Genomic DNA, 53759 nt, shown 5'->3' with positions numbered 1-53759 from the left:
CTTTTATGGTTTGCTTCCCTCTCTTTTTTTTCTTTTTCCCCATGTTCATTTGTTTTGTTTCTTAAATCTACAAATGAGTGAAATCATATGGTATTTGCCTTTCTTGCACTGACTTATTTTGCTTTGAGTAATACACTCTAGCTCCATCCATGTTGTTGCAAATGGCAAGATATCATTCTTTTTGATGACACAGTAATATTCCATTGTATACATACACACACACACACACACACACACACACACACACACACACATATATATGCACACATACCACATCTTTTTTATCCATTCATCAGTTGATGAACATTGGGGTTCTTTCCAAAGCTTGCTATTTCTAATAATGTTGCAATAAACATGGGGGTGCATGTGCCCCTTTGAATCAGTATTTTTGTATCTTTTGGGTAAATACCTAGTAGTGCTATCACTGGGTCATAGGGTAGTTCTATGGTTTCGAGAAATATGGCATATCAGGGCATCTTTCTATTTCCAAGGATCCCAGAAGCTATACTTTGATTTTTTTCATTGCAGTGTATTTCTCTTGTTCTGGTTTGTTTCCAGGAAATAGATGTCTGTTTATATGGTTTTAGTTCCTGGGGGACATGCTTGCATTGCCCAGTAAGTAGGTGGACCTCCTGAGAGAGATACCTTCTGAAAATGACTAATGAACCCCTGGAGGGTTTATCAGCTCTTTGCTACCACTGAACTAGTTCAGATTTGCAAGAGACACATTTACCTTAAAATACAATGAACACAAGCCCATTTACTTTGGTCCTGGGCCAAGAAATTAATCTGACTTATTTGCAGGTGAAATAACTTCAAGTTCAGACAAATGAAGATCTATTTTAAGTACTTTTGTTCTTTGAACTATAGAGGTATGACTTAGTGTTGCTTTGCTTGGATACTTTAAACTTGAGGAAGCCACTTTTTCAGTGGAAATCCCTGAGGGAAGGGAAATAGCTCCCCAGTGGACAGGGTCAAATGGCAAAATAAAAGTCTTGACTCTTGAATGTTAGAGTTCACTGGCTGGGGTCCACCTGTACACTGTTGTTTGGGAAATTATCCCTATTGGTAATTAACATCCCCTCCCCAATGGATATTTCCAGGAAAAACAGCTAATATTAAGCAATGGAGGCTGGCTTAAATCTGAAAGTTTGTTCTTGCTGTACTTTTCTGAGAAGAGCCGAATGGTCAATAGAACCGTCCCCAAAGAGCTAATAAATAGGTCCTCCAAAGGAGGGACAGTCCTGATCAGAAGGTGAGGCCAGGGCAGAGGGGAGCTGGAGAGATGCTTCTGTAGGAGGCTCTGGGGGAATGTAGGGGCTTCAAACCTCCCTCCTTGCATTTGCCTGTTATCTAGAGATGCATTATTTTAATTTATTAATGAGCAATCTTGAGCATCTTCTATGTGTTAAGAGAGGCTCAGAAAAGACTCCTGACCCAAACTTGTATGTTGTGGGGAAGGGGTGAGGATTGAGGAGGTCAAGGAAAAAGATTCCAGAAGAGGCAACTTATTATTTATTTATTTACTTATTTACTTACTTACTTTGAGAGAAAGAGACACCACACGTGTGAGCCAGGGAGAGGCAGAGAGAAAGGGAGAGAGAGAATCTCAACTGGCTCCATGCTGTCACTACAGAGCCAGATTCGGGGCTCAGTCTCATGGATCATGGGATCATGACCTGAGCCAAAATCAAGAGTCGAATGATTGAACCACCCAGGTGTCCTGAGGAAGAGGTAATTTCCAAGTTGAGTACTAAAGAATGAATGTTGCCTAACACTTTCAGCAGTGCCCCCAAAGCAGCCTCTGAAACAAGGGAATGAGGACAAGACATTTATTTGGGAGGTGATCCTGGGAAGGACCACAGGGGTGGTGGGGTGAGATAGGGAAGGAAAGGGAAGGCAGCCAACAGAGTTTGTCATCATCAGGTTAGGATGACTCCATCCTTCTGAAGACCTCTGGGAAAGGGTGGGGAGCATGCCTCAGAATCGTCGCACATGGGGAGATGGAGGTGAGTGCCTGTTCACCGATGGCCACCAGCCATCCCTGAGATTATTCTCTGAGGCACTAATTTCCTGGAACTTGGACTGCCCCGTGGGTGAGCCTGAGCTCTGAGCACCTGAGCCTCGTAGGTTGGTGGTTTTGGAAGATGTCACACAAGCACCTACAGGAATGGTTACTTACTGGCCCAGGACAAGTGGGTATCTCTTGGAGGCACTCAGAGGACACAGGCCACAAACCATTCTCTGCAGAGAAATCATCCCCGAGACAGGGCTTAAGGAACTTGGATGACTAGATGGTAGCAACAGCCTTGGAGAGCAGAGCACCACCCAGCAGTCTTCCTGGAAAGTCTCCTACAGCAGCTCTCCCAGTCCCCTGGGGAAAGCTCTGTAACCAATTTCAGGTGAGAAGTCAGGCCAGGATTTCTTTAGCACCTGCCATCAATGCATTTGCCTCTGCCTTGGGGTATAACTATATGTCTATGTCAGATCCCTGGAAAAAGTGATGGGATTTTAGGAGCAACAGGAACTTGTCTTTAAAACTAGCTGCCTTGGGGCACATGGGTGACTCAGTGGTTAAGCATCCGATTCTTTTTTTTTTTTAATATTTATTTATTTTTGAGAGAGAGAGAGAGACAGAGTGTGAGTGGGGAGGGTCAGAGAGAGAGAGGGAGACACAGAATCCACAGCACTCTCCAGGCTCTGAGCTTTTAGCACAGAGCCCGATGTGGGGCTCGAACCCACAAACTATGAGATCATGACCTGAGCTGAAGTCAGCTGCTTAACCGACTGAGTCACCCAGACACCCTATGCATCCGACTCTTGATTTTGGCTCAGGTCATGATCTCACAGTTCACCAGATCGAGCCCCACATCTGTGCTGTCAGCACAGAGCCTACTTGGGATTCTCTCTCTCCCTCTCTTCCACTCTCTCTCTCAAAATAAATAAACTTAAAAAAAAAGAGCTGTCTTTTCATCTAGAACATAACTTCAGATGAAGGGTTGACATTCCTGATCACTAGACTCTCCACTCACTAGATTTGCATGGGTAGAACTCCCTGTGCAGGGCAGCCCCCTGGCCTGATGCCTTTTGAATGTGCCAAGTGGAGGTCCACCCCAGAGCCTTTGCCTCCACTCTCTCTTCTTCGGGAGCATCCTGCCAGGACCATTTGTTGATGGCTCTTGCTTTTTGGTCTCAGAGCCAGTGTCTCCTGCTCAGAAAGGACTTTCTGACCTAAAACAGTCTTTGATCCCTTTACTAGGTTTTATTTTCTGCGTAGCATGCACCACTCTCTAACATCATATAGTCATGTGCTCACTTGTTTATTTCTGTCTCCTTCAGTTAGCAGGGGCTCTGCCTTGTTGATCACAGTATTCCTAGCTCTTGGAAGACATTGTTGAATGAATGAATGGATATATGAAGGAGCAAATGAATGAACAAATGATATAGCGTCCAGTTCAATGTTTGCCTCAGAGTGAACTCAGTCAAGTATTTTGTTACAATGGATTAAAAAGAGGCCACCACAAAACCTCTCACCTGATTTTGGATTTATCTTCCTGTTTATAATTGCTTCTCTTCATTTAATTTCCTTCCTGAGACTTCAACATAAAGATTTCCTTTTCTCTTGCAATTTTCCTTTCTTTCTCTCCTCGCCTTTGTTACTGAACGCTCACGGCTCTCTCCCTCCAGTAAGCTGTCAAACAAGAAATGTGCTGGGCAGTGCTGATTGATGCCAGGTGAACGACTCACAGTGATTTTGTGTGCCTGTGTTTATTTAGCAGGATGAAGTTTCATTTAATCCTGAGGAAAGGTCCTGGATTCGACTGGAGAGTCACAGACCCGAAAAGGGCCTGAAGGCTTGGTTTGCTTTTGATAAGCACTGAGACATTGGATTCTTATTTAAATCGGTCAGGCCCACCCACCATGCCTGCTCCTTTCTCTTCGAAGAGGTGTGGTAAAGCTCCCTTACTGTCTGTTCACCTCTTACTGCCCCAACCAGCTCCTCTCTGCAAACAGCCCCATGCCCACTGGAAAACAGGTACATGGGCCAGGTCCACCCTGCGCTTCTCCCCTTGCTTCCCACTTGGGATGTCTTGTGAAGGGGCCACATGGTCCCCTGCCCTAAGGCAGTAGATGATCCGATGGGGCTCCCCCACAGCCTTTGTTAAGTAACTAAAATTTCCTCCTGCCGGTGACAGTGGATGGAGGGTACCTAGGCTTCACTGACAGACCTCACAGGAGTTTTCAAGAGAAACAGGCATGTCTGCTTCATGCGCAGACTATCTTGATGGCTAAATGCAACACCCAATTCAGTTTTAAAAATCACAGGCTAATGGAAATATCAGTAGGCCTCGGGCCCCTGACCTTGGAAAGCTTGCAGTGTGACCTCTCAGTATAGCCTTGCTTCAAATATAACTTACTGTTTCATTTTCTTTTTCATAAAGAGAAGTAATGTTCTCATAGAAAATTTTCCTCCTATAAAGTGCAGACAAAAATAGAGTGAAAGGAAAATCACCCATAAATCTCCCTCTTAGAGGAAAACCACCATAACCATCTTAGAGTTAGTGGCTCTAGTCTTACATGGAAGCATTGATAAGCATCCCTTGTTGTAAACTCTCATTTGACTGCTATAGAGGGTGTTAAAGGGGGACAGAGACAGGCTTCAGTATTGTGTATTTGCAGAACAAATTGCCCTAGGCTGTGTTAAGGGTGGATGGCAAAGGATCTAGGACAAGGTAGCTTCAGAAATAAAGAAGAAGGGGAGGGTGAGGAAATCCTGTGTGAGTCAGGGGGTGAGGGGAGGGTGGATAGAACATACCTGAGCAGAGCTGGGCTACTGGACTTCACCCTTACCCACCTGCTCATGAGCATTCTGTGACCAGAGGCTCCATCAGGTTTCCTTTGGCCCTGGGAGTGTAAGAATGGGTGTTTGCCCATCCAAAGAGCTCCTTGTGTAATCACACAAAGGTGCACAATTCCAACCCCCAGGTCCAGGAAAGCATTCATGGATACTTTCAAACACTGTCAAATAATCAAATTATTTTCTTAAATGTTGGTACCTTTCAATCACTGGCACCTAAACACACGTTGAATTTCCATAATGGTTAACTCCACTTGGGGGTGGTGTAGGATGGAGTATATTTCAGGGCAAGAAGAGCCTTCGAATCAAGCAGCGTGATTATGTTATATACTCATGTTATAGGAAAAATTGTCATTTATCTCACAACCATCTTCTATTAAATCCATTGGATCATTGGGAAATTCCATTAGCTCTGCTCTGCTGAATTGGACTGTGTGTGCAGTTTCAGAGCTGGAAATGACTAAATTTCCTTATTCAACAGAAGGAAGAGAATGCAGATTTCTTGTACAATATAAGAGAAGAAACAATGAACTAAGATGGCAGAAAGCTGGCTGCCCCATGGGGGATGGGACCATGAGAAGCAATGATACTAAGGGAGGAACATTTAAAAAACTACTTTTACCTGTTTAATTTGGGGCACAATATGACACCCCCAATTTGATGCCTAAATGTTCACTGAAGTCTAAGTCATTATCAAGTGCTTTATGCAATGGGCTTTATTTTTTATTTATTAAAAAAATTAAGTTTATTTATTTCGTGAGAGAGAGAAGCAGAGAGAGAGAGGGAGAGAATCCCAAGCAGGCTCTGCACTGTTAGCACAGAGGCTGAGGTCAGGCTCTATTTCACCAACCATGAGATCACAACCTGAGGAGAAATCAGGAGTCAGACGCTTAACTGAATAAGTCACCCAGGCACCCCAATGCAGTGGGTTTTTTAAAAATGGAAGTGGACAAAGGAGATGTGTCACAATATCAGGATGAGATTTGGAAACACACATGAGAAGTTAAAGCTGGAGCCTGGGAACATAGTCACCCTTGAGAACCTACACAAGTCCTTCAGGAATGTATGGAAATATCAGGGGGGCTTTGGATTTCCCCGGAGTCTGAGGTAAAGGTTTAAGTTAATTCGATCTGTGTTCAAGAGACCCTGTCTGACATTAGCCTGCCTGATGGCTGCAGTTCATAGTGTAGGTAGCAGGTAATCGATAAAGTGAAATGTGCTCTTCCTCGATATGGAAGCCAATATCCATGCCTCATCCGAACTGGTGTTATTTGTGCAGGGAAAGCAGAGATAGGGAGAAACCCAAATGCACACAGAGTGAAGCAAAAGTCAGCTTTGATTATATCAAGCTGGTGATTTAAGACTAGCGTTGCACTTTGCAAAGCAGCAGCACTATTTGCCTCCTTTTAAAGTTCAAATCTGAGAATCACTGAGTTTGTGCATAAGTGAGTGACAGGAATTTGCATCTGGAAGAGGTCTTCTGCATGGTGCTTGTGTCAGATATTTTTTGACCAAGTTCCCTATAAGTTACAAGAAGAACATGTGCCCTAACACATGCAAATATATATATATATATATATCAGTTTTATATAATATATATAAAATATATATCATAACTGATATATATATCAGTTTTATATAATATTTATATATAATTATATTGTAAATAGTATAAAACATACAAATTAGATTTTTTAAATGATGAAAAATATTTACTTAGGAATATACATTTTATTTTTTATTAAAAAATTTGTTGAGGTTTATTTATTTTGAGATAGAGAGAGCACGAGTGGAGGAAGGGCCGAGAGAGAGAGGGAGAGAGAGAGAATCCCAAGCAGGCTCCGCACTATCAGCGCAGAGCCAGATGAGGGGCTTGAACTCATGAAATGTGAGATCATGACCTGAGCTGAGATTAAGAGTTGGAAGCTTAACCAGCTGTGCCACCCAGGTGCCCCTGAATAGATATTTTAATGTTTTCTTCCCACACCTGTGGATCTTCTTGTTGCTCCCTCGGGTACATGCACCACTTCGAATATTCCAAGGAACTATAGGACCTGTCATTGGAACAGACATATAGCTCATCATAGGAGATATTTGGGCTGGGCCAGGAGGATGCAAGTAGGGTGGAGGGGCTAGGTGAGCATGAGGGAGATGGCGAATTCTCTTTGGTACCATTTGCATGTTGTCATGAAATGTTCCAGTAAAGTGCCTTGAGTTATGTGTATCAATGTGCTGAAATATGAGGTATTTCTTCAGATATGAGTTTCCTAGTTGGGTATTTACTACTCAGCCAAGCTAGTCATAGATGTGGGTGACTCTTTCTCTGGTGGTTAGGGAACTAGTTTACTGTCTTCTATCACTTCTGTTAATGAACTAGAACAAGGATGCTTCCCAGATGCCCAGCTCCAGATGTGCTTTGATGTTCCTCCACAGCACACTGTTGAGTTGTTTAGGGAAGGAAGGTCCTCCATAGCATGATTGGACTGATTTTAACTTTGTTTTTAAGAAGATAAGAAGTAGGGGTGCTTGGGTGGCTGAGTCAGTTAAGCGTCTGACTCTTGATTTCAACTCAGGTCAAGATCTCACAGTTAGTTGGGAATGCAAACTGGTGCAGCCACTCTGGAAAACAGTGTGGAGGTTCCTCAAAAAATTAAAAATAGATCTACCCTATGACCCGGCAATAGCACTGCTAGGAATTTACCCAAGGGATACCAGAGTGCCGATGCATAGGGGCACTTGTGTCCCAATGTTTATAGCAGCACTTTCAACAATAGCCAAATTGTGGAAAGAGCCGAAGTGTCCATCAACTGATGAATGGATAAAGAAATTGTGGTTTATATACACAATGGAATACTACTTGGCAATGAGAAAGAATGAAATATGGGCTTTTGTAGCAATGTGGATGGAACTGGAGAGTGTTATGCTAAGTGAAGTAACTCATACAGAGAAAGACAGATACCATATATTTTCACTCTTATGTGGATCCTGAGAAACTTAACAGAAGACCATGGCGGAAGTGAAAGAAAAAAAAAAAAAAAGAGAGAGGGAGAGAGCCAAACCACAAGAGACTTTTAAAAACTGAGAATAAACTGAGGGTTGATAGGGGGTGGGAGGGAGGGGAAAGTGGGTGATGGGCATTGAGGAGGGCACCTGTTGAGATGAGCACTGGGTGTTGTATGGAAACCAATTTGACAATAAATTTCACTAAAAAAAAAAAAAAAGATCTCACAGTTAGTAAGTTTGAGCCCCGCATTGGGCTCTACACTGTCAGTGCAGGATTCTCTCTCTCTCCCTCTCTCTCTCTGACCCTTCCATGTTCTCTCTTTCTCTCTCAAAATAAATAAAATAAAACTAAAAAAAAAGAAGATAAGAAGTAACATTGATAACTGTTATTCTTGTTTCCTTAAAACATCTATTTGGGGTAGACTCATGAGGGTTAAGAGCCACATGCCACACTTCCTGCTCAGCCAAAGGTTTTGATGAAATTACAGCCTGGATGGGGTTTTATCATCATTATGATCAATAATGTATGAAGCTCTTACTAGCATTGCCAGCTACCAAGTGATGTACAGGAAGAGTGGGACAAAGCACTGCGTATCCTTCAAGGAATGCAGAGATAGGAAACATGTACCTGTGTGCCTGATCACTTTAGAAACACTCTGTAAGACTTTGGTTAAGTGCTTTCTGCTGTAACATGGCCATAACCACTATGTAGATTTCAAGAATGGAAAGTGAGGCTTCCAGGGTCTCCTGGCACAGAGTACTCTGCATATGATGTCTTATTTCACTCCCTGAACCACACCGAGAGGAAGGTGTTCTCTGACTCAATTCATAGGAGAGAAATGGAGGTTCAGAGCTGTCCTATGACTCCTCTGATGGCCTGCTTCTAAGCAGTGGGGTGGGAAGAAGCCACATGTCCACAGCAGAGCCCACATGCTGCAACAGGAAGTCACTAATACACACCGCAGACAGAATATGCTGAGAAAGGGTTCTGAGTCTTTGGGTGTTGGTACACCCAAGATTGAGCTAAGTTTCCTGGAGTGGGTTCATGTAAAGTGATGGTGAGGATGCAGATATTACCGCCTGACTGCATGGAAGGGACTGAGTGAGAAACGAAAAGCAAAACAAAAAGCAGAACTGACTGGACCAGAAAATATATTCAAATAAAAACAATTCAGGGGCGCCTGGGTGGCGAAGTCGGTTAAGCGTCCGACTTCGGCCAGGTCACGATCTCGCGGTCCGTGAGTTCGAGTCCCGCGTCAGGCTCTGGGCTGATGGCTCGGAGCCTGGAGCCTGTTTCCGATTCTGTGTCTTCCTCTCTCTCTGCCCCTCCCCCGTTCATGCTCTGTCTCTCTCTGTCCCAAAAATAAATAAAAACATTGAAAAAATGAAAAAAAAAATTAAAAAAAAAATAAAAACAATTCAGTGCAGGAACTTTTTATTTTGATGGAGTCCCAATAGTTTATTTTTTGCTCTTGTTTCCCTGGCCTCTGGAGACGTATCTAGAAAGAAGTTGCTATGGCTGATGCCAGAGAAATGGCTGCCTGTGCTCTCTTCTAGAATTTTTATGGTTTCAGGTCTCACATTTAGATCAGAATGGCTAAAATAAAAAACACAAGAAATAACAAGTGTTGGCGAGGATGTGGAGGAAAAGGAACCCTCTTGCACTGTTGGTGGGAATGCAAACTGGTGCAGCCACTCTGGAAAACACTATGGAGGCTGCTCAAAAAATTAAAAATAGAACTACCTTATGACCCAGCAATTGCTCTACTAGGTATTTACCCAAAGACTATGAAAACACTAATTTTAAGGGATATATGTACTCCGTTGCTTACAGCAGCATTGCTTATAGTAGCCAAGATATGGAAGCAGCCCAAGTATCCATTAATTGATGAATGGATAAAGAAGATGTGGCATACATATACAGTGGAATATTAGTCACAAAAAGAATAAAATCTTGTTATTTGCAAAGACATGGTTGGGGCTAGAGAGTATAATGCTAAGTGAAATAAGTCAGAGAAAGACAAATGCCATGTAATTCTACTCATATGTGGAGTTTAATAAACAGAATAGTGAACAAAGGAAAAAAAGAGGAAAAAAAAGGCTTTTTTTTTTTTTTTTTTTTTTTTTAGTTTTAGAGAGGGAAAAAGACCATGAGTGGGGGAGAGAGAGAGAGAGAGAGAGAGAGAATCCCAATCAGGCTCTACCGTCAATGCAGGGTTCAATCCCATGACCCTGGGATCATGACCTGGGCCAAAATCAAAAATCAGATGCTCAACTGACTGAGCCAGCCATCATGATGCACACTAGGTGATGTATAGAACTGTTGAATCACTATATTGTACACCTGAAACTAATAGAATACTGTATATTAACTATGCCAGAATTAAAATAAAATATCACCATAAAAAAACCCAAAAGCTCTGAATTATGGGGATGATTCCCTAAAATTATGCTTATCTATATCCACATCTATATCAAAGTTTTGTGTCTCCATACTTCTAAGAAAACATTTATGGATGCTAAACGTAAAATATGAGGAATAAAATAGTTAAACACATGTTCAAAAATATGCAGAATAAAGAGGTCATAGACACTATCAATGACAAAGCTAAGAAGCAATTCTGGCTTCAGCAATTATTAGCTATACACCTACAATATTCAAAACATAAAAATCTGGAGAAAAAAAAACTTTGCTAAAATTCCCTGTAGTTCTGACTCCTGGCAGCCAATGTGAAAAGAGAAACTGCACAACGTATTATAAAATTAACACATGGTAAAAAGGAAACAGTTTTTAAACAGATCATCAGTTTTATCTGACCCAATTCTTTAAAAACTTTTCTGTTGTGCACATCTTTATACATAGGACAGTGAACACGTTGTAATGGATTAAGTCCTCAGCAGAAGTTATTTTCCAGAAATTCTGTGCATCTCAAGGGGTGATGAAGGGTAAGTTGCTTTCTGTCGGTGCGCCAGATACTGAGATACAAGGCTTAGCTTCCCCTTCCCCAGCCGCCAGACACACCTCAGCTTCTGAACCCTTCATAGGTGGCCCTGGCCAATGCTAGAATAAGGCAGTGGTATAAAAGCCTAGCAGCTTCTGTTCAACATGCCATTCTTCAAATGTGCATAGACTTGGCTAGGTCTATGGCACTATGGTTGGGTGGCCCCCATCCTTGCTGCTCTCTGTTGTTTCCTTATTCATGGTTATCCCCCAATCAGCATTTTGCATCCCTGGCTTCCACTCAATGTTTGCATCCCAGGGAACCTGGCCTTCAATAGTAACACAAATTCCCAATATTATTTACAAGGGATGGGTGGAAGGTGGTCCTTTCCATGACCCAAAGTTTTAGGGACTCGCCTATTTATAAACTGCAGTAAATGCCAGCAGTTTTGTCAGGTCAGAGGATGACACTTCTCACTTACAAACTCCCTAATGAGATTCAATAAAACTGGGGGAAATGGCTTGCATCTTTATTTTACCTTGTTCTTTCCCTTGACTGAGTATTTTCCTTCGAACTCTTTCCAGTTGCAGATAACATATTTGGTACCTTGTCTTCTTTCCTAAATATCACATCTTTATGCATTTTCCCAAACTTGGCAATTTGTCATTTGCTTTCCCACTCTTGACCTCACTGATCCCTCAGAGGTTCACAGGAGATTCACAGCACTCAGGAGATTTATCTAAGTCTTTGCTCATGGATGTTTGATGATGGGGATCTGGACCTAGTTCTTTCAATGCCAAACCCTGAACCCCAGAGTCCTTGTCCAGATAAGTCCTTTGGATCTTGCTCAGAATACTGTAAAGTTGAGCTGAGGCTTGATAAGCATGGCTATAGGCAACCTCTGGTTAATATGGAGCTGCCCCACTTCTGGAAAATACACTTTAGCCCCGTCATTATTATGAAGAAAATGGGACATGATGATGGCTTTGGGTTTCCCTTCTTCCTGGAGACTGCTGTCAGATGCCACTCAGGCTGGCTCACTCATGCTGAGCTCCAATTGGCTCCATCCCAGGGCATGCGGACCGTTCTCTTTTTATTAGTGGGAGGTGCTTCCCTCCATGGTCCACAGAGCAACCATTACTTTCCCAGATGTACTTCTGCATGGAGACAGTGTAAAAGGCAGGACAGTTTAGTTTGAAACTGAATCCACCTCACCGCCCCCACCCCACAGAGAGACACACACAAAACCAAGGCTGACATGCTCTGGGACCTTGTTCCAGAATAGGAATAGGAACAGGGATAGGCTGACTTGCGTGGCCTTTTAATTGACACAATAAGGGGCTTGTGGGACACTCTGCAGGAGCCCTGAGAGGGAAGGCACTCCTTAAGCTGAAAGGCCACCACAAGGGCATTGTGTTTAATTTAACCTGACAATGTAGGCATGATAAGCCTTCTCTAACTTGCTGGCCTGCAGGAACAAAGGGAAATTCTCCCACCAGGAACATCAAGGAGCCAGATGGAAAGATTCTCCTGTCCCTGGGCTTTCCCCACCCCCATCCCAAGCAAAAGGAATAGAGATGTGTGTTCATATCTTCATGCACCAAGACTGGGCATGAGGTGGCTGGGATGAGATAATTTTCTTTTTCCCGAGAAGGAAATTGCAAACCCATGTCTGTGGCTGGAACGAAAGCAAAATGCAGTGTGTCTTTTAGGAGTTATGTTTCAGTTACAGAAAATCCACGCACACAGCACATTCATACAAATGCAGGGGGGGTTCTATTTCTCATGCTTATTTCTTTCTTCACAACCATTTACCAACCAAAAACCAGAGCCTTGTGTTAATTATGTTATTTGAAATGCACTCCTTGGGCTCTGTATTTTTCTCCGAGTATCTGATTTGGCTTTAACTAAGGATTGGGAGGGCTGCACAATGTGTGAGAATAATTGCCCCAAAGCTCTAAATATTTATTACCAGGACAAGCTGCAAGCCACAGCCTCTGACGCTGCCCTTGGCGGTCTGGCCCCCATTCTTCTTGACAATGGGGTAGACGGAGGGAGAACTGTTGAACTGTTTACTACTTCAAGACATTTTAAAAAGTAATGAATGTACAAACAGCCAAGGCAAAAAGAGGCCTCTGTAAGGTAGCTTAGAGTCGGGATAGAAAATTCAAACAATTTTAGCCTCAAAAAGTCAACATTAGCCACCCTTCTACTAAGGACCTACAAACAAACAGAGTTACTCTGTACACACATTAACACATGCAACTCCGTGCCTCCGTGACTTTCACCTCCCAGAGGCTCGGGTTCACACAGGCATTTGAAAAGGACTCCACAGGTGTCAGAACCCAGGGCTTCATCTCCTGAGACCTTTCCATGTTAGAACTTTCTCACCTGGCTTGTCTGGGACAGACAAGGGGTGTGGGGGAAGGGGAACTCCCACCCAGGCTGGAGCTGCATTTGGCCCTGGGACCAAACCATACCGGGGTGTGTGGACCATGCTTGCCATCTCTTGCAGTTGAGGGAGACACTGTTACAGACAGACGCCTCTTATGCCCGGATGTCCCACATCCCCCACAAGTAAAAGTCAGAGGGTTACCCTTTTAAAAAGTAAATAATAATGGGAGAGGAATCCACCCATTTTATCCTTCTACTCACATGGGCCTGCAAAAGTCAGCTATTTGCTTTCCTTGTAAGCATTGACTAATATGACTGAAAAAATAAATTCACATAGTTTCATTTTTTTTCCTATTTTGTGAGAGATTTGGTCCCATGCTATGTAAAGATTGCCCTGTTTAATCAGCCAAGTCTTTGTTTCTTATATATGAGGCTGCCTGGTTACTCAGACATTTAGCCAGAAACAGGAGATTGAACGATTTTAGAGGATATTCAGTTTTCCACCCCAACGTTGAGGACTCATCCATACACCGGTGTATCTGGCACTCACTGTGGCTTCCAGTTCCATCCAGGTAGAACTGAAGAAGGACTACACACAAGAAAGAGGTACTTGAAAACATTGGGCTCCCCCCACCGTTTCATCCTACATACCTTATCATTCTGAAACAGTGTTAATTCCAAGCCTCTCCATTTTTGTAAAATTAAGTCACGTTTGCCATAACATATCAAGAGGAGGCAAAATAAGAAACATAAAGAATATTCTTCAAAATTACCTTCCAAAGTACATTGACCACAGGCTTCTTTGTCCTCATCCCCTTAGATGTGATTATGCAAAAAGAGAAAATTTAATACTGCAATCAATAGAGACCCGCCCTTTTATAATACAGGGTCTTAGCCCCCATTGATTTTTTTGGCTAGCTGCACAAACTTACTTATGCACATAAGAATTTTATGCCATAAAGAAGAGAAAGTGACTTTCTTCCCACAGCATACAATAAGAGCATAACTGTGAGCTCACAAAATGGAAGCCTCATTCCTCACCTTCAGAAACGACAGAAGAAGGAAGGGTTTGTCTTCGGGATTATTTTAACAGATTTAAAACCAGATGACTTGTATAATGTGGGGAGAAAAAATGCAGTGCCTTAGTTTTTGCAATCACAATAAGGCATGATCAATGTCACTGTAAGGGTGTATTTCAAAGATGAGAAAATTGTTTCTGGGGAAAGAAATGCCTCAAAAAAAAAAAAAGACTCCTAATTGTGGCTAGTTTAATGCCTCTGCAGAGCAAGTCAATAGCATGCTCACCCAGCTCAGGTGGCCTCAGGCTGCTCCCCTCACAGGGTCTGATGAAGCCAGCCTCTTCCCTGGATCAAGGTATTAAGGTATGGGTTATTTGTATTGATTTTATGTGCCACTACGCTGTGCTGGTCATGCTCATATCTGTGGTTCACAAATTCCCCTTGAAAATGTCACCGCCGCTTCATTTTCTCTGCCATCCATCAATACTGCGGCCAGAGAGGCTGGTCATTAACCCTGAGGGTGGTTGTCTTGTCCAGTGCATCCCAGGCCACTGTAGATTCCCAAAGTTTTCATGAATACCAGCAATGGTAGAGGGTGTAGGTGGGACCAGTGCTAAGGTTCTTCACCAAAAACATAATAAAAAAACAAATCCAAAAACTTTCAAGGATTTTTATCTGATATTCAGGATTGTTTTGCCTTGTCCAGAGAACCTTGCAAATGGATAGGCCCTCTAGTGGTTTACAAGGGTGCTCAGATAGAAGGGGAGGTCTTATCAGACATCATTTGACATCATTTGGAAACACAGTCACACCCACAAACAGGTGTATGCACAGGAATTTCAATACCTGAACAGAGCTATTACAGGCTACACTCACACCTTGAATTCTAATTGAGATAAATCTTAAAGAAACTTTGTCTTAGATGCTGATAATTTGGGGACAATACAGATTTCCCCAGAAATTCTGGTCAGTCTTTCTCAGCAAAATACATACACTAAGCCATTGAATAATTGTAAAAAGATACATTCCCTTCTCAGAGTGGAATAAAACTAGCCTTCCCTGGAAGCCAAACAGAAATCTACACACAGGCAGAGCCACGACTGTATTTATCAGTCTACGATGATCCTTTAACAAACATGCAATGGGGTAAAAATAAAACACATGTTTTCCCTTATTTCTCTGCAAGCGCTTACTTAAGGTTTTATTATATTTGGCCATGGGACATTCAGTAAACTTACTGATGATATCAAAGAATGATTTTACAAACAGTAAAAGTTACACTATTGACACCTCCAAATTCTGGAGTATTTACATTGTGTTAGGTGCACACTTGCTCAGGGAGATTAACAAACATTACTAGAAAGGCTGTGGCCAAATCCACCCTGGTTGTTTATAAAACCTTTACAACTCATCAGCCTCCACTAACACACTGGCACTGTTCAATTACCATCAGTTTTAGAGAGCCTTAGCAAAACATCCAGTGCCCATGTAAATAGACAAATCTGAAAACTAGCTGCTCTGTTGGCTTACATACTGTAGGTAATGTTTTCTTTTGCTCAAATTTGTTCTGGAAACTAATCATGCTCTGATAAAGCCATCTGCAAATATGAGAAAGATTGACACCCACATGTCAAAGTTTACACAGCCTGACCAAGTGTACATATAGTGCAGATGATGTAAGGGCTCTGCTGTGCAGAGCTTCTCCGGGGCCATGTTGGAATGGGGCTCTCTGGATCAGAATGCAGGCACTACTGTCCATGTTCAAGCAAAACTTGCCTGGTTCCTTGCCAAGTTAAAACTCTTGAGGAGGGGTGGGCACTTTCCTCAATGTTCAAAGAATTTTAACTTCATTCCCCTGGCCAAATCAGTTTAGGACCATAGGATGATTGTCACTTAGCTAATTCCAAACACAACTGCTTTTCTACAAATCACTAAAGCTTCACTTTTACATGGAAATTGAGAGTAACTTAGTGTCCACCTGCTAGAAAAGATAGCATTAAATATTAACAAAAATTATGATATGAAGTGACAATGTTCAACAATTCACAGATAACCAACTCTTCGATGTGCATTATCTAATTTGTAGGAAGGAATATATATATATATATATATATCCAAATATAAATATATATCCAAATATATATATCCATATACATATATCCATATATATATCCATCTATCTATCTATCTATCTATATCCACCCATGCTCAAAGAAAGTCCAGGATGAAAACCTGATTCCAAAGCAGATGGAGTGCCTGAATGCGACTGAACACAGTGAGGAATTGACCTTCATTTTACATCAACAATGAACCGTTCCAATTTAGGTACCCGGCACAATTATCTTTTAGCAAGTGATGGTCCATGTCGCCCAGAAATAAACCCAGGTGGTTCTATTGTGTGGTCCTAATCTCCCTCTTTGGTAAGACAATGAAAAACAAAATCAACAGCTGTGCCGAAGGACTTGATTTGTGATAAACTTATTTTGGTTCCTGATGCTCTCTGCTTATTGAGAGCTCAGAAATCATGTTTAAGTTTTCATTTCAAGGTTTTTCTAAGGACCAATCACAGATTCCCTTGTTTATCATGTCCAGAATACCATCTAATGAGTCTTTTAAAAATATAGCAGGAATTATTTCTCTCCACCCTTCTGACAATTCTCAAGATTGGTGTTTTGGATTTTTTTTTTTTAATTACCAAGGATAGCTATGTGATTTCAGTCCTTTCAGTTCCCACTTTAAAATCCGGCCCTTAGCACTTCCTCAATGCTGGATTTTGTTTCTCTCTTTCATATTTTCAATTGTAAGATCATTCTTCTTGATAGATTGTTAAATCTATACCCAGGAATGGGTTCATTACATCCTTGCTCTTCTTGATTTAAATATTGAGAGCTTATTGAGAGCTCAGAAATCATGTTTAAGTTTTCATTTCAAGGTTTTTCTAAGGACCAATCACAGATTCCCTTGTTTATCATGTCCAGAATACCATCTAATGAGTCTTTTAAAAATATAGCAGGAATTATTTCTCTCCACCCTTCTGACAATTCTCAAGATTGGTGTTTTGGATTTTTTTTTTTTAATTACCAAGGATAGCTATGTGATTTCAGTCCTTTCAGTTCCCACTTTAAAATCTGGCCCTTAGCACTTCCTCAATGCTGGATTTTGTTTCTCTCTTTCATATTTTCAATTGTAAGATCATTCTTCTTGATAGATTGTTAAATCTATACCCAGGAATGGGTTCATTACATCCTTGCTCTTCTTGATTTAAATATAGCAAAATAAAGCCTTCTGGAGGCTCTTAGAATTTTTTTTTGAAAACATCATTAATATTTAGTCTTCTTGTTTCCTTAAAACATTTGATAGTGACACAGTTCTCTGTCTCTGTCCATCTTTTGTATATTTTAAATATCTGTATATTTTAAATATATTGTTGTTGTTGTTTAATGTTTATTTATTTTTGAGAGACAAAGAGACAGAGCTTTGGTGGCAGAGGGGCAGAGAGAGAGGGAGACACAGAATCTGAAGCAGGCTCCAGGCTCTGAGCTGTCAGCACAGAGCCTGACATGGGGTTCGAACTCACAAACTGCAAGATCATGACCCGAGCCACAGTCGGATGCTTAACCAAGTAAGCCACTCAGGCACCCTTCCTATTCAATTGTTTAGCTGTCTTTACCTTCACGAATCTCTATAGTCCAACAATTTCCAAGCTCAAGTCCTTTTTTTTTAAGTTTTATTTATTTAAATAATCTCTACACTGAACATTCTCTTGAACTCACAACCCTGAGATTAAGAGTTGCATGCTCTTCCGACTGAGCCAGCCAGGTGCCCCCCAAGCTAAAGTCTTATAATCAACAGCTTCTATGTCTTACCTGATTGCAAAATTACCTATTGCAAACAATAGCTATACCTAATTAACTTGTTCTTTCAAATGCTTATTCTATTTACCAAAAATGGATTTAGCCAACTCACTAAGAACTTTTCAAGAATGTATGTCTTATGTTTATGAAGTCATATCTCTTTCACTCTTGCCCAACCTTTTGAGCTGTCTTTGCTCATATAATGACTTCCAGAATCCCATAACCTCATTTATGTCTTACTAGATGCATTGATATGAAATGTATAACAATTTTATGATGATTCTTGTCCAACAGAAGCCTTTTCTATGTTAGCTCATAAAACTTAATTCCCAATTTCCTCCTCTCAGAGAAAAAATGATCTTTGCCCCCATGTGGATAATTGGATCATGGAGGTAGGTGACAACTTAACAGTTACCAGGTAATACTGCCTTAGAGGAGGTGGTTAAGGGCAGGATGAGAACTCTTGCATCTGCAGGGAAGAGGGCAGAGCAGAGTGGCAAGAACTTACATTTGTTGGATGCCTGTGTTGCACCAGAGACTCTGATCTAGGTAACTCATGCTATAATCTCTTACCTCATTCATTTTTTTTCTGGCCCTCCCTCTTATTCCCACACCACTCATTCTCTGGCTTAATACTCTTTAGTGGTTTTTCATAGCACTTTGCACAAACTTCTCATCACAGCCTTTGAGGCCTGGTGTGGTTAGTCTCACACTAAAATTCCTAGACTCATTTTTCCTCTGTCCCTTTGTTTTTGCTGCCTCATTGCTGCTGGCCTTCTTTCCCTGTGCCCACCTGTGCATCTGCAAGCCTGGCCCAACTCTGGCACAGAGTTAATGCTCAATAGCTATTTCTTGGTTGAGGGGGCAAATGAGTGAATGCATCTCATCCTTTCAGTAATCCTAAGAGGAAGAAATAGAGGGTCAGAGGGATATGGTCCCATGCTCAAGTCTCAGCTGGTAGCAAGTAGAAGTTAACACTGTCTTACAATGCTATTTGGGCTCCTCTAAGATCCTGTGTATAAATAGATGAGGATTCACACTCTGATGAGCTGTGTTGTCCAAATGCGATATAGAGGTAAGTTTGAATGTGCCTGGCAAGTGCATCCTGAAGCAATTTTCTTTCACCTCTGATGGATTTGCCGCCATGGTGTTCCTTTAGAGGTTTTATTTGTCTGTGGATTTTCTTTGGAGGAAGGCAGCCAAAGGATGTTTTTTAGAAGCCAAGGTGAGAGTTAGTAAGATGCTTTGACATGGCACCTTTTATAACATTGAAATATGATCATTAGACTCGCTCTCAAGGATAAGGGATTTGCATTTGGCTTGCGTTGTGCAAACAGGGCTTTTGTTGATTTATCAACAGGACTTCGCTTGGGGTTTTGGATTGGATTCCAGAGGTTGGCACCTATGCTTTAAAAAATCTAAACAGAAGGAGAAAATAAATCACCAACTGGCACTTTAAAGACAAAGATTTATACCAAATTTAATGAACTTCCTGTCTTGCTGAGCATGAGGAAAATGTCATGTTTACCCCAAAGCTCACTGCTCTTGGCAACGGATGTGCCCAGTTGGAAGGGATGCAGAAGTGGGCTGCATTCACCCAACTAGAATTTGGAAAACTTATTAGCAAGAGAGCAATCAGCAAGAACTTGGCCTTCATGGTGCACCCCAACTCCTTGCTACTAACCCTTAGCAGAACTATCTAAGAAGAAATGTGGGTCAAGTCATATTGTCTGATTTTCATTCCCCTAGAAGCAGATGAAAATGAAGGATTCAATTTACCCAAGGGATACAGGAGCACTGATGCATAGGGGCACTTGTACCCCAATGTTTATAGCAGCACTCTCAACAATAGCCAAATTATGGAAAGAGCCTAAATGTCCATCAACTGATGAATGGATAAAGAAATTGTGGTTTATATACACAATGGAGTACGGCATGCAATGAGAAAGAATAAAATATGGCCCTTTGTAGCAACATGGGTGGAACTGGAGAGTGTTATGCTAAGTGAAATAAGCCATACAGAGAAAGAGAGATACCATATGGTTTCACTCTTATGTGGATCCTGAGAAACTTAACAGAAACCCATGGGGGAGGGGAAGGAAAAAAAAGAGATTAGAGTGGGAGAGAGCCAAAGCATAAGAGACTCTTAAAAACTGAGAACAAACTGAGGGTTGATGGGGGGTGGGAGGGAGGGGAGGGTGGGTGATGGGTATTGAGGAGGGCACCTTTTGGGATGAGCACTGGGTGTTGTATGGAAACCAATTTGACAATAAACTTCATATATTGAAAAAAAAAACAAAATGAAGGATTCAAGAGCAAGTAGTGTATTTACAGGGTGGTCCCAGGAAACACTGGTCAGGAAGTAGGAAGGTAGTTAGTAAAATGTGTGTCATTAAGCCAGTTACCACTGTGAGCAATAGGAGCTGAATTCTTAAGGGGACCTCTAGGAACCAGTGTAAAAGACTGGTCTCAGTCATCCCAACCAAGGGGCTAAGGGACTGGGACATTTACCTACTAACTCTCTCAGTGATTGGTCAAGGTCTGCTTCCAGGGATATTCATTTTCCAGAAGTTCTAGCCAGTAGCTCCTTCAGGAAGAGCAACCCCAGCAACCCAAGTCCTCCAGAAAAGAGATGCAGAGATCGGCAGTTGGGAGTAGAGGGGCATTCACTGAATTGGTAAGGGTGAGGCAGCAACATGGTCTTCAGCCAACCACAAAGCAAGCTCTGTTACATCCCTGTCTTTTCTGTGACTTCCCATTTCAATTTTTACATGGTTCATAAATGTTCACTGGAGGTACAAACATCTTACTTTACTTTGTATTACATACAGTCAAAGAAATTTCTTTGATTCAATCATCATATTTATCCAAAAATAATTTTGACCCCACCACTGGCATGCAAGCCATTCTAAAACTACAGCTCTGTGGGACAAGGAGTGCACTTTTTCTGACTGTCTTCATATCAAGTGAGGAACACCTAGATTCAAATCTATAGAAATCCTCTACCTGGCATTGGAATTTGGAGTTTAAAATGTACCTGATTTTCTCCAAGTCAGTAATAGATCATTTTGCCAAAATGAATGTATAGTCAGGTACTGAAGAAGAAATGAGAAATCGAGTGCATGGTTAAATAGCCCGATCATTTGAAAAAGTGATGAGGTGATCTGTATGCCTGATGGCATCATGGGGATTTAGTTGGTGTTCAGGATATCCATTGCCTTGCATTGCATGCTGGGTTTGGCTCAGGTAACTTTGCCCTCCCTTCCATTAACTCTTGGCCAAATCTTATGAGCCTTATAGTCCTTCATTCCCTTCCTTTGCCCTTTAGACTGCCTTTGAGCTTCACTGCTTTTTCCTGATACTAAAACCTTTGTTTTTGAACCAGGGTCACCTCTACTTAAACTACCAAGGAGGAAAATCTTTGCATGGGAAGAACAATGGGCTAGACATTGGAACTCTTGGGTTCCAGTCTCAGGAATGCCACTTGCTCTTACCCTCAGTTCCCTTCATCTTTAAAGTGAGAGTTGTATGGGATTGTTAGAAAATTGCATTATTTGGGATAATTTATTACTTTTATTTTTATTTTTTAAATTGAAGAATAATTAACATACAGTGTTATATTAGTTTCAGATGTACAATACAACGATTCAACAGTTCTATATATAATTCAGTAATCATCAAGATAAGTGTACTTTTAATCCCCATTCACCTATGCCACCCATCCCCCCACCCACCTTTGCTATGGTAACCATCAGTTTGTTTTTTGTATTTAAGAGTTTGGTTTTTTGTCTTTTTTGTCTGTTTGTTCATTTGTTTTGTTTCTTAAATTCCACATGTGAGTGAAATTATATGGTATTTGTCTTTCTGTGTCTTATTTCACTTAGTATTATATCCAGTAGTTCCATCCATGTTGCAAATGGTGAGACCTCATTATTTTTTACGGCTGAGTAATATTCTATTGTATATATATACCACATCTTCTTTATCCATTTATCTATCGATGAACATATGGGTTGTTTATATGTCTTGGCTATTATAAATAATGCTGCAATAAACATACGGGTGCATATATCTTTTCAAGTTAGTGTTTTTGTCTTCTTTGGGTAAATACGCAATAGTGGAATTACTGGATCATGTGGTAATTCTATATTTAATTTTTTGAGAAAACTCCCATATTGTTTTCCACAGAGGCTACACCAATTTGCATTCCACCAATAGTGTACGAGTTCCTTTTCCTCCACATCCTCAACAACACTTGTCATTTCTTATCGTTTTGATTTTAGCCATTTTGACAAATGTAAGGTGATATTGTGGTTTTGATTTGGATTTCCCTGATGATTAGTCATATTGAGCATCTTTTCATGTGTCTGTTGGCCACCTGGATGTCTTCTTTGGAAAAATGTCTGTTCATGTCTTCTGCCCATTTTTTAAGAAGATAAAAAATTGCATTATTCTGGATAATTTATTTTAATATGCTTATTCTTATTAACCTGCCATCTAATATATGTCTTTAGCATGTGATAGGAAGGCAGTTTGACTATGCTGAAGTGCTTCTGTCCATTAATTTCCTTTTTTTAGAAAATCGTTCTACTTCTATCCTTGCCTTGTCTCAGGAGATATAGGCATGAGCATCAGTGAACTTCAGGGACACATTTTAAGAAATTCATTTGTGTCTGTCTATTGATGTATCGACTGATTAATGGTTGATTCTTACATTTTAGAAAACAAAATGAGGGGCACCTGGGTGGCTCAGTCAGTTAAGCATCCAACTTTTGGTTTCAGCTCAAGTCGTGATCTCGCAGTTTGTGGCTTTGAGCCCCACATTGGGCTCTGAGCTGACAGCTCAGAGCCTGGAACTTGTTGTGTATTCTATGTCTCCTTCTTTCTCTGCTCCAACCCTGCTTGTGCTGCTCTTTCTCTCTCAAAATAAATAAATAAACTTAAAAAAAGAAAGCAAAATGAGTCAAATTATAACCTTTTTAAAAGTCAGCCATGTTTAATAAAGACATGACTATTCCTTATGTAGATCTCATTCATGTTGATAAAAGTGTGCTTCCCAGGACATGTCAGCAAAGACAGAAAAAAATATATATACTTGTCACATGAAAGTATAGGCTAAAACAAGCCATACATTTGGGAAATGCTATAACTTATAACTCTAAATATCAGAAAATCTAAGAAAAACCTGGGTTTTTTTAAGAGCTGGAAAGTCCTACAGAAAACAAGTCAGAAATCCAGGTAGTTCTGTCATGTCCTATCTTAGGATAAAACATGGACAAACACTGCTGTATAAATCTTCTCATACCCAGGAGGTGTAGTAAGTAGGAATGTAAGTTTAAGAAATAATACAACTCCTTTAAACATCTCCTCTGGGCACAAGAGAAAGCCATACTAGCAGTGTTTTGGCATCTGATCAACCATCTCTCTGAGACCTTATGACACTCTGGGTTATGTGGTATATCACCAAGACTTGTAATACCCAATTTTTAGTGTAACCAGAGTACAAGTTAGAGTGGAAACAGAGTATCATATAGCTAATGCTTCTTGACTTCAAAGAAGGAAAGAATATTTATTAGTGATAGATAGTAAACAAATACAAATATGTCCAGTTGAAATATAAGAGAAACAAGAGGCATTACAGGCCAGATTAACTGGTGCTCACTATTTCCATGTCTGTGTATATCATCACACGAATGTGTAATGGTCACAAGCTTGGGATTTTAATCCTTGGTTTGTATTACTTATCTTGCTAGTGAAACACCCAAAAGTTGAAGAACGTCAATATTTAGATGCATTATGAAATCAGTTCTTCTTGCTTGGAAGTTTATTTGAAATTGTTGAAGTAATACATTTTAAAGTTGGTATTCAACATTGTGTAAGCATGACTTTTTGAACTATTTATCAGTCATCTGTAATGAATAATCACTAGAGGGAAATGACAGTTGAACTGAGTTGCATTCATCCAGTTGTTAAAGTAAAAGGAAATTCAGTAGTTCCTCAGACAGACATTTTGGATAAGATCTGTAAAAAATAGAATAAATACATTAGTCCATTAAAAATATTCTTTAAGTAATGCTAAAAAAGAAGGAAAATAAATACAAAATGTACTTTATGCATTGTAATGTTATTGACAAATGAGTAAGATTAATTGACTGGGACTCACCTATGTGTCTTCAAGCCAATGCTGAGGATGGGCCATCTGTAAAGGAGACTTCTTTTATCTTCTGATCCAGCAGCTTGCCCAATCCTCTATTCATTATCCTACACACCCCCAAGCAGCTCTTTGAAAGGTTGTCTGTAAATTCATAATTATTGTTTATGAACAAAAATAAAGCAATTCTCCTACCCTATTTTTTCCCCCATCCTACACTTTACCCTTAGTGAATCAAATTTCTTTGTCATTACTTCTCAAGTAGCAAGTGACAATATTGTAGTAAGTTAACTGAATTTATTTTCAGGGAGTGATCCAGTGGTTTCAGTGTTCTTATTGTGACCATTGCTGTTGTATTAATCTGCTCATTTCAAACCCACCACTATTTGGTGCTGGGCCCCACCCTTGAGCAATGTACAGCTTTAGCCACAGAAATACATTTGTTCTCAATTATTTAAACTTTTTTTTTTATTTTTTGGATGATACCTTTTTCACACCTGTACTCAGACCAAAAACCTAGGGGTCCTCATGGATATTTAGTGTATCTTCCTGTCTCCCTCCTCAACCATCCAACAGGCTTCTATGTTCTGCCTTATCCATTTCTCTGGAAACTGTCCTCTCTTTTCCACTGTTCCCTTGGCCTTGGTTTTGAGTCTCACTATTGAGTCCTTTAAACTGTTGCAAGAACCCCTATACTCACCTCTAAGCTAACCCTAGGATCAGCCTTCCCCAAATCATTCTTCAAAAATGGCCAATCTGATTTTCTTCCCCTGCTGGTGTGTTCAGTGGCTCCTATTAGCCAGCAGTCATGTTCAGACCACTCCAAGGACCTCGCTGTCTTATTTCAGTCAATGGCACCAGCATTCACCCAGGTGCCCAAGCCCAAACCTGGAGCTATCTTTGGTTCCTCCTTTCCTCTTATTTATTCAGTCTGTTAGCAAGACCTGAGACTCTTCCTCCAAAAGACAACCTGTGCCCATTCTCTCTTCTCCAACTCCAAACTACTCTCTTTGCTTCCATTCTTCTATCCTCAATACTTTTCCCACCTACGCCCAGAATAAACTTAAAAAAAAAACCACATCTCTCCTCTGTTTCAAAGTTTTTGGGGGATTCTTGCAGCATTTTAAGTCACATCCAACCTTTTTGAAGTGGCTGTTTTGATCCCTTCCTGATATCGTTTCATTCTAATTCTGGAATTTCATTTCTTACCCTGGTCTGGACAAGTGAATATACTATGCAAATTTTGACATGATGTAATAGGACGCATACTACACCATTCACAACACTCTGGACATATTGGCTTCTTGTGCCTCCAATCCAGACTCATTCCAATCTTTGGCTATGTGCCCAGCTCTTTATTCTGGAAATCTCTATCCACCCCCCACCTCGACCCCAACACCATCTCCTCTTCCAAATACTCACATCTCAATTACCCACCATTCATCCTGTGAGGTCTTCCCTGTACAGCTTAAGCAACCTCTGATTCCAATCTACAAAGTGATGTAATTATATGACATTAAGTTGTTCTTTCTTTCTTTATTTATTTATTGATGATTGTCCCTTCAGAAATGCAAGTTTTTCAAAGATAGGGGAACTACTTGGTACTCATCTATGCCTAGCATTAGGCCTGGAGCAGGTTTGGAATATAAAAATATTTGTTGAATAAATGAATGAATGTTTATTATAAAACTATTAACATTTACCAATATGATAAGGTAAAGGCAGTATCTTCATTTAATTTTTTTAATGTTTATTTATTTTGAGAGAGAAAGAGAGAAAGCATGAGGCGGGAAGGGGCAGAGACAGACAGGGACAGAGAGAATCCCAAGAAGGCTCCACACTGTCGGTACAGAGCCCAATGCAGGGCTGTATCTCAGGAACTGAGAGATCATGACCTGAGCCAAAATCAAGAGTCAGACACTTAACTGACTGAGCCACCCAGGCATCCTAGTATCTTCATATTTTAATTTGCTCCCTGATTATTACTGACATGGACCCCTTTTCATACTTTTATTGACAATCACCTTCCTTTTCTAGGAGTATCCTGTTGGCATCCTTTGCTTACTTTCCTACTAGTTACATTGCTTTCTTTTTAGTTGTTAGTCATGAGCTGTGTTTATTTCTTTGCAATTATTTATGTTTAGACAATTATTTTGATTTATATTTTGAAAACATGTTCTCCCTGTATATCATTTGTCTTACTTTTATTGTGGGGGATATGTGTTGCTACAAAGTTTCAAACATTGATGTGGCAAAATTCATCTTTCTTAAAATTTAAGAATTTTATTTCTTAAAAATACATAAAATAGAAGATCAACAAAGGCCTCCCACACCTCCAAATATAAACTCGCACTTGAACACACTGATCAATATTAAGATCTATGAAAGTTCGGGCTCTGGGCTGATGGCTCAGAGCCTGGAGCCTGTTTCTGATTCTGTGTCTCCCTCTCTCTCTGCTCCTCCCCCGTTCATGCTCTGTCTCTCTCTGTCCCAAAAATAAAATAAACGTTGAAAAAAAATTAAAAAAAAAAAGGGGCGCCTGGGTGGCGCAGTCGGTTAAGCGTCCGACTTCAGCCAGGTCACGATCTCGCGGTCCGTGAGTTCGAGCCCCGCGTCGGGCTCTGGGCTGATGGCTCAGAGCCTGGAGCCTGTTTCCGATTCTGTGTCTCCCTCTCTCTCTGCTCCTCCCCTGTTCATGCTCTGTCTCTCTCTGTCCCAAAAATAAAATAAACATTGAAAAAAATTTTTTTTTTAAAATAAAAAAATATATAAAAAAAAGATCTATGAAAGTGTCGCAAGTGGATATAGTGTAAGTTCTATGTGTTGTAATATGAAACAGACAGCACAATGTGTGATGTATTCTTGCAAAAAAAACAAAGTAGCATACATTTAATGAGCTGTTTGCATTCAGTCTCCAGTCTAGGGGCTGAGTGGGGGATGGAGGAGCAGGTTGAAGAGTATCAGGTAGGCATAGTCAGGTGAACCCAAGATAGGACACCCTATAGGCTCAATAATTTAAACAAGACAATAGCACAGGAGAAAAGGGGACAATTTCAGATGAAAAGAGCCTTAAGGAATATAACAAATAATTACAATTAATAAACTTAAAATCCTGCTGTGAAATAGATTATATTGATAATTAAGGAAAGTTAGAAATATCTAGATTATTAGATATTATCAGAGCATATTTTTAAAATTTATTATTAAAAATAATATAATTTTTATTTTATTAAGGATCATATGGCATGGTGATTATATTAAAGGAATTCTTTTTTTTTTTCCAGACTTGAGATGTCTACTAATTAAGAATAAAAATACATGGGATTTTCTTTAAAATAGCCTCTTGCCCCAAATAAAAGTGTGTGTGCATTAGAGTTGGGAACAGGTGAATCAAGAATGGTAAAATGCAGATGACATTAGTCAAGGTTGCTCAAAAGATGGTAACAGTCCTAGGCTTGGAGGAGAGAAGGGAGAGTCAGTTTTCAGACCCCAGAGGCAGAGCTCTGGGAGAAGGCAAGTTGACAAGAGCTAGGGAGGTGTGGGAGAGGAACCTTGAGCTCACTCTCCTCCCCACCCCTTGTGGTCCCCTGCCAGGTTTCTCCAAGAACAGAAGGCAGAGAGCAGGGAAGCCATGGTCTGTGAGGATCCAACTCACAGAGAGGAGAGTCCCTCTAGAGGGACAAACAGCTAGAGATAGGGGTGGACCCTGCAAGCTGGCACATTGCTGATTTGTGTTTTATAATTAATACTTTAATTAAGAAAAAGTAATGTGCATTTTCTACTTTTATTTTATTTTATTTTATTTTATTTTATTTTATATTTTATTTTAGTGTGAGCTAGGGAGGGGCAGAGAGAGTGAGACACAGAAACCGAAGCAGGCTCTAGGCTCTGAGCTGTCAGCACAGAACCCAATGCAGGGCTCGAACTTACAAACTGGAGATCATGACCTGACCTGAAATCGGAGGCTTAACCAACTGAGCCACCCAGGTGCCCCGCATTTTCTATCTTCAGATAGAAAAAATTAATACATAGTTTTTAGATCAAGTATATTAATTGCATTATTCAAACCTTTATTTGTACTCATTTCTGTATATTTTATGTGTTGAATTTCAAGAAAAATGTGTTAAAATCTCTTGCTTAATTTTTAAAATTATAAATTTCTTTTTATTTTTCACAGTTTTTATTTTATATTGTTGAGGCCTATAAAGTTCTGTAAATAGCATATCTTCTTGGTACATTTTTCTTTTTATCAATACAAAATATAATTTGCTCTTTCAAGGTTTTTTGCTTGATTTTTGTCTGACATTAGCTCTATCTGCTTTTTTGTTGTTGTTAAGTATTTGTTTTGCATATTTTCCTGTTTCTTTTTTTTTAATTTTTTTTTTGTTTCTTTATTTCTGAGACAGAGAGAGACAAAACATGAGTGGGGGAAGGGCAGAGAGAGAGGGAGACACAGAATCAGAAGCAGACTCCAGGATCTGAGCTGTCAGCACAGAACCCTAGGCAGGGCTTGAACTCACAAACCGTGAGATCATGACCTGAGCCGAAGTCGGTTGCTCAACCGACTGAGCCACCCAGGCGTCCCTTTCCTGTTTCTTATTTCAACATTTCTCTTCATTTTATTTCAAGTTGAGTGTACATAGATTTTTGTTTGTTTTTGTTTTTGTTTTTTTTGTTTATTTGTTTTCAAAATCCAATCTGAATATCTCTTGTCCTTTACCAGGTGAATCTCATCACTTCATATTAGTTGTGATTACAGATTTATTTGGACATGTTCATGCCATCTCATTTTTAAATTTCCTTTTCACAAGCCTTATTTACTATGTGCAACCAGGCTTTTAGAGGGTTTATCAACTTTGTTTTATGTTTTTTTGCAGTTTTGGCACTTATATCTTTTATGTCTATTCTTTGATGATTATTTTTATAATCACTTGTATTGTGCTTAAGTATATTACAATTTCATTTCTGTCAATATTGAGAATTATTTTCTCCTCCCAACTTTACTTGTGATTTAAGTCTTATTTGGACTTTATTTTCTCCTTACTCCTTCTCATACCTCTTACCATGGTGAGGTCATCTATGATTGCTAACCAGTACAGTAGCCACTGGCCATATGTGGCTACTGAGCCCTGGAAATATGCCTGCTCTGAATGAAGAAGGGATAAAATCCCTGGTATATTTTAAAGACTTAAACAAAAAGGATGTAAAATATCTCATGTACATCTTTGAACATCAATTCTATGTTGAAATGGTAACATTTTAGATATATTGGTTTGAATAAAATATATTGTGAAATTTTACTTTACATTGTATTTATTCTTTTTGAGATGTGGCTACCAGAAAATTTAGAATTTCAGTTGTGGGCAGAGCTGTTATAGGATTTTAATTCTGGATTTTTATTTTTATTTTTATTTATTTATTTTTTGTTTATTTTTTTTTTTTTTGAGAGAGAGCACAAAGTGGGGGAGGTGCAGAGAGAGGGGGGAACAGAGGATCCAAAGTTGGCTCTGCTCCGACGAGAGTGAGCCTGATGTGTGGCTCAAACTCATGAACTGTGAGATCATGACCTAAGCCAAAATCAGCCACTCAACTGACTGAACCACCCAGATGCCCCTGATTGTTATATTTAAACAGTTAAGAAAATTTTCTCCTTCTCTCTTACCCTTCTTCTTTCCTTTTAATTCCTTGATTCACTGTCCAGCCCTTAGATTACAGTGGATACAATTCTAAGCAGGTATAGAATTCTGGAACTCAGGTGCAATTGCTACATTGTATTCAATTTCTCTGTAGGCCTGTTTTCTTTTTCTTTCTAGATCCTGGAAATTGCTCTTCCTTTTCGAAGTTCCCCAATTTCACTTATAAATGTTTCTCCTTGTCCATCCTAAGTGCTCATGAAACTCTTGAAGTTTATGGTTTTTGTTTGTTTGTTTGTTTGTTTGTTTTGTCTTCTTAAGCTCTGGAAAAACCTCTTGCACTATTTCTTTGCTTGTCTTGTGCCTTCCGCAATGTATATTCTTTTCTTTGCATTTCCCCTTTAAAGGAATTTGCATCTTTTAGATCCATTCACCACATTTAAACTTTATTTTATGCCTTCCGTTTATGCATCTTTTTTCCCTTCATTCCGGCTTCTAACATTAATTTGTGGGGTTCCTTGCATCTGTCCCCCTATTCAGCCCATCCACTGTGCGGAAGGACTGGATTCTTATTTCAACTGTCTCTGTTCAGGTCTTCCCCATAAGAGCCCACACTTGTGTTGCAGGAATGATTTCCTCACTTATCCTGGGAGGATTTTCAATTTTCTTCTTGTAAACAAGCCAGCTTTTACTTACAGATCTCTCTGCTGAGTTTTGTGTCTCTCTTGTGAGAAACAAGACCAAAACCATATGACTCTCAAAATGATAAACTGTGCCATGTCGTGTCCCACAATACAGACTGTCAGATTGTTTGACCCCACCTTGTGAGGCACATATGCTCATAGGACCACGGGCCAATTATTTTTACTCATGGCACAACTGGGATTCGTTGCTCCAGAAACAAAACCAGTTACTCTTTTCAAATCACTTAGTTCACCTATTCTGATTAGTCTTTGCCTAGGCCACACAGGGACTAATGCTAACCATTAAATTCCTATAACTTTCTTTCCTTAACTCCACTCTTTAAGACAGTATTGAGTTTTTTAGGTGGTGTGTAAGTGTTGTGATGTCAACGCATTTCTGGGCAAGTTTATTTTGTGGGGGCTTCACATTTACAATGTTACTTTCCCTTACATGTGTGTAACTCTTGGTTGTACATTTTCCTCATATTTGATATTCCTTATGAACCCATGTTTTAAGGAGTCCCTTGCCCCACCCTTTTCCAATACTGGAGAGGGGTGGGCAGTGCATCCTGTGGGCCAGACTGTGGGATGGAGCTGCCATTAGGTCAGGGAGTGTTGGGCTCCCCCTGTGCATCAGCACTTCCCCACTCTTTCCCCATATCTTGAACCAGGGCTCTCTCCTCACTGCTCTCACCTCTGAGTGGCCATTTTGCTGGCTGCTGTGCAACACAGCTGTACCATGAGTGGTGGGGTCACTCTTATGCAGGTGCAACACAGCTGGACCATTAGTGGTGGGGCCACTCTTACTCAGGTTTCCAAACTACCATCCTTGGAACTACTTCAGTCTCCTTTGTCAGCAGTCTCAGATCTTGGAATCCTAAAAAGAGCTTGGTCTCTATTTTACAGCACAGCCTTTCTACCTTCACTTGGGGCAGGACTCCCCTTTCATCCAATTTTACTGGTCATCCATCTTACTAGGGTTCCTCAAAATTTCAGGTCATTGAGAGTTCCGTCTTGTTTCCCAGCACTGTTATGGGTTTTCCATAACACTCTTTATCCTGTCATTAAAAAAAAAATGTTTATTTATTTATTTTTTAGAAAGAGAGAGATAGCGTGCACATGCTTAGGTAAGGGGCAGACAGAGAGAGACAGAGAATCCCAAGAAGGCTCTGCATTGTCAGTGCAGAGCCTGACACAGGGCTCGAACTCCTGAACCTGTAGGATCATGACCTGAGCCAAAATCAAGAGTCAGATGCTTAACCGACTGAGCCACCCAGGCACCCCTATCCTGTCAGTTTTAGATTTGGGGACAGGACTTGGATGCTGGAGCATGTTCTTTATCCCCCATCTTGATGTAGTTCCCATATTGCACATGCTGTTCCCTTAGCCTGAAATGCCCTTCCCTACTTTATTCCCTCCTATCATCTTCCAAAACCCATTTCAGAGAGACTGTCTAGAAAGCCTTTCTTAATTTCCCAGGCTGATTCAACCTCTTGACTCTGCTACCTTGATATGTAACATACATATTTCTTTATTTTTATGTATGTATATATGTTCACCCCATCTTATTTTAATACATTTATTTGCCCATTTTCTTGAGTAAGAATATAATGTCTTAATCATCTTTGTTTTCTTTATGCTAGCACAGAAGGAATACTCAATATGTATTTATTAATCCTAAACTTGAGAGTTTTGACACCCTCTGTTCCTGTCCCCCAGTCTGGAATAAAGGCAGGCATTTGCCTGGTGGCATGAATGGCTCCATCTTGAAACTACTTAGCAGTCTGACATCATGGGAATTTGTCACTCTATTTTGAGTGTACAATCCAGCTCCATATCCTCTCCCTACTATTCCACTTGATTTCCATTATCTAAAACAAAGGGCAGGGATGCTTTGCTGTATTTTAAGAAAAGAAACCATATTCTTCTTATATAATATAACATCTTCCTTTTAAGGGTAAAAAATTCCATTGAAAATTTAAAGAACATATTCCTCCCATCTTTGTCTCTCCTCTCTGCTTCCTTCTTCACGATAGAAATATTAAGAACAAGAAAACATCTAAAGAGAAAGCATTCTGAGTAGTATCCTGATTTGTCCTTATCTGCAATATATATGCAAGCCAGCCTGAGTTGATAAACACAGACAGCCCAGCTGACTTCAAAAAACAAACAAATAAATATACAGGCAGACGTTGATTTCCCTGTGGAAATTTTACAGGGGAGTTAAGTTATGGAGTGTACACAGACCTGAAATTGTCATGCAAACTGGGTTGTCAGGGATTTCAGTGTCTATACGTGGGTTGAGTAAACCAGTTCACATAAGGAGACCCTGGGACTTTGGCTAGATATTTGAATGAAAGCAGCTGGAAAGTTAGAGGTGAGATGTTCCCCCTTCACTTTGTATGCAGCCATCAGCGTTTGGTTGCTTTTGCTTTAAACAAGAGAAATTTACAAGGCTTTGTGAAAATGATCACTAAGGATGTCTGAGTCTGACTAAAGAAAAAATGTCCTGAGATGAGAATTCCAGGTAGGTAGTTCATTCGGGAGATGGCTTCAGGAAGCACTGGGAGCTGAGTGGGGAAAGAAAGGCAGCCAAGCCATGGAGTGTTAGCATGCAAATTACCAGTGACCCACCTGACCTCATTCCACCGTGGGGTGGGGGGCTCTGGGAACAGCATGGAACACGTATTTCTGAGCTATTCCACCTGAGGAGTGAGGGAGTTGGGGTATTTATCCAACAACTCCTGTCAGTAATTGGCTGAGGGCTGCTCCGAATTGGTGTTAAATCCCAGGAATTCTGTTCTGCTGCAGGTGGGCTCCAGGGCCCAGGGACAGACCTCATGCAAAGGGACATGGGGGCTGTCCATGAAGTCAGGCAGGTATAAAAACCCAGGATTATGGGAATGACTATAGCAACATATGGCTTTTTCCCCCCATTCAAACTAATTTTTTATTATGTGGAGAATATAGGGAAAACAAAAAAAAACAATCATCCATTGCTTATGGGTTTGTCCTCCTGAAATGTTGATGCCTAACTGATGAAGAGGCAGGGTCACGTGCTTCTACTACTCAATTTAAATCATCCATCTATTCATCTAATAGACTCTATGACTGTTTAAAAATTCTTTTAAAAATAAACTTCAGGAATAGAGAAAGATAAGGACATTTGACCTGGGAAGAAGTATGAGAAACTGGGAATTATTTGAAAGTAAAGTAGCAGAAAGGACCCTGGATGAGGAGTGAGGTGCTCTGCCCAGTGCTCCCTGTGATGGCCTAGCCCAACCTCAGCCTTCTCACCATTGAAGTGAAGGGGCTGCATGCCCTCCACGTTCCCTTAGCTGTCTTTCAGCTCTGACCTGCTATACAGTCCCCACTAAATACGGTGGCCCTAGGGAAGAGAGTCACATAGGCTGGAGTGGAGTGGAGAAGGGTTTATTGATTGGTATCCAAGAATGGGCTTTGAGTAGCCTCCTTATTCTGAAGCTCTCCCCTGATGCTGTTATTGGAGTCATTATCACTGTTCTTCCATATTTATTGACCCATTCACATGTATCTTTTGCCCACATGACGGTAGGCTTAGTTTCTGGGTTTAGCATATAGTGGAACTTAGTAAATGCTTATGGGTTTTTTTGTGTGTGGGTGGTGGCATTTTTTTCTTCTTTTTTTTTTCCTTTTTAGAAACATGAAACTGTTTTCTCTCTTTAATTCCTATTTCCAACTGTGTTCTGCCTTATAGTCCTTCTCATTTCTGAATAACTTCTTGGGTATATTCCATAACTTTCTGGTCATTTAAAAATTCTTCAAATTGTGGGTCTATTACAAATAACATAAAATTTACCATTTTAATCATTTTTAAGTGCACAGTTCAGTAGTGTTAAGTGCATCCACATTATCATGCACCAACCTCCAGAACAACTTCATCTGGCAAAGCTGAAACTCTGTACCCATTAAACTAACTCCTCTTCCACACGCGGCCCCCAATCCTGGGCAGCCACCACTCTGCTTTCTGTCTCTGAGTTTGACCACTCTAGACACCTCATGTAAGTGGAATCATATCCCATTTTTCCTTTTGTGTCTTCCTTCCTTCACTCAGCATAATGTCCTCAAGTTTCATCCATATGGCCGCAGGTGTCAGAATTCCCCTCTTTTTTAAGGCTGAGTGATATTCCATTGTATGTAGACTACACTTTGTTTAGCCATTCATCCAGTGATGGACACTTGGGTTGCAAATGCTAGCATTTTTAAGTGAATGAAAAGGTGAATCAAAATCAGACTTTGCCAATTAATATCTGGCCTAAACCTATACATTAAGATATGTCAGACAAATACTGTTCTATATATAAAACCCTCTTTTTTAAACTTTTGTTACTTTGCAACTTTAGAAAAGGGTTTTCTCCTCTCAAATGCAAAGCAAAAAAGGCTAACCATTATTGAGTGTTTACTGCATGCTGCCCAGTCTTGCAAACACTGCCACATTTCACAAGTGAGAAAAGAGCAATGTCATAATTGATCAGTGACACTGTCAGGGCTATCAAGGGCCTGCCAGGCACCATGTGACACTGTGGCCCAAACAAAACATCCCATTTGTAGGACACCACTGTACATCGCTGACATCTTTTCATTCTGTTTTTTTGTTTGTTTGTTTTGTTTTTTGCCTATTTTTATGATACCATTGTTAGGCTCCTCAGACAGGTGAATGATATACTTGTGAGGATTTTCCAGCAGATGGCAATAAGATGTCATGATCAAATGAAGTTTGAATATTACAACACTTTTGACAATGGAAATATAGCAAGTCTTCTTTTTCACTTAAGGAATTAGGGTAATAACCAAATGATTGTGTTAATCTAACATCTGAAATAGTGCTTCTAAGTAAAGATTCTGTGATAATGAACTCATTAGTGAGGGTCTTTAAATGTAAAAATTTTTTTTCAATATATGAAATTTATTGTCAAATTGGTTTCCATACAACACCCAGTGCTCATCCCAAAAGGTGCCCTCCTCAATACCCATCACCCACCCTCCCCTCCCTCCCACCCCCCATCAACCCTCAGTTTGTTCTCAGTTTTTAAGAGTCTCTTATGCTTTGGCTTTCTCCCACTCTAACCTTTTTTTTTTCCTTCCCCTCCCCCATGGGTTTCTGTTAAGTTTCTCAAGATCCACATAAGAGTGAAACCATATGGTATCTCTCTTTCTCTGTATGGCTTATTTCACTTAGCATCACACTCTCCAGTTCCATCCACGTTGCTACAAAGGGCCATATTTCGTTCTTTCTCATTGCCCTGTAGTACTCCATTGTGTATATAAACCACAATTTCTTTATCCATTCATCAGTTGATGGACCCAGCAATAGCACTGCTAGGAATTTACCCAAGGGATACAGGAGTACTGATGCATAGGGGCACTTGTACCCCAATGTTTATAGCAGCACTCTCAACAGTAGCCAAATTATGGAAAAACTTTTAAAAAGATTAATGAGGTGCCTAGGTAGCTCATTCAGTTAAGAATCTGACTCTTTTTTTTTTTTTAATTTACATCCAAGTAGTTAGCATATAGTGCAATACTGATTTCAGGAGTAGAATCCAGTGATTCATCTTATACATATAACACCAGTGCTAATCCCAACAAGTGTCTTCCTTAATGACTCTTGCCCATTTAGCCCATCCTCCCACCCACAATCCCTCGAACAACCCTGTTTGTTCCCTATATTTGAGAGTCTTTTATGTTTTGTCTCCCTCCCTGTTTTTATATTATTTTTGCTTCCCTTCCCTTATATTCATCTGTTTTGTATCTTAAATTCCACATATGAGTGAAGTCATATGATATTTGTCTTTTTCTGACTGAATAATTTCACTTAGCATAGTATCCTCTAGTTCCATCCACATTGTTGCAAATGGCAAAATTTCATTCTTTTTGATTGCCAAGTAATATTCCATTATATATATATATATATATATATATATATATATATATATATACCACATCTTCTTTATCCATTCATCTGTCGTTGGACATTTGGGCTCTTTCCATACTTTGGCTATTGTCAATAGCACTGCTATAAACATTGGAAGCATCTGACTTTTGACCTTGTCTCAGGTCTTGATCTTGGGGTCATGAGTTTGAGCCCCATGTAGAGCTCTACACTAGGCATGAAGGTTACTTAAAAAAAATCCATAATGTAATTATTACATGAATTTCTGATTGAAATTTAATATGCTGTTATGGAAAATTCACCTAGTAGAAAAATAATACATATTTAAATTTAGTGAAATGTCAATTTATAAATTATTTCAAAATGTTAAAAAATTCCAAGATAAAATGTTGAGCAATTGCAAAATTTATCCCAAGAGATTAAAAAATTCAGAGTCAGCATAGCACCTGGGTGGCTCAGTTGGTTAAATGACCGACTCTTGATTTTGGCTCAGGTTATGATCTCACAGTTGGTGGGATAGAGCCCCACATCAGGCTCTAAACTTACAGTGTGGAGTTGGCTTGGGATTCTTTCTCTCCTTCTCTCTGCCCCTTCCCGACTTGAGCTCACTCGCTTTCTCTCTCTGTCTCTCTCTCACATACAAAATAAATAAATATTTAAAAAGTACCAGAGTCAGAGAAATAAAAGCTACTAGGTATTAGAAGGAAAAGTGAAAGGAAAGTGTACAATTACTGAATCAAGTTTTGAAGAAAAAAAAATGACAGGCCAGAAGGAAAAGGCATCAGAACTGCCACTGTTTGGGACCAATTCTAGCCCAGGTTCTTCATCTGCAGAGCACGATGTGTGTTTTTCTTCCATTTCTATGCCAGCCAGGCTAATGAATTTCCAGCAAAATTAGAAGAGAAAGACCCAAGGAATGCATTAAGCCAAATGTACTTTTTTGTCAAATCAGGTAGTAGTCATGTGATGCAAAATTCTAACAGAGGGATGTGCCACTCTTGTTAGAAATATCCTACTTTTGGGGTGCCTGAGTAGCTCAGTCAGTTAAGCTCTGGACTTTGGCTCAGGTCATGATCTCATGGTTTGTGGGTTCCAGCCCCACATCGGACTCTGTGACAGCTCAGAGCCTGGAGCCTTTTTCAGATTCTGTGTCTCCCTCTCTCTCTGCCTCTCTCGGCTCTCTCTCTCTCAAAAATAAATAAACGTTAAAAAAATTAAAAAAGAAACAAGGACATTCACAAATACGGTACAGGGAGGAGGATGCCGTCAGAAATTCATTGCATATGACCTGTTCCAAGCGACAGGAAAAAGTCACTACGACTCGTGTTCTTCATCATTCACGAATGATTTAAATATTTGTCCATTTTGGGGTGCCTGGGTGGCTCAGTCAATTAACTGATCAATTCTTGGTTTTGGCTCAGGTCATGATCTCACAGTTTGTGGGTTGGAACCCCATATTAGGCTCCACACTGGTACTGCAGGACTTGCTTGGGATTCTCTCTCTCTCTCTCTCTCTCTCTTTCTCCCCCTTGCACTCTCTCTCTCTCTCAAAATAAATAAATAAACTTTAAAAAAAGTAAACATTTGTCCATTTTGTAAATAATGGGGAAAGGAAGAAATAACCAAAGAATATAAACATGGAAAACGTCTGACAAAAGCCAAGTGTCTCTCTGGAGCTGGAGGGTCCTTTTAGGGTCATCCTGAATCTCAGAGATGGGCAGGCTTATATTCACTCACAACCACCAGTCATGGGATGTGTGCAGAGCCTGGCCTGAGGCCAGGACTTCTGGATGGCTGTGGCATCCTTGGAGGGCCCTCCTGGCAGCCAGAGTGACAAGTACTATTTGAAGGAGGATGAAGACAGAGCATCACAGCATCCCCAAATACTGTCTCCACATTACAGCCTGATCTGATGGACCCTAAAATGGAGCTCAGAGATGGCATTTTATGAAAAAAGGCTGGGTTTTCCTTAGAGGCAACAGAGACTAAGGAAGAAAGAAAAAGTCAGTGAGGATAACTGGCAATCCATACAAGTCTCTGTATTTAGGTTACTCCAGTTTGTGATCAGAGTTGGGAATTATAATTTGCATTTTCACTTAGTAACATTTTTTTTTAAAGGAAAGAAGTTTGGGATACTTTATTTGAAATCTGTGAATGACAGCAATCCCATGTAAATTCATATAAGTTGCATCTAAATTAATGTATATGCTTCTAGTGTGGTAGGTGAAAGCAAGTGTGGTTACATTAGGGTGTGGGCAGTGGGAGAGATGCACTCCACAACCCAACAAACTCATTCCTACTCCACTGGAATTCTGCGCTTTCTCTGGTGAAGCAGTTACACGGTTTTTGGTACTTTTAGAAAACAACTTGGTGCCACTTTAATTTTTATTTTCACCAACTTAATTGCCCTGGGGATGAGAAGACAATTGCCAAGGTCATAATGACTGTGGTTTGGCCAGGGAGATGACCCAATGCCCCCAGTGGAGATTGCCAAATCACTAAAACTGATTTGCTTTCCCTGAATTCCTATGGGCCTCCTGAAAAGTTACAAGTGGCGAAAGTTAGCTGCCAAGTTATCCTGAAAAGGAGTCTCAGAGCAAATTCTCCAGTGCAGGCATTTGCTACCAATTATTTTTTTTTGATTAGTGAACAGCTACAAAGTAATTCTTGCTGCCTCCCCTGCAGGTGCTCTGTGACATCACATCCCTTCCATTTCACAGGAGAGGACTCAAGGCAGACATGACAGTGCTCCTGGAACCCTTTCTAGAGTCATCCCAGCCACCTGGAAATCCTCTTTTCAATGCCTGGACCCCTGCTCAGCTAAGGTGTGCCCTGAAGAGCCCAGGGATTCGCTTGGCCGGACGTGGGACCTGCTCATGAAGGGATAGTTGGGGAGGTATCTCTAAATCCATTTTCACCAATGCACATATCTTGAGTACCATTGATGTCACCAGCAATAGGAACTGAAACTCCAGAGTCCCTGGAACTGCCCAGACTGATGCTGCCCAGACTGAAGCAGAGTCAATTCCTGTCATTTGTGATTGTTATGTTCTATCAGGTTGTGGCAAACACTGAATGAGAGAAAGCTGAACCATTGCTTCTGGATAGGCACAGACTTAGGTTCCTGCCAGCATCTGGTCCTAATAATTCCAAACTGATCAACAACACATCACCTCATTTAGGAGAGTTTCTATTTAATCAAATAAGAAGACTTTTTAAAAAATATATATTATTGACCCATTAACATTGAATTCATGGTCAATGTCACCCTATATAACTCATGCCTGAACAAAACCTAGCTAACCTATGTACTTTCTCTGTAAGGCACATCACAACCTTTTTGTGTATAGGCACAAGTAGGCAACACTCTGGCACTATGTTTGGGGATCTTTTAAAAAGGAAATTACCAACAAAAAGCACAAAATGCCACTAACAGAACACACTAAACAGACTTTTAAGAAGACATTGTTTATAGTTGAGAACAGACAAGTTGAGAAGACATTGTTTATAGTTGCCTCATTTGACCTTAGCTGGGGATGTGCACATGGCCTACTACCCATGTCCTCAAATGGACCCTAACCCCTGGGAGTACTAATTTGGGGCTAACAAATAAATTTAGCTTGGGGGAGCCTGGATTGGTCAGTCGGTTAAGCATCAGACTCTTGATTTCAGCTCAGGTCATGATCTCATTGTTTGTGAGTTTGAACCCCACATTGGGCTCTGCACTGACAGTACAGAGCCTGCTTGGGATTATCTTTCCCTCTCTCCTTCTGCCCCTACCCTGCTCACACTTTTTCTCTCTCAAAATAAATAAATAAACTTAAAAAATTATAAAAAACTTTCGCTTGTGGTCCCATTCACAAATATGGAATCTGTGAGTAATGACGGCGGCTTGTATAAAAGTAATTACATGGGTGCGTGTGTGGCTCAGTCAGCTGAGCATCTGACCTTGGCTTAGGTCATAATCTTGCAGTTCATGGGTTCAAGCCCCATGTCAGGCTTTGCACTGACAGATCAGAGCCTAGAGCTTTCTTCAAATTCTGTCTCCCTCTCTCTCTGCCTCTCCCCTGCTTGGGCTCTATCTCTTTTGTCTCTCAAAAATAAATAAGCATTAAAGTAATTACAGACCTCAGAACAGCAGGGAAAGAGGGCTTAGAAACAGTGTGAGAACACCAAGTAGCAAGTATGATTACCTCTTGAGTAATGAAATATTCTAATTTTTAAGTGGTACTAGCCTAGATGACCTGACGGTGTGGATGTTTTAATATACGATTGCTGAATGGTGGTGGTGATGACTGAATATCTTCTGAAAAACACAGTAATGTTTGAATCTCTTACTTTCCTGTTAAAATATACATATTCATTAAAGAATAAAGATTCAAAGAATGCAGGTCAACATGATGTAGATGGTGGGTAGCCTTTCTGATCTCAACCTCCAAGGAAACTGGAGAATTTTATTCCAGAACATTTTCCACAGATACCTCTGTGTGACTATTATTTCATAAAACAATTATCTCATAAGAAGGAGATGTTTCTGTTTACATACTTCTTTATTCACTTAATAAAATATCCAGGATTGGGGCACCTGGGTAATTCAGTCAGTTAAGTGTCCGACTTTTGATTTTGGCTCAGGTCATGATCTCACAGTTGGTGAGTTTGAGCCCTGCATCGGGCTCTGTGCTGACAGTGCAGAGCCTGCTTGGTATTCTCTATCTTTGTCTCTTTCTCTCTGCCCCTCCCCACTCACACTGTCTCTGTCTCAAAAAATAAGTAAACACACTTAATTTTCTTTAAGTATCCAAGATAATTTTCCATTGTAGATTATACAGCTGCAACTTCTTGCTTTAGAAAAGGTGTGCTATATGAAATGTAGTCATTGTTGGAAGGACATTTCTGGTGTTTGGAACTTAGTTATTTCAGATAAAGCCCCACTGACCATTGTTGGATGGATCTTTGCAAAACTCTGTTTTTCTGTTGAACAAACACACCACAGCAGAATGACTAAGTAAAAGGATATATTCATTTACATTTTAAAAGTTGAAGTTTCAAAAAGGTTTTACCAATTTGTATCATGAGAACTAACTGGGATTGAGGCTGTTTGAAGCAAATATTTGAAGCCAAAAATGTCCTCACTATCATGGAATATAGAAAGGTTACTTGTCATCTGCAGACCCGAATCTTGTCTTTGTTACATGTTGTCTAATACCCCAAGAAAGCCAGGGGCTCTGGACAACCCCAGGGTGTCTTGTAATCTGCCACATTCAAAAGCTGCTAGTCACTAAATGTTCTCATCCTTGCATGTTGTACATGTCTGAGAGATTAATATTGCTCAGAAACTCCAAACACAAATCCCAGAGGTCAGGGCTGAGTGTAGCGCATCCTGTGGGTGAGTGGTTAGAGAGCAGATCTGGGTCAGACTACCTGGCATTGACCTGATCTCGCCTTCGTTGCCTCATCTGCAAAGTAGGGATAAAAATAGTATCTACCTCCTAAGTTATTAGGAAGATTAGAATGAATTTGGAATACAGGATGTACTCTGTGCATGGCACACTGGAAACAATAGATTCAAGTGCCTTTCCTTCTCTATAAGTTCAAGTAATTAATGTGATTGTCTTTCACAGAAAATAAATCCTCCTATTTGTAACTAGATATCACCTGCCAGACTGTTAAGAGTTGGTGGGAGAAAGCCTGCCTTTGCTCACAGCCTAGCAGGTGTAGGAAAGCCAGGCTGTCTCAGTGACAAGTGTGCAGGGATAGGAATGTTCCCTTGAAGCCAGGCCTTGGACAGTGTATGAACCCTCTTTAATATGGTAGTGCTTGCAGGTGCAGGGCACATAGCAAGCTTTTAAAACACATAAGGGACAGAAAACTAGCCAAAATGATGAAATGGAAGATTTCGCCTTCATTTCCAGGAAGAAATGACAGCTAAACAATTGGTCAAAACAGATATAAACAATATAACTGGGGTGCCTAGGTGGCTCAGTCGGTTAAGCGTCTGACTTCAGCTAAGGTCATGGTCTCACGGTTCGTGGGTTCAAGCCCTGCATCAGGCTCTGTGCTGACAGCTCAGAGCCTGGAGCCTGCTTCAGATTCTGTGTGTATATGTTTGTCTTTCTGCCCCTTCCCCACTCACACTCTGTCTCTCAAAAATGAATAAATGTTACAAAAATTAAAAACAAAGCAAAACAGTATAACTGAATAAGAATTAGAATAATAGTCATAAAATTAATCGCTGGGCTTGAAAAAAGCGTAGAAAACAGCAGAGAATCTATTGCTGTAGAGATCAAGAAACTAAAACATAGTCATAATGAATTTAAAAAATGCTATAAATGAGGTGCAAAATTAAGTAAAGGTAGTGACAACAAGGATTGAAGAGGCCAGAAGGGAGATTGAGTGAAATAGAAGATAAAATTATGGAAAGAGATGAAGCTGAGAAAAAAGATAAAATCTGAATCACAAGGGGAGAATTAGAGAACTAAGTGCTTCAATGAAACCAACAATATCCATATCATAGAAGTTCCAGAAGAAGGAGAGAGAGAGAAAGGGGCTGAAGGTGTACTTGAACAAATCATAGCCGAGAACTTCCCCAGTATGGGGAAGGAAACAGATATTGAGATCCAAGAGGCACAGAGAACTCCCTTTGGACATAACTTGAATTGATCTTCTGCATGACATATTATAGTGAAACTGGCAAAATGCAAAGGCAAAGAAAGAATTGTGAAAGCAGCTAGGGATAAATGGGCCTTAACATACAAAGGTAGACACATAAGGGTAGTATCAGACCTATCTACTGAAACTTGGCAGGCTAGAAAGGAGTGGCAGGAAATTTTCAATGTGCTGAATAGGAAAAATATGCAGCCAAGAATCCTTTATCCAGCAAGCCTGTCATTCAGAATAGATGGAGAGATAAAGGTTTTCCCAGACAAACAAAAACTGAAGGAATTCATCACCACTAAACCAGACATATAAGAGATCCTAAGGGGGACTCTGTGAGTGAAATGTTGCAAGGACCACAAAGTACCAGAGACACCACTACAAGCATGGAAACTACAAGTAACACAATGACTCTAAATCTGTATCTTTCAGTAATAACACTGAATGTAAATGGACTAAATGCTCTAAACAAAAGACATAGGGTATCAGAATGGGTATAAAAAAAAAGACCCATCTATTTTCTGTCCACAAGAGACCCATTTTAGACCTGAGGGCACCTTCAGATTGAAATTAGGGGGTGGAGAACCATATATCATGCTACTGGAAGTGAAAAGAAAGCTGGAGTAGCCATGCTTATATCACATGAACTAGATTTTAAACTAAAGGTTGTAACAAGAGATAAAGAAGGACATTATATGATAATTACAGGGTCTATCCATCAAGAAGAGCTAACAATTATGAATGTTTATGCACTAAATTTGGGAGAACCCAAATATATAAAACAATTAATGACAAACGTAAGCAATCTTATTGGTAAGAATGTGGTAATTTCAGGGGACTTAATACACCACTTACAGATCAACTAGACAGAAAATCAATAAAGAAACAATGACCCTGAGTGATATATCAGAGAAGATGGACTTGACAGATATATTTAGAACTTTTCATACTAAAGCAGCAGAATACACATTCTTCTTGAGTGCACATGGAACATTCTCCAAGATAGATCACATACTGGGTCACAACACAACCCTCAATAAATATAAAAGAATTAAGATCATACCATGCACACTTTCAGATCACAATGCTATGAATTTGAAACAAACCACACGGAAAAGTTTGGAAAGCCTCCAAATGCATGGAGGTTAAAGAACATCCTACTAACGAATGAATGGGCCAACCAGGCAATTAAAGAAGAAATTTAAAAATATATGGAAACAAATGAAAATGAAAACACAACAATCCAAACCCTTTGGGATGCAGCAAAGGTAGTCCTAAGATGAAAGTACATTGCAATCCAGACCTATCTCAGGAAGCAAGAAAAATCCCAAATACAAAATCTGACAGCATACTTAAAGGAGCTAAAAGCAGAACAACAAAGAAACTTGGAAGCCAGCAGAAGAAGAGAAATAATAAAGATCAGATCAGAAATAACCAATATAGAATCCCCCCACATATCAATGAAACTAAGAGTTGGTTTTTTGAAAAATAAAAATCGATTACCCCCCTTGCCAGACTTCTAAAAAAGAAATGAGAGAGGGCCCACATAGATAAAATCACAAATGAGAATGGATTTATCACAATCAATCCCTCAGAAATACAAGCATTATCAGAGAATACTGGTATGCCAACAAACTGGACAACCTGGAAGAAATGGACAAATTTCTACACACCCACACACTACCAAAACTCAAACAGGAAGGAATAGAAAATTTGAACAGACTTATAACTAGTTAATAAATTGAATCAGTTATCAAAAATCTCCCAATAAATAAGAGTCCTGGGCCAGATGGCTTCCCTGGGGATTTCTACCAGATGTTTAAAGCAGAGATAATACCTATCCTTCTCAAGCTGTTCTAAAAAAATAGAAATGGAAGGAGAACTTCTGAACTCATTCTATGAAGCCAGCATTACCTTGGTTCTCAAACCAGACAAAAGATCCCACAAAAAAGGCAAATTACAGGTCAATATCCCTGATAAACACGGATGCAAAAATTCTCAACAAGATACTAGCAAATTGAATTCAACAGCACATAAAAAGAATTTTTCACCATGATCGAGTGGGATTCATTCCTGGGCTGTAGGGCTGGTTCAATATTTGCAAATCAATCAATGTGATACATCACATTAATAAAAGAAAGGGTGAGAGCCATATGATCCTGTCAATAGATGTAGAAAAAGCATTTTACAAAATACAGCATTTTTTCTTAATACAAACTCTCAAGAAAGTTGGGATAGAAGGAACATATTTAAACATCATAAAAGCCATATATGAAAACCCCATGCTAATATCATTCTCAATGGGGAAAAACTGAAAGCTTTCCCCTTGAGATTAGGAATACGACAGGGATGTCCACTCTCAGCATTGTTGTTTATGTTGTTTATGTTGGTAACATAGCATTGGAAGTCCTAGTATTAGCAATCAGACAATAAAATGAAATAAAAGGCATCCAAATTGGGAAAGAAAAAGTCAAACTTTCACTTTTCACAGACGACATGATACTTCGCATGGAAAAACCTGAAAGACTCCACCAAAAGACTGCTGGGACTGATACATGAATTCAGCAAAGTTGCAGGATACAAAATTAATGTACAGAAATGAGTTGCATTTTTATACACCAATAATGAAGCAACAGAAAGAGAAATAAAGGAATTGATCCTAATTACCATTGCACCAAGAACCATAAAATATCTAGGAATAAACCTAAACAAAGATGCAAAAGATCTGTATGATGAAAATTATAGAAAACTTATGAAGGAAATTGAAGAACACATAATGAAATGGAAAAACATTCCATGCCCATGGATTGGAAGAATAAATATTGTTAAAATGTCAATACTACCCAAAGCCATATACACATTCAATGCAATCCCAATCAAAATTGCACTGGCATTCTTCTTAAAGCTAGAACAAGCAATCCTAAAATTTATATGGAACCACAAAAGACCCCAAATAGCCACAGTAATATTTAAGAAGAAAAACAAAGCAGGAGGCATCACAATCCCAGACATTAATCTCTACTACAAAGCTGTAATCATCAAGACAGTATGATATTGGCATGAAAACAGACACATAGACCAATGGAATAGAATAGATAAGCCAGAATTGGACCCACAAATGTATGGCCAACTAACCTTTGACAAAGCAGGAAAGAGAATCCAATGGAAAAAAGACAGTCTCTTTGACAAATGGTGCTGGGAGAACTGGACAGCAACAGAAGAATGAAACTAGACCACTTTCTTACACCATCCATAAAAATAAACTCAAAATGGATGAAAGACCTAAATTTGAGACAGGAAACCATCAAAACCCTAGAGGAGAAAGCAGGCAACAACCTCTTTGACCTCAGCTGCAGCAATTTCTTGCTCAACACATCTCCAAAGGCAAGGGAATTAAAAGCAAAAATGAACTATTGGGACCTCATCAAGATAAAAAGCTTCTGCACTGCAAAGGAAACAATCAACAAAACCAAAAGGCAACCTACAAAATAGGAAAAGATATTTGCAAATGACATACTGGATAAAGGGTTCGTATCCAAAATCTATAAAGAATTTACCAAAGTCAGCACCCAAAAAACAAATAATCCAGTGGAGAAATGGGCAGAAGACATGAATAGACACTTTTCTAAAGACGACATCCAGATGGCCAACAGACAAATGACTCACACACTGATCATCAAGGAAATACAAATCACAGCCATGCTGAAATACCACTTCACACCAGTCAGAGTGGCTAAAATGAACAACTCGGGAAACTACAGACGCTGGTGAGGATGTGGAGAAAAGGGAGCCCTCTTGCACTGTTGGTGGGAATGTAAACTGGTGCAGCCACTCTGGAAAACAGTGTGGAGGTGCCCCAAAAAATTAAAAATAGAACTACCCTATGACCCAGCAATAGCACTACAAGGAATTTATCCAAGGGTTACAAGAGTGCTGATGCATAAGGGCACATGTACTCCAATGTTTATAGCAGCACTTTCAACAATAGCCAAATTATGGAAAAAGCCTAAATGTCCATCAAATGATGAATGGATAAAGAAATTGTGGTTTATATATACAATGGAATACTATTTTGCAACGAGAAAGAAAGAAATCATGCCATTTGCAGCAACATGGGTGGAACTAGAAGGTATTATGCTAAGTGAAATAAGTTAGAGAAGGACAGATATCATATGTTTTCACTCATATGTGGATCTTGAGCAAGTTACAGAAGACCATAAGGGAAGAGAAGTGGAAAAAATAGTTTCAAATAGAGAGGAAGGCAAACCATAAGAGACTCTTAAATACAGAGAACAAACTGAGGGTGGATGGAGGGGTGGAGAGAGGGGAAAATGGGTGATGGGCATTGAGGATGAGCACTGGGTATTGTATGTAAGTGATTAACCACAGGAATCTACCATCAAACCAAGAGCACAGTTTAGCCAATTTGACAATAAACTATATTAAAAAAATAAATAAAAATTAAAAATTAAAAAAAAAGGCTTATTCCTTGCTTCCATTCTGTCTTCTCTTTCAGTTACTCTCTTCTCTCCTTTTGGAAATCTTTGCTGTCTTTCCTGTAGCTCTCCCTCTCCCTTGACCATCTTCCCCTTAAATAACTCTTTGAGCCATATTTTAACTGGGTGGATGAGCAGTGGTGTGTGGCTGATCTAGATCCAAAATGTAAAGTTGTAATGGGGCAGTATTGGGGTCATGAGGGTGCTGCAAGGTGGTCTCGCTCAAAGCCCCTCAAGCACGAGACACCATTCACCTCTGAGCCAAAGGGAGTGAAGTTACCAGGGTTTGGACACAGTCTCCAACACAGGAAGGCTGTCTTCTGCAGTCTTTCTAGAACTTACATTGGTTTCAGCTATCTTTCATGATAAATTCTCCTGCTCCATAACAAAGGGAAGATCCTGGCTTCCTGGCAAGGGTTTGGAATATTGATTCTAGATACAAATTGAAGGGGAAATGCCTCTCCTTACCCATCCCTTCCCTCACTTGTGCAGCCACTAAGCCAGCCCTGTCTCTTTTGTTTGGTATTCAAAGCACAAGAATAGCAGCCATGAATATCAGCAAAGAAAGAGTGGAGGGATTCTAGGTGGAATATCTTAACCTTAGGAGTGTGGCCTACACCAGAGTGGGCACACAGTTTGTTTACTAGGCTGGGCTGGGGATTGGGAACCTGGAACTAAAACAGCCCAGATTTGAAGGATTGACAATATTTCATGTTTGCTACAAGCCCTGGGAAATTATCATTTTCCTCGGCTGTATTCTCTGTTTGGTCAAGTGGGGTTAGGAAGCAGGATATGCCAGAAAGATCATTTTTTTTTTCTGCATAGATTCAGAATTATCTGAAAAAGGCTGGCCATGTGAAACAGAGCCCTCACTCTGCCTGACCTAGCAACTGCTCCCTTCACACACCTGACAGAAATTCCTCTCCTGGTTTTATTTTATTCACCAAGATATACAAATTTATAGACAGACAAATAGATAAGTAAAATAGAAATAGTTTAGAAGTTATTTCTATGATGTCAGAATGGGCAGAGAGTATCTCTCTTTTTTTAAGTTCATTTACTTTTGAGAGAGAGAGAGCACAAGGTGGAGAGCAGCAGAGAGAAGGAGACACAGAATCAGAAGCAGAGTCCAGGCTCTGAGTTGTCAGCACACAGCCAAATGCAGGGCTCAATCCCGTGAATGGTGAGATCGTGACCTGAGCCTAAGTTGGATGCTTAATGACTGAACCACTGAGAGTATCTCATTCTTAAACAGGAAATGGGGGCTGGGAAGCTCATGTGCAGTAAAATAGTTTTATTTATAATGTTTATTGATTTATTTTTAGAGAGATAGATACAATGCAAGTGGGGGAGAGGCAGACAGAAGGAGAGAGAGAGAATCCCAAGAAGGCTCCGTGCTGTCAGCCCTGAGCCTGATATGGGGCTTGAACCCACAAACTGTGAGATCATGACCTGAGCCAAAACCAAGAGTCAGATGCTTAACCAACTGAGGCACCCCGGTGCCCCAGTAAAATAACTATTGGTAGTGACAACTATGCCTAATTTTATTTTTAATGAGCAACAATTATTCTTACGCAGACCATTTGGGCCCAGTTCTTTTGTTGCAGAGATGTGTGCACATTGAAAGGAGTTGGCTACATTAAAAAAAGAAATGATAATTCATCCCCATTAAACCACCTAGATTTATTTTGTTTTTGAAATCCTATGTCTGTCCTAACATTCACAGCAATATTAGAAAATCAATCCTATGACTCGTTTTTAAAGCACAGTCAGTGGATGAAAAAAAAAAAAAACTAATAAGGAAGTGTTTGTGGGGGGAATTTAAAATGTTGAGATCTTGGCTACCTGACAAGCATGGATCCCCAGGCTTCCCCCGTGGGTGCATGCCCAGTGGGGATGGACAAGGGAAGCAGGCCCCCTGCCAGCCAGCCACTGCTGGCTGAAAAACCAAGGCAGCAGGCACACCTCTCATAAAAGGTGCCAGTCTGGGGCTTGGCCTGGGTAAATCATGCAGACATGGAAACTGGTGACCCTGTAATTGGACGACTTCCACTGTGTCTAGACCACCGGAGAGACTGGTGGGCAGCGTAAGCTTCTCGATCACAGTTCACCAGGGGTCAACTTCTTGCTGTGAGAACAAAGTCCGACTGAGCCCGGGGTCCCAGCTGCACGGTAGGGCTATGTAAACACAGAGCAGACAACCAGGACGGCCAAATGTTAGGGTCCCTGTGTGATCCATTGTTAGAATATAGACATGGCCATAGACTCTTTTCCACTGCCCCCTCTTGTCTTCTGCCTCCCCTCTACCTCATGTGCTAGCATCAAAACACCCTCTTAAGAGACAAATCTTTGGTTGTTTGGCCCATTCTGTTTTCCAGACAGGGGCTGGCACTGAACCCCAACCGAGCCAGATACTATCAACGCGCCTGGCTTCAGCAAGAGGTAGCCCCACTGTGGCCTGCGTGGTCACCGGGCTGATCCATTCTCATTCATCCCCACCACCAAGACTCACTTAAAATCAGGTGAAAAAATGGTAGATTGGGGAACAGTCTGTCCCCTCCTCCCTTGTAATTTGCAAACCCATCTTTGACTCCTGACATTTCCCTCCTCCCTGGGAGGCCCTGGTTAATAGAAACTCAGAATGCAGGTTCATACCCCTGCTCTTAGGTGTTCAAGGATGCTCACTGTGAAGCTCAGTGGCATCAATCACTGTCCATGGCTACTTGAGAAGCCTCTGTGATGGACTGGTCCCTCGAAGCCCCCTCACTGCGCCAGCATGCTGCAATTCAATTAGTCCTGGTCACAGGGAGCCATTATTATTCATACATCAGCGATTGTTCCCAAAGTAAACAGAGCTGGGATGAGGTCTCTGATCCTCCCAGTTCCTTTAGCTGGGACACAAAAGAAAAAAAACTCTGAGACACCAGGGTGGGACATTTGGTCTGAATTCTGATCCCCTTTGCAAGCTTCACAATCAGAGCTTGTTGATTTCTTTCTTTCTTTCCTCTCTCTCTCTCTCTCTCTTTCATTCTCTCTCTTTTTCTCCACAAGCCTTACAGAGAAGTGTGCTGTGTGTGCATATGCAAACCCAGTGGAGCTATTTTACTCCTTTATTACCAGCAGTGCCAGAGGTCCCTTTCCAACCTGGACACACACTCTCTACTTCCTCCCCTCACTGTATACTGGATAGTGTCTCCCCCAAATTGGGAAGTAAATCCTTTAAACGGTGTGAATGATCCTGTTAGAATATAACAGACCAATAACTTCCCAGTTAACCATAAATAATCCCAGCAGAAATAAAGGGTGACGTTGGTATTTTGTAAAGTGCTAACCAAATTAACCGTGGCCTGGCGAGCCCCCATCTGTTTATCAGTTTTGCCGGGTGCAAGTGAACCCAAGATAAATGCCAGTTTTCCTTGGATAAATTTTACAGCCACAGTGAAACTGCCAAAGCACACAGGAGAAGTAAAAGCAGAGCTGTGTTCTCACTGACAGAAAAGTCAATTTTGCAGGATGGATTTAGGCAAGAGGCTGTAACTCCTCCTCCAGCTCCCAGCTCAAGTTTTGTGTGTTTATAATAGGGCTGTTTTCTCCGGCTGGGGAATGAGCCAATTCAGTGAGCTGAAAGTTCAATTCAGTGGGCCTTCCTTGAGAGCCTGCTGTCGGGAGTGATAAGGCTGGCTGGAACTCGCCAGCTGTAGGAGGCAAGAATTGGGACCTTCTGCCAGCTCTCTCTCAGACAATTCAGTGGTGGGCTTGGGATGTCTAGATAATCAAGGCACTGATCTTCACCTTGGCTGCATGTGACTTTCGGCATTCTAACATTCAGTCAAGGAAACACCTTCAGACTCAGCATCCTGGAACCTCTCTGTCAACCTCAGGAGAGCATCATGACCATAGGGCCAGTGCACGGGGAAACCTCACTGTGATTAAGAAGCACCAGGAAGCCTGTTAGAAAAGTGGATTTCCAGAACACATGGGTGGCTCAATTGGTAGAGAGTCTGACTTCAGCTCAGGTCATGATCTCACAGTTTGTAGGTTCAAGCCCCACAGTGAGCTCTCTGCTGTTGGTGCAGAACCTGCTTCAGATCTTCTGTTCCCCTCTCTCTCTGCCTTTTTTCTACTTGCATGCTCTCTCTCTCAAAAATAAATAAGAAACTTAAAAAATTTTAAAGAAAAAAAAAGAAACATGGAATCCCAGGCTCTACCTCAGGCCTACTGAATCATAATCTCCAAGGGCAAGGGCCCTGTCATTTGTGATTCACAACAAATAAATATGATAAGCTGCCTGACACCCTTGTAAGGAAGGAGTCCTAGCTGCTCAGAGGCTCACCAACGGACCATCTTTGTTGTGTGACCCACCGAGAGTCCAGCTCATGCCCCTTTCAGACCAGCAACCAAAGACCATTGACACATGTCTACAAAGGCCTTTTCAGAACCACTCTGAAGAGGCACTCCATTTAGAATGCCCTGTAGAACCCACTGTGGCTTCCTTCCAGGGGTTCTGGTCCTAAAGCTTCTTCCTCATAAACATCCTGCACATGAATCTCCATCTAAGAGGGAAAACCTTACCTACAACAGCAGTTTGGGGGATGTTGGATGGTCTGGAAACCACTGTTCTCCTCCAACACTCAACCCACCATAAACCCTCCATAATATCGTTGATGTCACAAACAAGTTGGCATCTAGCCTCAGCATGGACACCCCAGAGGCAGAAAACCCATCACTCTCACCCAGTCCCTCTGAGCAACTGTGGGAATTGTAGTTTGAGTCACTTAATTCTTTTGTTTTCCATAGAAAACAATTTTTCCATAGAAAATTGGGGCACTACCGCTGTAAAGAAGGGTTGGATGATTCAGACTATGTAGTCTCAGTGTTTTCCCTGTACAAATGCAGCAGTGGTGGGACGTATTTCAAAGACTAAATGGGATGACAACGATCTTCTAGCTTTTTTTCTGATTCTACCTTTCATGACCCATGGTGAAAAGAAAAGAAGCTCTGACAAGAAGGAAGGGATGTGTCAGAGATTTGGTCAAAGGCCCAATATTGACTTGTGTGATGATTTAAACATGTCTCCACACTCTTCAAAACCTCTTATCAAGAGGTGGCATGGAAAATCCCTCCCCTTGAATAGCACTAGCTTTAGTGACTAACTTCTAATGAATAGGATGGGGCAGAAGTGAGGTGTGTACCATCCAGGGCCAGTGGAAAAAGGCAGTATAGCTTCCACCTAGTGCTCTTTCTCAGGATACCCACCTCAGAAGCCCTGGTCCCCCAGACAGAAACCTGTGGGGAGGCCACACAGAGACAGAGATAGAGGCCTGAAGATCCCTGGCTGTTTGAGTCTTCTGTGAGCTGATTCCAGCCCCAGCTGCTGCCTGAATGCTCCTGCACGGAAGATCCCAAGTGAGACCTGCCAGGTCATGTCCAGTCACGTCGCAGAGCCATGTGAGAACACAACAAACAATTCCCGTGGTTTTACACTAACTTTGGGGTGGTTGTTACACAGCAAGGGATAAATTCGGGTAAATGAAAGATATTAAATCAGAGACTCATCCTCATTCATGACGCTTCATTTAATCTGATAAATAGAAATCATTTAGAAGAAGGCAAAATAATTATAAAACCAGCCAGAGAGAGCAAAGCCCAATAGTATTCACAAGATTTCCATCACAGTCCCCACTGAGGATGAGCAAACATCTAAGAAGCCGGGGCCAGGCCTCTGTTCATGCACACACCTCTGATGACCTGCTTTGTCCACCAGAAAAGATTCAAGAACTGCCACACCATGCAGAAGGTGCTTTAGTAGCCAAAAAGATGACCTCTCCACAGCCTCAGCACACTCCCTCAATTCAGTGAGGATGCTGATGACCACTTGCTGGAGCCAGTTTTCTCTATTTTGCACATGGTGGCCCTAACTCAGGCTGCTGAGTTTTTAGGCCTTATTGGAAATAGCAAATTTCCAAATGTGGGCAGAGGCTGATGCACATAAGCGTTGAAAAATGTTTACTAACACGCTGTCTGTGTCTGTTGTAACAGAATGCTGCAGGCTGGCTGGCTTAACCAATAGACATCTATGCCTCCTGGCTGGGAGTCCAAGATCAGTGTGCCAGAAAAGTGGGGTTTTGAGGATGGCTGCT

The 53759-nt window shown here is 40.6% G+C and overlaps 1 long non-coding RNA gene across 2 annotated transcripts; it reads right to left on the bottom strand.

Moving 5' to 3' along the window:
• Positions 1 to 23879: 23879 nt before the first annotated feature.
• LOC111559706 lies at positions 23880 to 52372 on the bottom strand. 2 transcript variants are annotated; one of them, XR_006595415.1, is made up of 4 exons: positions 52192 to 52372; positions 50275 to 50510; positions 24234 to 24365; positions 23880 to 24091 (listed from the first exon to the last, which is right to left on the bottom strand). It is a non-coding gene; the product is annotated as an uncharacterized LOC111559706 (long non-coding RNA). The 2 variants fall into 2 exon arrangements; XR_006595414.1 differs by lacking the exon at positions 50275 to 50510 and adding an exon at positions 31232 to 31595 and having other exon boundaries at positions 52192 to 52370.
• Between the last annotated feature and the right edge of the window lie 1387 nt (positions 52373 to 53759).

Source organism: Felis catus, chromosome A3 (genome assembly GCF_018350175.1).
Source record: "Felis catus isolate Fca126 chromosome A3, F.catus_Fca126_mat1.0, whole genome shotgun sequence".
Classification (NCBI taxonomy): Eukaryota; Metazoa; Chordata; class Mammalia; order Carnivora; family Felidae; genus Felis; species Felis catus.
The sequence above is the reverse complement of the archived record's forward strand: the minus strand, read 5'-3'. Positions and strand labels throughout refer to the sequence as shown.